This window comes from Saccostrea cucullata, unplaced genomic scaffold (assembly GCF_032062105.1).
Source record: "Saccostrea cucullata isolate Sc308-1 unplaced genomic scaffold, CSIRO_AGI_Scuc_v1 ctg2539, whole genome shotgun sequence".
Lineage (NCBI taxonomy): Eukaryota > Metazoa > Mollusca > Bivalvia > Ostreida > Ostreidae > Saccostrea > Saccostrea cuccullata.
The window spans coordinates 1-66,481 of record NW_026935690.1 but is presented as its reverse complement, the minus strand read 5'-3'; the positions used below and the strand labels follow the sequence as shown (position 1 = coordinate 66,481).

General features: G+C 33.4%; 4 protein-coding genes, 1 long non-coding RNA gene and 1 other non-coding gene across 12 annotated transcripts; 4 read left to right on the top strand and 2 right to left on the bottom strand.

The window, feature by feature from the left end:
- Nucleotides 1-1,909: 1,909 nt before the first annotated feature.
- On the top strand, nucleotides 1,910-15,498 carry LOC134243580 (four and a half LIM domains protein 2-like). 4 transcript variants are annotated; one of them, XM_062725834.1, is made up of 6 exons: nucleotides 1,910-2,066; nucleotides 3,987-4,187; nucleotides 8,424-8,598; nucleotides 11,392-11,561; nucleotides 11,799-11,985; nucleotides 13,482-15,498. In XM_062725834.1, exons 2-6 carry the CDS (start codon nucleotides 4,017-4,019, stop codon nucleotides 13,628-13,630), a joined length of 852 nt encoding a protein of 283 aa, XP_062581818.1. In that variant the 5' UTR covers nucleotides 1,910-2,066; nucleotides 3,987-4,016; the 3' UTR covers nucleotides 13,631-15,498. The 4 variants fall into 4 exon arrangements, with proteins under 4 accessions (XP_062581818.1, XP_062581819.1, XP_062581821.1 ...); XM_062725835.1 differs by having other exon boundaries at nucleotides 1,932-2,062; XM_062725837.1 differs by lacking the exon at nucleotides 1,910-2,066 and adding an exon at nucleotides 2,634-2,757.
- A 3,129-nt stretch (nucleotides 15,499-18,627) lies between these two features.
- LOC134243576 (uncharacterized) lies at nucleotides 18,628-20,936 on the top strand. The gene is made up of 3 exons (XR_009987067.1): nucleotides 18,628-18,765; nucleotides 19,972-20,156; nucleotides 20,344-20,936. It is a non-coding gene; the product is annotated as an uncharacterized LOC134243576 (long non-coding RNA).
- Nucleotides 20,937-35,891: 14,955 nt separating this feature from the next.
- Trnag-gcc (transfer RNA glycine (anticodon GCC)) lies at nucleotides 35,892-35,962 on the bottom strand. The gene has a single exon. It is a non-coding gene; the product is annotated as a tRNA-Gly (tRNA).
- A 1,228-nt stretch (nucleotides 35,963-37,190) lies between these two features.
- LOC134243579 (uncharacterized) lies at nucleotides 37,191-42,422 on the top strand. Of its 4 annotated transcripts, none has more exons than XM_062725831.1 (6): nucleotides 37,191-37,486; nucleotides 39,058-39,077; nucleotides 39,999-40,178; nucleotides 40,574-40,725; nucleotides 40,993-41,216; nucleotides 41,851-42,422. In XM_062725831.1, exons 1-6 carry the CDS (start codon nucleotides 37,211-37,213, stop codon nucleotides 42,241-42,243), a joined length of 1,245 nt encoding a protein of 414 aa, XP_062581815.1. In that variant the 5' UTR covers nucleotides 37,191-37,210; the 3' UTR covers nucleotides 42,244-42,422. The 4 variants fall into 4 exon arrangements, with proteins under 4 accessions (XP_062581815.1, XP_062581817.1, XP_062581814.1 ...); XM_062725833.1 differs by lacking the exon at nucleotides 39,058-39,077 and adding an exon at nucleotides 39,024-39,043; XM_062725830.1 differs by lacking the exon at nucleotides 39,058-39,077 and adding an exon at nucleotides 38,088-38,107.
- Nucleotides 42,423-55,086: 12,664 nt separating this feature from the next.
- On the top strand, nucleotides 55,087-56,624 carry LOC134243578 (uncharacterized). Its single transcript, XM_062725828.1, has 3 exons — nucleotides 55,087-55,102; nucleotides 55,449-55,697; nucleotides 56,548-56,624. The coding sequence occupies exons 1-3, from the start codon at nucleotides 55,087-55,089 to the stop codon at nucleotides 56,622-56,624; spliced, it is 342 nt and encodes a 113-aa protein (XP_062581812.1).
- An 8,669-nt stretch (nucleotides 56,625-65,293) lies between these two features.
- On the bottom strand, nucleotides 65,294-66,294 carry LOC134243575 (uncharacterized). Its single transcript, XM_062725827.1, has 2 exons — nucleotides 66,214-66,294; nucleotides 65,294-66,116 (listed from the first exon to the last, which is right to left on the bottom strand). Exon 2 carries the CDS (start codon nucleotides 65,978-65,980, stop codon nucleotides 65,444-65,446), a length of 537 nt encoding a protein of 178 aa, XP_062581811.1. The 5' UTR covers nucleotides 65,981-66,116; nucleotides 66,214-66,294; the 3' UTR covers nucleotides 65,294-65,443.
- Nucleotides 66,295-66,481: the final 187 nt, after the last annotated feature.

Below are 66,481 nucleotides of genomic sequence, written 5' to 3'. Positions count from 1 at the left end.
TATTTATCTTAATTCTTTTTAAATACCAACTGTTCTTAGATTAAAGTGAACATGAATTTTTAACAGAGTAATCAAATCAGTATGATATAAATATTTTGGTATCTGTCTTGGTATATTTATTTGAAAAAAAATCTTAGGTGCCTGCATTCATATATCACACAGATGATGCAGGCATAATTTTTACACAACACTCCACAGTGTGTGAAAGATGATGATTCATCTACTTAACAAGTGGGAATTTTTCAAAGCTATTAATGACATTTCACATGAATTATTACTAGAGATTTTTTTTTCAATGTTCACAATTTGGAAAACACAAAATAAACTCTGATACTTTTTTTTCTTAATAATTATAAGCAAGAGTATCGGTAGCGTGTCTGTATGAAATACCTGTAAATAATAAAGTGAAATAAGTGTACACTGATCAATTGATAATCAATAAAATTAATCATATTAGTGGTAGTACATGATTATTTTTAATGTTCACATTTACATATCAACAGAAATATATTAATAACCTGCTTAATCTGTGAAAAAAATGAAATCAATAAAAAATCAATAAAATCAATCAATTTCTGAAAAAGAAATTATTTTTGAGTGAGGCCAAAATTGAGGCCAAAAATTTTTACAGAGGCCAAATTTGAGGCCAGGCCAACTTTGGAGGCCAGGCCAAAATTTGATTTGAAGCCAAATTAGAGGCCAAAATAGAGGCCAGGCCAACTTAGAGGCCAGGCCAGGCCAAAGGGGCCAGGCCAGGTTTTAGAGTATGCCCTTTTCTCATGTCCTAATAGGTGTCATACCAAAACTCTTGAAAATTATTCTCTGCTTCAAATGACTTCAAAGAGCGTAATTTTAACAAACAAAAATGTTTGAATTTACAAGCATTTTACTTTTTTATGTCCCCTAACGAAGTTTCAGGGGTACATACCCGGTAGTTTTTGCTGTCAGATGTCTGTCTAGCTCTGTCTATCCATGTGCTTTAACCTAGCTTGCCCAAAACTTTTTAGTGGGTGGGGCCCTGGCTTTCATATTTCACAGGTGTATTTCTTGTGACAAGACCTTTCTTTGAGTACCACCTAATTTGACCTTTTGACCTTGGGAGTTTGACATACTTTTACAAAAAAAAAACCCACACTAACCTTGGCCATAATTTTTGAACAGTTGGAGCTAGGGCTTTCATACTTCACATATTAAGTATTCATTTTGATAAGAACTATATATAATTTGGACCATTTGACCTTGACCTTAGAGTTATTACCCACTTTTTAAAAATTTTAACCTTGGCCATAATTTTTGAACAGTTAGAACTAAGGCTTTCATATTTCACAGATGTATTCCTTGTAACAAGGCCTTCCTTTGAGTACAAACATTTTGACCTTGTCCTTTGGAGTTTGATGTGCATATGAGAAAATTCAACCTTTGCCAGAGCTCATGCAGAAGCTGCCATACGGGGGCATCAGTATGAAATTCACAAACACATCTTGCTAATACATATATATATAATTATTTAGAAGGTGAAACAGTGTAAACTTATAAATACATATGGTAAAAATGTAATTGTTACAAGGTATTCCTGAATGTTTGCTTTTATTAGAACTAATTCGTGATTGCTAACGTCAATGCAGTCTGCAGAATTAATTGTATTGGATTAATGGCAAGCAACAGCAATATGGAAACTGACATGTTGCATTGAACACAGACAAAATGTAAATACTCAAAGCAGTTATCAATTATCTTGTAATGTAACCGTTACTACTCTGCTATCTAAATATTGATAAACACAGATTAATAAATCTGTAGAACCTACGCAAGTAGCCATCTCATAGTAAGATGCTTCTGTGAAAAATCATAGAGCTTGCAGGAATTCTTCCTAATACTTTGCACTCCTGCATTTTGCACACGGCACTATTTGAAGTGCTCACTTTTCCCGGACTAATTTAGAAGTAAAACCCCTCAGTCTGTCTAAGCTTTGATTAAGAGATTCTAGTCTCCTCAGTGTTTTCACTTTTCACTTTCGTTTCACTGAGGTCTGATTGCTAATTAAAAAGCAAAAGATTTTCCTGTAGGTAAGGAACATTTACAAATTTTATTTAACTTATTTGATGTTCTTAGATTCTGTGGAATCTTTACTCAATTTTGATTTTTTTTTTCATAAAATTTAATTTTGAGAAATTCATTTTATGATTATTTTAAAAATATTTTTTCTTAAATTAATTGTTTTTAACATGTGAATGAAAAATTCATTCATTTCTGTATGGGGACATATTTTAAATTCATTTGACTATCTTTTAAGGAATGAAAACTGATTAACAGAATTAGAAGCTTGTAGAAAATTAAAACCCATTAATTCATTTGTTAACATTAACAGTTCTTCCTCTGATCTTGTGAAGAGAATTTATTTTAAAAAGTTGACAGCGAAGCATGCATGTACCTTTGTAAGACACGTCCTACAGGGGGACACAAAAGTCAGGCACTGAAAAGATCTAATGTGCCATTACTCTACCCTTACTGTTCTTAGTTATAATTAGGCAATCAGAATCTTAAAACAGATGGGGTTTTGTGGTGAAGGTGCTCTATGAGAGAGGGGGAATTCTTACTACGTAAGACTCAGCGGGGAGTCGTCTTCACATGGAGGGACCTTAAATGACTTGACTTTGTGGGCAGTCAGGGGCAATATCTGATTGCTCAAGCTTGTCTCAGACTCAGGTCATTACTTAGTGCTTAAAAGGTTGTAATTTAGAAGGATCTGCTGAATATGTAAGTTGTTTAACATTTCTTAGCTGGAACAGAGGGAGTTGATTAAATGATACATTAAATGAATGGAATGTACATTTCATTGTTAATATTTTATCATCAATTAAAATACCTAAGATGGATGTTTGAAACTCATAACCAGAAAAAATGGACATTAAAATAGCAAGTTAGTTTCCTTTTCTTTAAAAATTATTTACCAAAATCTTAGGAAATATAAACATCCTTTGGAATTCCCTTTAGATGTAAGAAAGCTATTTTGGTTGTGCAAGAGTATGGACAGCCTTTTATCAATAAATGGCCTTTGTATATAAATCATCATTTTAGGTTCCATGGTTACGTAAGCTTGCAGTAACTGTCTGCAATGTGCAGCAAAATAGTTGATGCAGGTTTATAGAGCAGTTCTGACTGACAAATGATAGGCTGTTTATATCCAGAAGCTATTTTAACAAGATCAACTTATAAAGTTTAGGAGAGCTATAGTGCAAAGAAAAAATCTCATTAATAACGAAATCACAATACATCAGCCTCGGCAAAGGTAGGATTGGGCCAAATTAACGGATTTTCTGTGGCAGCCACAGCAAAAAAAAAAAAAACTTCATGATTTACATGTCTCATCACACAAATCGCTTGAGATGGACAATATTTTTTAAGGGAAAGGCTTATGTCTTTATGGCACATAGCACGTTTTTTGTTGATTTTAGGAGGAAGTTGTTTCACGGATATTGTGACTTTTTGTTTCATTTGCTATCAGCTATAAAAGGAAAAAATCGGAACAGGCAGTGAATTTTTAGTATTTGTTTGTGATTTTATGTTTGTGATTTTGTGTTTTTTATTGTACATGTAATTCTGTGTTAGATCAATATTTAAGTTAGTCCATGTAGTACTTCATTGGTTTTCTATTCATTGACCAAAAACAATGTTGAATACATATACATCGGAGACCATTGGATAAGGATATTGGATGTATAATATGTGTTATTTGTTCAGAAATCAGTATATGTACCCAGTAAGTACTATATATACATAAACCACTAGAATGACTTAAGGAAATCTTTTGTGGAACTTGTACACATGAGCTATATGTGAGCTCTCACTGATCCAACTACGTACATATTTCACATCTCGTTTTTAATTCTTCTTGGAGAACATTGATTTGGAAACACACTCCGATTTTGCACATCACTGCAAGTTATTGCACAAATCTCATTATAAAAATTCTACTTATTTTGCAGTTAATATTTTCTGGAGAGTACACTAAAGCTATGGATGAGAACTACCACAAGGATCACTTAGCCTGCCACAACTGTGACAAGAAACTGGTGGCCTGTCGCTACATCGTCAAGGACGAGAACCCCCACTGTATCCCCTGCTACCAGGAACTGTACGCCCACAACTGTGAGGAGTGTAAAAAACCAATAGGACCCGACTACAAGGTCTGTACCCAATGATTACTGCGAGGTAAATCTGCTGGAATGTCTGAATTCTTTTTTCTTGTTCATTGTTTGCAGCAAATATGCAATTAGCAAGAGATTGAAAATAGACTGTACTTAACATTTTTTCTCACAAAATTTGAAGCATAAGCAGTTTATGAACATTACTGGAACTGACAGAAGCTTGGAGAATATTATGTAAAATACTGAAATTTTAATTGTCTGGAAGACATAGGAAATTAATTGCTCATGCATTTGGTGTAAAGATAGACATATTCAATACTATGGCAGATATGTTCTACATTTTCTTGGAAGCTTATAGACCATTTATCTTATTGTATGCAAGAGATTTTGTTAATCTCATGCTCATATTGAAATGAGAAAGAAAAAATTCTAAAGACATTTTTGAGTTAGAAGCAAGTTTTAGACAAAGTGCAGATGTAATGTTTTCTGTGTTTTGTTCTGTTAGATGCTGGAACAGACTCCTGTGGGTTCAATGCCTGTGTTTTGTAGGAAAAGGAACTGCCAGTAATAATAAAATAAAACAGAGAAATTCTTATAATGAATTGAATGGTTAGCTGTTAAACAATGTCAGAAGAAACAGCTAGCTGGCAAATTATTCCAAGTTGTGGGTTGGCCTACAACTTCTTTTCTGTCTGTAAAAATTATAAGCTTGGTGATAATCTTCTTATTTATATATTGTGATACATCAGATTCCATAATTAGTGGAAGATTATAAGGGGGAGCCAAATTGTACCCAGCCAATACTCTCTGTATACCTATGAATAAGCAGTATATGAAGAACCTCTATTGCAACCCCCACCCCACCCCAATTCCAAGGGAATGAACTTTGAGTTGTGTTGTGTCCTTGGGTTATTTTTGTGACATTTTTTTCTAACTCCGTAGATCACCCACTCAGACACTATATGAGAAAATGAGATTCTTTATTAATTAAATAGGAACGTTGTTCTATTTTCCTTCTGTAACATGAATCTACATGACATCAGTAACCCAAATCTCATAGTGCCAACATATATATCTGAGTTTTTTTGAGTGATTCCTGTTTGTTAGGGAGCTTAAAAAAGTTGATGGAAGTGTGTCTAATGATAAGGTAACAATTGTCTACAACCATATTGTTCAAAACAGTGTGAAGTCTTAGACTAGTAGATATTACGTCTGGTATTGATTTTGAGCATTGCATCATGAAATAATGGAATTCCTAGGGGAGGTATATTAGGAAATGAATTTCATGGTGCAGCCCAGTGTTCATATGTTATAGTTAACTATTACAACAAAGTTACTGTATTTACTGTCATAAGCATTAACATTTTACAAGGAAGAGAAAAGAAATAATTATGGCCACTGATATTCATTCTTATGATAGAATTTCCTTCTTTTCTGTTTATGTTAAAGGATCTGGGCTGTGATTCAGTAAGATTTGCTGGCATAATATCTAATGTGCACAAATTTGTGTTATTTGAAATATGAAATGTAAAAACACAAATACTCACACACCCTTACTCAGACAATGTGATTTTTGAAAGTTTTTGTTTTCTGTACACTGTAATATTTAATTTTTAACAGCTGACATTTTTATCAAATTTCATCTTTTATTGATTTTAGTCACTTCACAACAGCTACAAAAAAAAGGTTTCCCCTCGTGTCAGAATCACTTGTTTTTGTTACAGACTCAGTATAAAAGCCATGGAATTAAACACTCTCAAGATATAAAGATTGCTATAGACACAGTTTAATTGGCTACATAATTTCTGTTAGCACAGCAACTCCCAACACAAAGTGTCTGCATTCTACATAAACATTTTGTCAAACTTTATCATTTGATGAGCTGTGCTGAGGCATTATCTACGGGAGATCTGTAGGAGAGCTGAGGTTTACCGCTGTACAGCTCTGTATTATACAACCACCTGCTGAAGGTGGCGCTCATAGTGTTCCCTGAAGATGGCACCATGGGGGTGTTCAGGCCATTCTGTTTCATACAATGCATGCTGGGACAAGGGTGTTTGAGTGGAATTCTTGATCAGTGTAGATATGTATCTCTTCTTGTCATTACTTCAAAAGTTATAAGAGGTTATCTGTTGGTTTTTCTTCTCTCTGATTTGTTTGGCTCCTTACTTTGATTGTTTATACATTCTTTGTTTCAGCAATTTCTTGATAAGAGAAAAAAAGTCAGTTCATTATTTGCTATGAAATGGATCATGCCATTATCCTGCACTAAGATTGAACTGGGTAAAATGAGTGCTTGATTTTTGCTGGTGGGAATCTGACAATCAAAAATCTTTTTATTTGCTCAAGAAATGAATACCTCATAAAGTTATTGACACAAGTCTGGTTTATGATGAGAGTTTGACTCTGGAGTTCATCATTTTTCTCTTTTATCTGTGGTTTAGGATTAAATCTGGGAAAGGTTGATTTTTTCCTGTGGTTCACCATAGTTTTACAGGGAAATACTATGGGGAAATATTTTGCATCACCAGGACATGACCTCATAAATTTTACTACCACCCAGCATGTACTTTAAAAGATAGGGATGGAAAACCGAATAATGAGAAACATCAGTAATGAACACTGAACAAAAAGATCAGTATGAAATTCTTATTACCATTTTTTTCTGCTGTGCCCAAAGAAAAATATGTGTGACTTATTAATGGCCCACCTACACATGATTTTGCATCATTAACATTGCATCTTTAGAAGACAGATCGATTGTTTACATTAAGTGCCTCAAAATTTTCAATGCACGCTAAATACTATGAATATTAATGTCATTGTTTTTACTAAAATGTCATGTAGAAGACTGAAGATTCTTACAAACCTTTTGCTGTGCAGTTTTGTATGTTAGGTTTTGGTAATGTTTTCTTTTAATTAAGACTGTCACATGAATATTGAATGCAGAGCTTAGCTTTATTCTTATACTAAGTATTAAGTCTGCAGATTTCAATTATTATGATAAATTCTGCTGCACATTAGCTGCATATAGGCAAAAACATAGAAAAAGCACACCATTCATTCTATCGACACTACCAAATTAGCCAGTATTAATAAACCAAACAGTGCGTGCAGGGAGTCATCAGCAGTCTTTTAACACAGCTTGAGAGCGATTTGTGTGGAATGTACGCAAGCTTCTGTTTGTAACCTCCATATGTTTTACGTACAATATATCACACACTGCACTTAGACTTGATCTTCATTCTGTTAAATTGCCATAAATGTACTGCAAGCATTGTGTGAATTTTCACCCTCATAATTTTCGCAAAAATTCTATGATACGGGGGGGTAAAGATGGCTCTGGTTCAGAAAATGGTATTAGAAAAGACAGTGTACATTGATGCATTAAAAATCTTATTAACTGGATATCCGAAAATGAGCGCACATGTCAGGGAGATTAAAGAAGAGTTAATGAACCTACATAATTTTGTTGATTATACATTCCGTGAATTTCATGTTTTGCCAAAGCTGAGTCAAGTCTTCACACAATGAGTAAGAAGTCTGGAATGTGGAGGGGAGGTGAGGTTATACCAGCTAACAGTTGTAATCTGTTTGTGTTAGGTCCCTATACTCTGTGGTCAGTGAGCTGTTATCAACAGACTTTTATGACCTCTGTGCACTGTGTGTATAATGACCACATAGTGCACCTGCACTTCCAATGAGTATACACAATTATCCTGGCTGAGTCTGTAAATTTTTCGTCAAGTCTGAGTGAGTCACCTTGCAGAGAATTTTTACAAAGCCATAAAATTTCACTCCATTTATTAAAATTTTTATCAGCTAAAAAAAAAAGTAAAGCTGCATTGTGAATTTAAGCTGCACATTGTGAAATTGAGCAAACACGCAATTTTGTAATTGATAAGGTCGATTATACAGAGTGGGCAGATTATCAATAATTAATGACTGTCTGGCCCAGAAAGAAAACTTGGAAGCCGGAAATAGATTGGTGTATTGTAATGGAACATAATGTATAGATAGGTTCGATAGCATCTTCTTCAAGTGTTTATCGAGTAAAAATGCTGTTATCAGTTTTGGTTGCATATATTTTATTATTAAACCAAAGCAGTTTGATGCACAGTAAAAGCTGAAAACAGACACTTATCTCTTTGTACTATTTTCGACACTATAGTTAATAAATATTCTCCGGCAGTTGTTTAATTCCTTGCCAGAAAGCGGAAGATTTGATTAAAATTATCTGGTTTCAAACGATTATTTTGGCTTTTGTGTTTTCAGGATCTCTCATATAAGGACCGCCACTGGCATGAATTCTGCTTTAAGTGCTGTGAGTGCCAGAAGTCACTGGTGGATCAGCCATTTGCTCCCAAAAATGACAACATTTACTGCTCCGACTGTCACGACAAGAACTTCGCCGCTCGCTGCGATGGCTGCGGAGAACCTTTTAAAGGAGGTATAAGCACTTTCTTACCATGAATTAAAATCATGATGAAACTACTTTAAACAAGCAGACCCTTCAATTTTGAAAATGAAGAATTATTTTCTGTAATTGCCATAAGAGCAGATTCCGTTAAAATGATTCAAAAGTCTTGTTTATATACACAGTACACTAAAATAAGTTTTGAATTATTATTTCATTAGTGACAGGTTTGGAAGAGGAAAGTGCTTCCTTATAATGCTGATAGTTATGTGTTATGAAGAACTGTTTGGTTCTAATATTACTTCTAGGCTTTGTCTCGGGACAATCCGGTACGATAAACAGAAAAGCATGATTGTTTTGTTGAAGGTCAAAGGGAGATAACTTCATGTTGTTAGCTTGGCAGGTTGATTTAATTTGATTATTTTCTTTCAGTTGATGATTGGTGCCGTTTTTTCTTATGTTGCTGTTATTTTTTTAATGATCAGATTACGTACATTTTATATAATGATCCAATAAAACTATAAACTGCTGATGTTGCATGCATGTTAACTTGCCAAAGACTTTACCCTAAGGCAAAGGGCTAATATCCAATGTGGTGTTAAAGATGATAAAAAGTACATGCAATATTTAGCAGTCTTCTTCTGCAATTTGTTAAACTTTCTGTTTCCGTGGCTTCAGGAGATGAAGAGAGAGGCATAGAAGGTATATAGAGATCTGGCTTGTGTATATAATCTTGGCATGCTAGGCGCACTCTCTAACGCTAGCTCTCAGGCTGGATCATCAGGCTGGTTCTTAATTGTACTCACTCAGAAAACGAGCCACACTCAGACTAGGAGATACTTACATCTGAAGGGAGGGGGAGGGGTATCTCTGTTTCAGAGTAGTGGGAAATAATTATTTTTAAATGCGAAAAGTAGCACACCATACATGTATTTAATACCTAATGGATATACTTTGACAAAATGATAGTTATCAAGATTTAACTGGGATAATTTAAAAATTTTACTATATAGTTTTATAATAAATTTAAATTTTCCAAGTTTAAAAACTGTCTTGTGCACTTACATGTATACTTCAACCTTAAAAAAAAATAATGTATCCAATCTCTCTTTTTCTTCAATCACTCAGTTATCCATCACATTTTCTTTGCAATTTTAATGTAAAAGTCTTTTTAGCTGCTAGGACATTTATTGTATTTCTCTGAAAACTAATTATAGATTTTTAATGATTCATGTACTTAATCTTGGGTTAGTATATGCTCTTGTCTTCTAAATGTACCTATACCCCCTGGTATATAGAACCATTTTAGTTGCTAGAATTACTTGACAATGTAATACATATTGTAACATAATAATATTATAGAATTATATAATAACTATGTTGTCTTTACTTCTGTAGGTTTTTATCAGAGATTTTGCTCATTCTACACATTTATTTAGTTTTTTTTTCTTATGGCAGCAGTTGCTTCCCTTTGGTTGCAGTAGAAACACAGGCATGTGTTGATTATAAAATCTAACAATTACACAAGGATTTTTTAAGAAGTAGTAGCAGAATTGTTACTCATGATAAGATTTACTGTGTGCATACATGTACTAGGTATTTGATAAACATAGTATAGAGATAGGAAACATACGAAGAAAAAATATTTTTCAGTGTGGCATCCCTTTAACAAACATGTTTATAAAATCCCCATATTAATTGCTAATGATTTCCCTTTTTTTCTAGAGCTGCATTCTGAGTGTAACCCCTCAGACCCCTGGTATATGCTTTTACAACTCGCCTCCGTAGGTGAGATATATTGGATATGGCCGCCATTCAGTGTTGAGTTGTCTCCCTTCATGTAATAGCCATGTGACTATCATGTGATTGGCTCCTTTCATGTCAGCCATGTGACTCTCATGTGATTGGCTCTTTGAACATTGCCTTTTACATGTTTTATTGCATTCAGTGATTTATCGCATCACTGGTAACCTAAACTTCATGTTTTATTCTCTAATTTCTTAATGATGTTGAAATCTGTCTGTTAGAACAAAACAATACAGGATGAAGACATATAAATTACCTCTCTCCCCTTCCTCAATAACGTAACTGAATGTCAATGTATACTCAGATTATCAATTTACTGTTTGATTGATTGATTACTATTGTTTAATATAGAGTCAGCAATATTTCAGTCATATTTCTGCGAAATTTTCTGTGTGACTAAACTTCACTAAATGTATGAAATTCAATGTGTATTAATGGTAATATATGAATTTTGAAATTAAAATTGGGAAGGAAATTCTGAAAGGTAATGTCTCCACATCTATATAGTTCTTGTTCTTTTCAGTGTGTGTTAATTCTGTCTGCTGGTATTTATTTTTAATTGCTCTTGGCAGAATGGTAGTGATTTTGTTTTCTAATAATATTTAACCAAAGATAAGTTATATATAATTTCTTTCTATTTGATGTCTATTTTTAAAAGATCATTGCTTTAGTACATAAAAAGACAGAACATTCAGACTTTTATGTATCATAAAAAAATTATGATTCTGAAAACTAAAACTATTTTTTTAATTTAAATTTATTGATATTCATGCAGGTAGATAAAGCAATGATCTTGCAGGGGAAGTTCCCTCTCCTATTTTACTTTCTTTTTGTTTTGCTATAGAATACATTCCCCTTCTCTCTTCGTTAATTTTAAGTTTTAAACAATGTAAATATGTTGTCCATTTGCCCTTATATTGCTTTTATTTTGCTTTGAATCCTCCAATTGTGTTTAAAAAAGGGAGATAACTGCTCTAGCTACATCAGTAGTCTAACTATATATATTTGCTATTTTGACAGGGATGAAGAAATTCGAATACAAGGGAAAGCAATGGCATGAGGAATGCTTTGTGTGTATGGTCTGTAAACAACCTATCAGGAACATGAGCTTCATCCCGCGGGACAATGAGGCCGTCTGTGTACCCTGCTACGAGGAACAGTTTGCTCAGAAGTGCTCTAAATGTAATGGGGTAAGTTTTCCAGTTTTAGGATACGATGAAACTTAATTTAATTGTAGAAGTTATTTTAGGGTAGTAAAGTATTATAGTAACTGAGATTTGTCAATTATTTGATGAATTACTTGTCCAATGGTTTTCCAAAATAAGGAAGTCCTTGGAAGCTAGTTCTTGATTTAAAAGTTTTATAGATTCATAATTTAAGGGTGTATATATCTGTCTTTCTTTAATGTAGAAATTTAATTTTGACAGGTGATTAACAAGGGAGGCGTGTCTTACAAGAACTCTCCCTGGCACCGGGAATGTTTCACCTGTACCCAGTGTAACAAGGAACTGGCCAAAGAGAAGTTCACATCCAAGGACGACAAGCCGTACTGTGCTGATTGTTATGGAGAGCTGTTCGCCAAGAAATGCTGCCGTTGTTCCAAGGCTATTACTGGTAATTTGTAAAAATTGAAAATATGGCATTTAAAATATCAGCATAACTTTTTTCACAGAAATTGCATGGTTTTAAAATTTTGGTACTGGTTCTCAATTTGGTTGGAAGAGCCACATCTTTTATAATATTCGCTGGAATGTATATTGGCCCAGAATTGGATCTTTATAAAGCTGCGGATTGAAAAAGTTGAAGTTTTAACTTCAGCAGTGAAGTGTATTTTGGTAGAAATTTGTTTGTTATAAAAACTACATGTGTATATGTTTTTATTTTTAGATTTTGACGGTAAGCTTTTAATTTCAGACATTAATTACAATGGACCATATCTCTCAAACAGCTGATCTTAAAAATATATCTGTATCAAACCTTCTCATTTCTACTCTGTGCACAAAATAAAATGGAATGCATTTTGCCAAAAAAATCTTATAAAGACCACATATGCCAATATGCCATATTAATTGTGGCTCGGTGCAAGGACCTTATATCTTCAGTATTTATCCTGTTAATTTTATTTCACTGGATTCTAATCTTATCAATTATGCATTTTCGCATGATTGCCTTGATTTGCCAACTAAAGAATGAGAAAAATATCAATGTCATGACCAGAAATGCACATGATCTATATATTTGTATCTAATTGATTGAATATAAATGATCCATTTGAACCTACCCTTATAATATGTACAGGATTACTTACTAATGCCCTGTTCACACGGAGAGTTTAATTCGAATTAAACGTAAAGTTACTGCGAATTAGCTTCGCTTAGCGTTCACACGGAGAATTTAATGCGAATTAGTTTAATTCGAATTAATTTACTGCGCATTAAATTACTTCGCATTAGCTCCGTGTGAACGCTAAGCGAAGCTAATTCGAATTAAATTTTGACGCATGCGTAAGGCCAGAATTAAGTCACAGGACACGTGTTGGTGGTTATATATAGGTATTTGTGCTATATTTGGTTCAAAAATTGAGGGAAAGTATGTTAATCACTAAAATCAATGAATATCTGTAGCCACTACATGATGTATCAAAGGATGGCTCTGCATACATGACGTGATTTACAAATGACGTCATAATAGACTTACTGACGCCTGACTGTAGAAGAAAAAATTTAATTCGCATTAGTTTACTTCGCATTAGCTGTCGTGTGAACGCAATTTAATTCGCATTAATTTGATTCGCATTAGTTTACTTCGCATTAATTTACTGCGAATTAAACTCGTCGTGTGAACAGGGCATAAGACTGACTTTACAAGTGTATGTGCTATGAATTAATTTAAAAATGTATACCCAGCTATATATATTGTAGAGTGGAATAAAATTCAAAAATACCCATTTGAAAGAAAACTCGGTCAATTTTTGAAGAATTGTTTTTCCTTAAAAAATCAAGCTGGTAATTCTTGCAACATTTCAGAAACAATTTTAGCTAGTGATCAGTATTAGAGTACTTATTAAATTCAAGTGGAATGAAATTAATCTTCTTTTTTAAACATTCCAGGTTTTGGAGGAACCAAGTTCATCTCATTTGAAGACAGACACTGGCACAGCGACTGTTTTGTGTGTTACAAATGTGACACGTCCATGGTCGGGAAAGGTTTCCTTATGAATGAAGGAGACATCTTGTGTCCCGAATGTGGCCGCAATTAGAAAGAATAGACACTATCAATAATTAAATTTTAATTGCTTTAATGGCAGATACTTTATTTTAGATCTTTCACTCTTTTATTTATATGTAGTTATTTTTCAAAGGTTGAATGTTAAATATTTCAGATGCTTTATTTTTGTTTTATTGGAATTTTTAAGAAAGTATATATATATTTATATTTGTGTCTTTGTTTTAATTTATACTTCGGGATTTTTCATGAAGATCTCCACTGGAGATAAAGAAAGATTGTGATCGTGAAAAGCATGCAAAGATAGATAACTCTTGCCAAACAAGTTTGTGCTGTTGACGTTTGCAGTTCCCTCCCCCTGCCATATAAAGTTGTCAAACACATTTCACTGTCACTAGAATTTTTTTCTTACATTTAAATACAATGCAAGGCATTTGAAAACAATGTATTGTTTTACTAAAATTCAACTGACTGCCATTTTTGTTGATATTGCTTTTGTTTGCAATGTTATTACTTTTATGAAAAGTAAAAAAAAAAGTCATAAATGCAATTTTATTTTGATATCAATAAGTAATTGATATACATGTAAGCAAAGTGTATTTTATATACAATGTATTGCTTTATTGTTAGTTCACGTTGAAAAAGAGAAAAATGTTTACCAATTGCTTAAGCTTTGTTTTATATACCGGTACATACATGTAAGTGACTTCAAAATGAAAACCTTTGTTTATGATTATTTGCATTTATTTTCTCCACAAAATATGTTTTTATTCCAGTTTTAATTTGTGATATTTTGTCCCTTATAATGATCATATTTTAATTTTAAAAAAGTTACTGTTCCTGCAATTTTTATAACTGCAATGGAATCACAATTATGATTAATGCTTATTTGAAAATAGAGTCATGAATAGTCACATTATTACCGGTAATATTTTCCCTGCATATTAAGCTAATGCTTCAATATTGAATTTGATGTTTGAAATTTTCAAAAGTGTTATGATGTATTTCAGTATTAATTGTTATTGTTAAATGAGTGGTTTGGTTATATAGGTTCACTATTATACAGGCTCAACTTCGTTATCTCGAACCTGATGGGACTGAGAAAAAACTTCCGAGATATCCGAGGATTCGAGATATCAAAGGTTAAATACTTAAAGAATATGTGGTGGGGACTTCCAAATCACTTCGACATATCCATGGTATTCGAAATTTCAGTGTTCAAGATACCGAAGTTCAACTGTATTTCAACTGTTCAGAAAATGGATTGTTTCTATATTTTGGTTTTCTTGTAGTACTTTCATGTTTCGAAACCATTGATTACAACATTTACTGCATTTGCCATTGTAATTTTAAAAGCTACTTTGACTGTTAAAGTTAAATCAAAGATTTTCTGTAGGCAATGTTTTGAGATATGATTTGTAATGTATGGTTGCAAAATGAACAAACATGTACTTGTTAAGAGAATAGGTGTGTTGTTGTACTGTATATACCACCATTAGTGGGAATGAAGATGTTTTTTTTTTTTTTTTATTAGAAGCATCACTGATCCTGCAACGTTTCACTTCTTGAGCTGCTTCTGAAAAGAGATGTTGAAATAATGTTGAAACTGTGTAAAATATCTGTCCCTTTTTCACACTGTTTAGTTCATTTCCTGTCATTTGTCCCAAACATACTGCTATAAGCCTGTCTTTTCCACACAAGGCTCGCATTTATCATTGATTTGTGTGCTTCCAATGTTCCGTTGCCATGGAATATTCGCTATTTATGAACGTTAAATACATTGTTTTGAAGAATATTCATGTAAGTTTCAGAATAAAGTCAGACATTTTCTGATCAAATTTTATGTATTTCATCATGTAAGGTGGATGTCTTAAGTATAATAAAGCTTGATGAAAACAATAATATATTTTTATTTCATTTTAAATAAATCTTTTTGCGTCAAATTGCCAAAAAAGAAAAGAGTATAAAAAGAGGGTGAAGAGTGTAAAAGCTTCTAGAGGAATAACTCTAAAATGAAATATTAACCTTTAAGATTTTGTTATACATTGGATTATTTCTCTTAATCCTTACAAACAAGGATACATTGCGGGTTCCAGTAAATGTTCAACCAAGCCTCTTTGATTACTTCTCACTAAGATATTGACAGTAGTGAAGGAAAAACTTCAAGAGTACTGTGCAACAATATATGCAAGAAGTGATGTGAATCAGATTTGGATACTCAAAAATTCCAAAGAACTTTTCAGACAATTTGAAATCACAAGATTTTACCAAAATCAAAAGCTTAAAAACGTACGACTTTTCAACTTGATACACAACCATTCCCCACGATAAATTAAAGTCCAGGCCTTTTGATATCATTGAGTGATTGACAACTGCTTTTTCAATAAAAAATGGAACTCGTAAATTTACTTACCTGGTCATTGGTCAATTCTAAAATTATTTTGTTAAAACACATTCTGATTGCACACACAAGTACTCTGAAGTTGACATCAAAGAGATGCTTGAATTTCTGATTGACAATATCTATGTGGTTTTTGGAGACCAGATATTCCAACAATCTATTGGAATTCCTATGAGTACAAATTGCGCTCCGTTATTAGCAGACCTATTTTTATATTCATATGAAGCAGAATTTGTGAAAAATCTTAAGCGTGAAAAGAAGAAAACACTTGCTGTGGCCTTCAACTCGACATTTAGATATATCGACGACGTATTGTCAATTAACAATAGTAATTTCCATTCCTACGTCGACACGATATATCCTGGTGAGCTTGAGATAAAAGATACCACAGAGTCTGACACATCTGTTTCATACAAGGTCTTTTTCAAGTAAAATATCCAAGTTTGGATATTTTACTTGAAAAAGACCTTAATGGTAATCTAACAACCAAGTGATGATTTTTACTTTTCTATCGTCAACTTTCCTTACTTATGCAGCAATATACCTTCATTACCTGCATACGGAGGTTATATATCTCAGTTGATTCGTTACGCAAGAGCATGCTCTACGTATGAACAATTTCTAAAACGAGGTAAAATATTGACAAGCAAGTTGATGAAACAAGAATATCAGCAGTCTCGTTTAAAGTCATCATTTCGTAAGTTCTATGGTCGATACAATGACCTTGTAAGCAAATACAATTTATCATTGAGTCAAATGCTGACTGAAGTTTTTCATACCAATTGTTAGTCCATTATTTATACACTGAATTGACGACGGATTTTTTCCGTTATTTCCTGATCATGACAAGGAGCACACGGCGGGTGTGTACCGGTCGGCAGGGGATGCTCACTCCTCCATGGCACCTTATCCCACCTCTGATGTTTCGGAGGTCCGTGTTTGCTCTGCCCCATGCTCCTATTTTGTATTGTTTTATGGACTTTAAGGCTGAATATTGTTCTTTATCTCCACATCCTTCTACCTCTTCAGAAAAACAGGGCATCGTACTTTACTTATTTTTCTTTTTGAACAAAAAAAAAAAATTAAAAGGATTACCCTACCTAAGAATACATGTATTATTATAACCAGGTGGGCATCATTTCTTTATTGAAAGAAAAACAAGTAACGTCGGGTGCCTGTGTTCGATGCCGATATAAAAAATAAATGTACTTATCTATCAATTAATCCAATTTATAAAAAAGAGAATTACTGAAAATTTCAACAAAGAATGTATTCAAAGTTTTTTTTAAAATTATTATTAGTGTTATTATTTCGCTACTTTTTAAAAAAGATTTTAAGAGCAAAATCAGATGTGTTCAGGTTATTACTAGGGAAAAAAATGATTTTTTTTATCGCTCCCGTACTACCAGGGACCTATATACCCTGGTACTACATTGCTGCATTTAGCGAGATAAATTTTAATATAATAACACTCATTACTGTATGGATGTAAAGTTAACAGTTTTCACGACAGGGGGTCAACTTATCGCGTTTATTACCTGTTTTGAGAAGGTTGAATTACGGTACTTTAATCAGTTAATCAGATTTATATTTTATTCTAACTTATACTGTATAGCACTCAGCTGGAGCTAAATAATGACCAAAAAATCTTGTTACAAATTTGTCTTTTATTCTTTTCAGACATTACATCAAAACGATTACTTCAGTCTTGGTTTGAAAGCTATTCCTGGCGGTAAGTTCACCTTATTGGTGTCAAATGTGAATGAACAGCTTGAAGAGCCTTGAAATGACAACAAGTACTTCCAAAATGTTTATCTGCACGTAAGCTTATCGCAAAGTTCAGGGAACATTTTGCGTTGAAAGTAAATACTATGCAAATTAGAAACAATTTATATTTTAAAATACTGTCTACCTTTTTTTTTACGCACAACGGAAAATTTTTAACAATGAAAATTTACAAAGTAATTACAGGATGATAACAAAGAATATTAATTATAATAAAATACAAATTTATTTAATCAAAGTTAAAAAAAAAAAAAGGGAAAAGTTTCGTGCACGTACATTTTGCGTCGTTCTTGGGGGGGGATGCAGAAAAAAAAATACAATTGACAACTGCAAAGTCTTTGTTATGTAGCAAAAATTAATTTTTTTTAGAAAATCTTATTTTATTAAAAAAAACAAACAATTTCAACAATTCAACAAACAATTTGATACATAACAAATTATTAAGTTTGGAACCCCCCCCCCCCCTCCTGAGTTTTAATATTTCGAGCAATGAAAAAAAAGGGTGATTAAACTCTCTTTTCGAATTTAATTAATAGAAAACAAAGAGGAACTAATAAAGTATTTGAAATAATAAGATTAGAAACTATTTGTGAGTTCTTTATGAGTATTTTCCTTTTCATCATGCCGTCCGTCTGATGCAAGCCTTCTACTAAATTTCATCATACTGACCCCTTCCGCGGGCTTTTTGTCTATTATCTGTTACGTAACATAGTAAACAACTGTAGGTAATGGACAGAAATGACTCGTTCTGATTGGTCCCGACCATAGCGGAGTCCAAAGTTCAACATGTCCACGGCGTGATCAGCGAGGTTTTTACGCTAAAATGCGCACGTGTTGTGAACCGAATCGAGGTTCAAGGAATTTTGAACAAAACATGAAGGATAGCTTGCAGAAAGTGCACTTCTTCGTGTGTGCTGGAAGTTTATACATGTGTTCTCTAGATGTGCCGGTGATTATTTTTTCATTCCAAGTTGTACTTGTTTGTAAGTATTTTATCATTTAGCAGTTTATATTATTTTAAAGGGACATTATTTATACCAACAACTAAAACACTGTAAAACGTGTTGGTTTACTTCTGAAAATATATGACTTTTCAAAAGTCTTTTAACTTCTCTCCAGAAGCAGTATTCAGTTTTTCTTAATTAATTACAATGAATTACATTGGGGCTTTAGCATTGTTTAATGCATATCTATATTTAATGCATATTTTTATTTTAACCCAGTTTTTATATTCAACTGCAAGTAACCATTAATTAAATATTAAAATTTGAAATTTTTATGTTAACATGTATACATTATTTAGGGGAAAAAACTGATATATATTGCTCTGTATTTTTACCAGGCATGTGAGAAGTTTATCTATACTGTAGTAAATAAATATAATAAAATGTGAATTCATGACTGAACAGTTCTCAAATGATGATGCTAAAACACAATATATTACGTATCATATTAGGCAAAAGGAAATAATTAAGGCACTTAGGCAGTATATATATATTATTAATTGATTAATCGATTCAATAGCCGTCAGTGCATGCACATGCTTATGGGCCATGCTTTCCAGGTATAAATAAAGTAGAGGTCAAACATATGAATATGCAAATGATGTAGGGGAATTTTACCTACCTTTGTTACAAGTATATATATAGAGTCTGTTGCATACGTGATAGAAACCTTGATCAGCTGTTTATCACTGAAAATACAGGTTTCATTTTAACTGATGTTCTTACGCGTTTAATCCTTGTACATTGTGTAAATGTTATCTCAATTATGTAATCTATTATATGAACTTAATTTAAGAGAAACATAGATTTTGTTTAACGATCTTCAATGGCTTTATCAAAGAGCTAAAAATAAAAAGCATACACTTGAAGATAAATTCTCTAATAGACTTATCATTTGCAAAACCTGGTTAAAGATCTTAAATAAATTTAGTTTGGACATAAAATTAATTAATATTTAAAGATATTGGTAAAATATTGTCATGATTATGTTAAAATAAAAATATTTTTGGAGTTAAAACTAACCTGAAACGTGTTTGACCCCGTACATGCCGTTACCACGCGTGTGGAATTTGGCCGTGCATGCATATTATCACCAGGTACATATATACTAAGCTAAGTCAGCATGTTCGCCCTATTTAATAAAGGGTCATATTAAATCGATAATATTTTATCCCTGTTTTATAGGAGCTTAGCAAAGACCTATCTGAGAAGGATGCAGACTGCCAGTAAACGTTACGATGTCCCCCGGGAGGAGACGGGCGGGGAAATGAAGGGAATGGTGCTTGTCCTGATCTGCTATTTCTATGGAATATTACTTTTCTTCCTGTTTGGAGCTGTAACGAAAATTGGACAGTTCCTCTTCAGAAAAGGTACGTCTGATCTTATAAACAGGTTTTCAGTTTCTGTCATAAAAAAGGTTTTTCTCAAGAAGTGTAAGAAGTGTATTCAAAACATCCCCATTTACAGAGTTGTTTTTTTTATTTAAGGTAACACCCACCCACATTGCAGTATTCATATATACAAGAAATTAAAAATATTTCTTTTTTCTCATTCCAGTTACAAAACAAGCAAAAGGAGTACAAATTTGGAAAACGGAGGAAAAATCTGATAAATATGACATAAATCATAACGTCCGGCACGCAGATAAACATGTGTGGGTCGGGCAGCGATGACCAGTGACGTCATCATCTGGACATTCCATGTGCCAAAGTATGCTGAAATAGGGCTTCATCTTACAAAAAAAAATGTGGCTTAGTGCAATATAGTTCACACTCCATTCCCTAACTGTGAGGATGATTTATGAAATGAAGAAACGGGAATCTTAATTTTGGAAGAGTTGAATCTCAAAGTTTCACTTAACGGTAAATCCGAAAAAGAACCATCCTAGACAGGTTCTGTGATGTCTAGTCCATCAAGCTCTTCCCTTTGGTCAAACCAATAGATCGAGAAATACTTGAATGTGACTTTCAGAAAACACTAGTGCCGGAGTACTTCACTGCAGTGATGTGACAGATCGACATCGTGCTCACATTCCATTATGTACATGTATTTGTGATAAAATCACTCGTGTCAACTGACAAAAACACAATTTATACCTTTATATATATATTTGTTTTTACTTCGTTATTAAATTGTTTTTTCTAACTCGATGCAGAATTATTTTTTCTGTTGAAACCGTTATACCTAGGTTTGGGAACATGGCTCAAAACAATGAAGTTGAATGAACTGGGAAAAGTTTGATTTTGAAATCCTGGTTGTGCATTTACTTATATATTTTTCTCACAAGAAATGGATTAGTGAAGCATGAAACCCTTTGTACCAAACTTGCATAAGATAAAGGCAAGATTAACATGAAAAAATGTATTTCAAACTCAAAGATTAAGGGTATGGAAAAAATGTTGGTATCTAAAGAAAGACTTAGTAACAAAGAATACACTTCTAACAAAGGACCAAAAGTTATGTCTAAGTTTAAAGATTTTCAGAAGTAGGTAAAAATTCAAGGTCCAAATACCAATGGCAATGGTACCAACAGAAACGTCTGAGCATAAACTATGGGTGCGTGAAAAATGAAAGTCCTAGCACCACTTGTTCAAACGTAAATATGAACAAGGTCCAAGTTTGATAAAATTTTGCAAAAGTATGTCGAATATGTTGGTACCGAAAGAAAGGCCTAGTTTGTGCAGGGAATGCACGTGAATATGAAATCAATAGCACTAATAGTTAAAAAATTATTTGCAACGTAAAAAATTCAGCGGATTAACAGATTCATATCCCCGAATCTTCCCGACAGATACTAGTACTTGTGGACAGGAACTACACCCCTGGACCTCATATACACAGGGATAATTCGAGATTCCTCGGACTATAAACTCCTCTTTTATATTGCTACATCTTCTTACACAAAAAGAAGCAGAATTTTAGAGTCAGAGAAATCCTTTATAAATCCAAGGACTGTTACAATTGACACAGATTTTCTTTCTACATGTACGTGTATATATTAAAGCAAGATGTGTTAGTGGTGTCCCCTTATGAAAGCTTATGGCGAAAGTTAAGGTTTCTCGAATACTGCAAGTCAACCTCCAAGGTCAAGGGATGACAAATGTAATAAACCAAAGAAAGGAATTACTAGTATTTCAATTTACATGATAAACCCGTGGAATATCTAACACCAAGCACCAACCTTTTTAAAGTTATCTCCAAAATTATTTTTTTTAAGGGTAGGTCAAACTGCAAGGTCAAACTTCAAGGTCAATTTGAATTAATGCTACTCAGGGGAAGGTCTTATTACAAAATACATACACTTGTGAAATATAAAAGCACCAGCGCCAACTGTTCAAAATTTATAGCCAATGTCATTGTTTTACTAAAGCAGACCAATTCCCAAAAGGTCTTCAGACCAAAGTTAAAGTAGAGTGTTTTTAAAGGGGTCAACTTCGAAGTCAAGGTCCATAGCTTATGTTAAAACCGAAAAATGAATCTTCGCTAGCCAAGGGTTTTCGATCCGCACCGCTCGAGATTCCCACAAACGTTTAGGGGAAGCGGTGCGGACCGAAAGCCCTTGGCTGGCGAACATGCGAAAAATGTCATTGTCACAAAAATATATCGACATATCAAATATGAAAACCACGATTCCAACCAATCAAAAGTTATGGGCAATTTTAAAGTTTTTGCAGACAAACTGACATACAGTGTACTAGCATTTGTGAGCATTTTCCATTACATGTATATACTTATGTCCCGATTTTCAGAACTAAGAGATCGACTATATTGTACACAAGTAATACCGGTATTGTACTGGTCACTTGCATACTAGTATACATGTACTTTTATGGAAATATAAAATTTTAATTAAACTTTAATGAGCTGCAAAAAATTTAACGGCCGGGACATCCCTTTCCCCAGTACATTATTGATTAGCTGCAATAATGTAGCCCTCTCCTTTTTTAGGGGGGGGGGAGAAAACATCAGATAAAAAAAAAATCGGACAGGGCTACATTATTGCAGCTAATTACTGATCTATATAGGAAATAACAACCCCGGGTTCCCCACCCCCTAAAACCCTAAGTAGATGTTTTAAACTAAATGACATATAAAAATGTTGAAAAATTTATAAACTAAGAGCATCTCAACATGTTTTCTGCAAGCTAAATTCAGTGAAAAAAACTGTCCATTTCTCAAGTACTGTAGAATTAGCTTTTTCCCCTATGAATATATTTCAAGGTAATATTGTTTTTTTATTTAGCCACAGACGAAATATTAAACTGACAGCTGAATGCTCAAGGCCATGAAGGCAACCAAACCGTGTGAAGGTTATACTAATAGTGCTTATAAACAGAAAAAGCGGTCAAAACCAAAAGTAGTTTGATATTACGCAGTCCATCGTAAAACGAAGTTTAAGGCCACGTTGAAATCATTTATTTTTGATAAGACTTGAGCTCTATAGTATATTCGGACTTATATTCTTTGTAAATGTAAAAAAAAAGTTTGGGTTTTTTTAAAAGAGGAGAAAGAAATTTAAAGGAAAAAATAAACTCATTGTTCAATATTATTATTAACAATATTTACAGAAATCAGAAATAATCTTTCTTGGTATTAAGTATATAACAATGTGTTTTATTGAAGTATACTTGAACAATAATTAAGCTCATAGCATTTATCAACAGAATAAATTAAAATTATTCATCTTGATGTAGAGAATATACCCATTACTGTGTGCTTTTATACTGGAATAGAACTGAAGAAACGTTTACCGGACAAAGAGTCGGACGACGAACACTTTATCATTGTCAGCTTCGTTATCCTTACATTAACATTTTATGGAAACTTACATCTGTACCAGATCTGGACAAATCGGTTGTGACATATTGTGAGAGTTATTCTTTTTTTAATTTTGCAGTGCTTGTATGTCACGAAAATGATTGCGTATATTGTTAATAAGCTGATGAGACAGGTAAAAAATCTTGTGTTTGTACATAAAAAATAAAATCCATCATAATTTTGTAGCATCTATTTCTCTTCAAAGGTTCAACATTCTATTCGGAACAGGTGCAGATCCCCTCAACTTAACATGTCGATATTATAATTAATGCAGAAGATAAACATTGATCATTTATTAATAGATTCTGCACTATGTACACGTATATTAATGATCTGGCCTTATCTGCAGACGGCTGGTTGTCAGACGAGTGGGACCATGTTTGGAGGTAAAAGTCCAGGTATCAACTTCCTGTCATCACAGCAAGGACTTAGGGAGATATAGGGACAACGTCCACAGCTGATTAAAGTTTATACAAATATTAAAATACCTGTTATTGAACTTTTTCAAAAGAAATGTTTTTAAATATTTTCTGATTTGATACATAAGCTGGAACATCCTAAAATTTTTGTTGCATGTATTGTAAATTAATACATGTATTTGCAATTATACTAGAACAATGTAGAATTCAAGAAGATAAAATTACGACAACCCTAAAATTAAAAATTGGTTATGCAAAGCTATTTTTTATGCTTAAAAAGCGCATGGATGAGTCTACGAATTATATAGCTTACACCCCCCACCCCCACAAAAAAAGAGAAGAAAATGCTCATTCCGCAAATTATCAATTATGACTAATTGAAATGAAACAATACATCAACTATCTGTTCATTCATTCATATAGCGGGTAAATCAAAACCTCTTCACAAAAGCACCTACACTGTATATATTTTATGCATCCAAGAGCAGCTTTATTTTAGTAAACATGAACTACGGGAAAGAAAATTAATTTAGCTGAATATCCGTATACAGAGAAATTTGTGCCGTGAACTATACTATATAAGTAACTTGTGGAACAATAAAGATAACTTCATGACAAGTAAAGCTAAATGAAGAAATATTTCATTCATGACATTCAATGAAAATAATGCCATGTAGAATTCAGTCAGTGGATATAGCAGTGTGATTGTCCACGTAAATAATCAATTCAAAAGTTGTTAAAATAGAACTTTGGACTTCTTAAGGTTAAGCTGTCTGTGTCATCCTAAGACAAATAAACAAATCTTACAAACTTAATTCATAAACACGCTTTGTTTTTTTTAACCTTGGCATTGTAATCGTAAAAAGAACTTTAATCCTGCGTTATATAGATTTGATTTTAAAATTACGTTTGATGTAACATAGATAACCTCTTGTTTTTACGTGAACAAATGATATATATTTAGAGATATAACGTGAAGTGATCCGAATAAACACAAAACCTGAGTATTTAATACCTATTTAAGAGAGACATCGATGTATTTATATTCTTACAATATTCAACAAAATCAACAGTGAGAATGCCCTTAATTTAAATTATAGTCGTGGATGTTTTAAGATCATTTTGTAATTGCAGTCAGAAGTCATCACTAACTGGCGGTACTATAACTACATGTATCACAAGCATATTGGTAATCATCTAATTCACACAAAATGTTTTGTTTGAAAACTTAATCAACATACCTAACAGTTTTTATTATGAATGCCTACTGTATGGGTAACGAATTAAACTTTATTATGACGTCATAAAGATCGCACTGATTATGACATCACCAAATATTCGACGTCATAGAGAGCACACTTGTTTATAACAATGCTATGACGTCATAATAAACTTAACATTTCATTCTAGGTAAGGTTAACCAGCAAATATCTTACGTTTTCCTGGCTTTTTAACAATTTTGATATTTTATGAGTCAGGAAAAAGTTTTCCTGGGACGTAAAATATCAAAATCGTTAAAAATCCAGGAAAACGTCAGATATTTTAGACTAGCAAATTTCTAATTACAGGCCACAGGCACCTGTTTCTGTAATAAATTTTTGACCCATAGTATAATTATTATACTATGGGTTAAAATTTATTCCCGAAACAAGTGCCTGTGTTACAGGCACATGGCTTGTTTGCCAACGTTCGAAAAGAGATTTTGCAATTAATACTTAAGGAATGAATTTAATAGCTACCCATTTTCTAGAAGATAATTGTCCTTAAAATTTGACTTCAATTTGTACAAAATTTGAATGCAACGTCAGGCGGATTGATACGTTTTTGACGCAAGTCATTGTGACGTAGGCAATAAAGTATATTTATTGCATAAAGTAAATTTTTATCCAATCAAATATTGCGTTACAACCAGAATTAAATTATATGTATATAAAAATAAGAAAAATTATCCATTTGATTAAAAAAGGGGGGAAATCGTTTTCATATTGTTTTGTCAAGAACTGACTGCACAAGAGGACCCTCGAACCTTACATTCTAAGCACTCGGTTTAGTCATGACTGTTCAAAGTGCATCTTCGCTAGCCAAGGGTTTCTGATACGCTTCTCTCCTCATGCTAGCAGCGAATCAGAAACCCTTGGCTACTAGCGAATATGTTCAAAGTGTAGGACTGAGACTTGTAATTATACAGTCCCTGTTACATACCGTGTCCTCTTTACACAGTGACCTGGTCAGTCTACATGAACAGTCCGGGTTACACAATTTTTATACAGGTGATCACGAACATCTATGTTAGATGAACTCGTACCCCCTATTTGAGATTATAATGATAAGAAAAGAATTTTAAAAAGTACTTATACAAATTGAAATATAGGCCCAAAACCTATTTAAAGGACTCTGATCCTCAGCCAGGAGGACAAGACTTTAATTTATGATTTAATTCAAAAAGTCTGCAACAATTTTCCTTATATACCTCTCAATGTGCTCCAAGGTTCTTTGAAGTTCTCAGAAAGGTCTAATAAAACGTCGAAATTTTTACCATGTATTAGCATTTTAAAATTACATATATCAGGAAATTGATGTTTATTTTAATCTAACCATAGATGCCAATGTTTATTAAAATGACATCATATTTCTCTATATATAATATGATTAACTTGAAATATGAAGTTTGAAGCATTATTGTGGGTTAAAACGTGTTACTTTGAAAATTCAGAGACATTTTTGTGAGCATTTTCAATTAGTCAATGCTTGATTTTCAGAACCTGAGGATCGGAGTACCTTAACATTTTTGGTCGATGCAGATAAAATTTCCTCCTCTAACAAAATGCTTTTTTGTTAATTATGACATACGCAACTGTATACATGTACACGGTTGTAAATTCATATGTCCTCATTTATAGCTAATTTCTTATTAATGAAAAATTATGTAAAATATCGTAAATTGTATGTTGGCAATTAAGGGAACTGACTTTGGATTTATCATGTATAGACTACAGTTGAACTTTTCTCTATAATAGAAAAAATCTATTAACTTGTATACCCTTAGTCCGAAATATCTTACGTTTTCCGGGCTTTTTTTTTTTTACGATTTTGATATTTTACTTGCCAGTATTCCTGGCAAGCGTACGTTATATATCAAAATCGTGAAATAGCCTGGAAAACTTCAGATATTTCGGACTAGTATACCATATCTACTATAGTATATTACAATGAATTCAGTGTTACAAATAAAAAGTTTCAAGAAACTATTTTATACAATATACAATATATGTAAGAAACAGAATTATACAGGCTGGTTTCCAAAAGGGGTATCTAGAAACGTATTTTAAAAATATTAAAAATTACTGATTTTTTTCTGCTTTATTGATTACTAAAAACTAATGAATAACAAAATATAATTGCGAGATTTCCAAACTTAATTTAATTTACACATTATATCAATACAGAATCTCTCAATGTCTACCATCTAAGACGGTCTGTAAGGTATTTGTACTCAGTCTTTCTTTTCAAAAAAATAAACATATTCATGTACTTGGTTCGAGTTTTCGAGTCCAGTTGACGGGTACATATGGAAATGGGATGTCCTGTATTACAAAAATCACCCCATACGGGGAACGCTCATGTAATACAAGTGCATGGTAAGTGCGTGCATTATGACTACAGGTAACATGTTGAGAGAGATTTTACTAGAAGGTACGTGCTTGACTACTTTGGTCCTCACACCTGTACAAAGTTTAAATAAACTTTAAGCCTTCATCCTACGAACTTTGTTGAAATCATAATGATATAATTTTCGTCAATTTTTACATTTTCTTCTGTAAAAAAAAATAATAACATACACCCTTGATGACACCCCCCCCCCACTTAAAAAAAGAGATTATGATCATAGTGATCCCTGGAACTGTTAAAAGTAAAATTCCATTAAAGATTTATTTTTTCCATTTTGAGTGCTCTCTCGTTTACAATAAAAACCTATTATAATGCAAAGTGTTAGCACTTAAATTCTACTGTGCTTGTGTAATTTGATACTTCTTTTGAAAACATGTCTATTTCAAATCACTCTCTCTCTCTCTCTCTCTCTCTCTCTCTCTCTCTCTCTCTCTCTCTCTCTCTCGTTAAAAGAAGCAGCTGGGGATAAATATGACGGGAGATCAATGTTTCAGTCTTATTAAGATTACATATGCATAAATTTGCGAAATAGATAAACTTTCATGGTAACTTAAAAATAACATCAATTTAAAATTTCATTTTTTCTACTTTAGCGGCAGTGTGATATAGAACTAGGTACATGTAAATGGTGGCCTTGATCTTGATCAATATTAGATCAGATCTGAACAGACGACAGTTCAACGTGGGGACAAGGCCCCTAAATGGCACACATGCCTCAGGTTATCTGGGGACACGCCATTAATCAACCCCCCAAATCTGCAATGTCTGCAAAGTTGATGCATAGTATGAATTACATTTGAAAAAAAAAATTATTTTTATAAAAATTTAAAATTTCCAATTTTCTAATAATTAAGCTTCATTGTGAAAAAAAAAATGCAAACGACAACTTAAAAAAAAAAGATTTTTCTTTCTTTCTTAACCAAATGAATTATATGCATTTAATGCATTGGTTGACAACCTGACATCACACCTTCCCACTCATATTTTGTATTATTTATCAGAAAAACATGGTTATAGATAATATACTTTTCATTATTTGAAATTAAAAGAGAATACATTATAGTGCCTTTAGTAAATAACTTATAAAAAGTGTACGCTTTCAACAAATTAACTTTGTAATCAGGCATGTCGTGTCTTTAGCTATAGTAAATTTTTATTAAATAACGCTAGTTGGTACTCCAAGTTTCGTTGCTGTAAGGTCTATCACTGGCCCGACGAAATAAGAATTTAGGGTTAGGACAGTTGGACTGATATAGAACATATCTCTGTACAATATGGATATCTAAAACATAGCTCCGAATGGATATCAATAAAAGCTATATGTAAAATATGAATGTGAAAAATATATCTGTACAATATGGAATATAAAAACAGCTCTGTACTTTATAGATATAAAAAAATATTTCGGTACAATATGGATATATATTAAATCAAACAGTTTTATAGATATCAAAAATATCTCGATACAATATGGATATAAAAACAGCTCTGTACTTTATAGATATCAGAAACATTTCGGTACAATATGGATATAAAAACCAGGTCTGTACTTTATGGATATCAAAAATATCTCGGTACAATATGGATATAAAAAAACAGCTCTGTATTTTATGGATATCAAAAATATGTCGGTACAATACGGATATAAAAAAAAACAGCTCTGAACTTGGCACAGATCAGATGTGGAGTGCTTCCCTTACGCATTGAAACCGGTCGATATAAAAATGAACCCCTAAGTGAAAGAACGTGTGTTTTCTGTTCTAGTTCCGTTGTTGAAGACGAAAAACATTTCTTATTAGACTGTCAATTGTATAATAATGCTAGGAAAAAATATTTTGACAGTGTGTACAAGGAGCACCCAAAAAGTAATGATAATGATTATTTGTTCAAAGTTCTAAATCAAAATTACCAAATAAAGTTAGCCAAAGGATCACTTCATTATAAATAGGGATCTGACCTATAGGACCGGGCTTGGTTTTATTCTCTACAAAAAGCTTGCCGATTTCCGTTCTGATTAATGACATTAGGCTGAATACATATAACAATTTGTTTTTCCTAAATCTTTATTTCAGTGAGTAGAGATAGAAGCTGAACCCTTTCATAGATTTCAGAGTTTGTTATTTCCAAACATAATAATTGATATTTGTCTTTACTTCTCATTGTGCTTAATGGTAATGTCTACTGTCTCTGAAATTCTATTCTTTATGTTCAGGCTATTTATCCGTAGATATAATAAAACATGCCATTAATGTGTGCAAATTATATAGGCCTAAATGAAATCCAAGGAAAACAGGTACTGATATATGTAGACAAAGTCAATGTGATTTAATTCTAAGGAATATATACAAATGTAATTCATCGCAGCTCAATGCTGCCAAGAATACCTGTATTGAGTAACACAAAGTGAGCTTTTCTTGTCCTCGGAGAAAGTGTGCTTATATTGTTCCGCCTGACTGACAACTGTACATTGGATTGTTACGATCTGATCTCTCTTTAGTATTCCTTATAGCAAGAATGGGCATGCATATAGGATAGATAATTGAAAGTAAATGCGCAGGTCTATGACCGCGTAGTTTGGGTCTAAAAGATGTGTCTTTGATCGGGCAAGAGGGAATGTTGGCAGGGAAGTGAGTGGCGTCGTTGGCCGGAAGTAGAAGAGCCGTATTCCAAGGACTCTTCCCGTTGACACATATAAAAGTCCAAATGACGAGGAATAAGTATAGTTTCCGAATTTATTAACAATAAGTCCCAACGATGGAAATGGCTACATGATACAACAATAAACAGTAACCAGTTGGATATGGCCGTAGCCTCCAAACTGTTAAATGTTAAAATAGTTAAAACATGATGGTAGGGGAACGAGTCGGACGTGTGGCCGTTAGTACACCTGGCCTCCGAACTGATAAGTAAAATTTGACAATGGTATTTATGGGAAAATGAACAATGAGTTAAAAATGACAGGTGTTGACAATGAGTTAAAGTGACACGATGATCAAATAATTAAATGCTTTGATGACATGGACAAAAAGAAGGCCGATAATTAAATAATTGCATAATGTTTGTTTAAGTGATTAAAAGGTCCTTGGGCATAAACACTCTGTCCCTTTGGTGTCCGACAAGTGTCACTTAGTAATTAAGTAAAGAATAAGAAATTGCACATGAGAAATATTTGTCAAAATACAAACTTTAAGATAAAATAATTTTAGAATATAAAAAATAAAAATGAAATATAACATTTAGAGTCCAAAATGAATTATATGTAAAACAGTCATTTTCACACGGTGATAATTTCCCACCGCTCCGGGAAAAACACGTCCTCGTGTTTGGAATGGAAATAAAAATCACTTCACATATGAACACACGGCAGTGGAATATTTTCGAAACAAGTTCTTAATAACCGTAGAAAAAAAATGATGTTAAGAATTGAAAAAAAAAAAGTCTTGGAATCTTGGTCTGGAAAAGTCATTGGGTTTGGCATCAGGTATATAAGATACGATAAATTTAGTCTTGTTGTCCATGGCTGTTGCAGCAAAGTTGTTTTCCATCGTTGAACATGTTGGGTTGATTGGTCGAACATATCACTGGGGAACTCGCTAGCTGGAGAGGTCTGGGATCTGACCACTGCAAAATATATGCAATGGCCCCGGGCGTTGTAATACCCTTAGGATTCATCCACCATTTATGACCGCGTAGTTTGGGTCTAAAAGATGTGTCTTTGATCGGGCAAGAGGGAATGTTGGCAGGGAAGTGAGTGGCGTCGTTGGCCGGAAGTAGAAGAGCCGTATTCCAAGGACTCTTCCCGATAACACATATAAAAGTCCAAAGTAACGAGGAATATGGTTTCCGAATTTATTAAAGGTTTGAACGATGGACAACAATTTTTACAATAAAGATAAAATGCGGGTACTCAGACGGAAGTGGCCGGTAATGCGTCTGGCCTCCGAACTGACACGTACAATTCAGACACTGGTATATATAATAGTTCTTTAACAAATGATTAGTTAATTGAGTAAATAATATTAATGACAGGTGTTGAGCAAATTACAGTGCGTGAAAAGCTTTGATAAGATGGACATAAAAGAAGAATTAATTGAATAATTACATGAATGTTTTTATAACTAAAGGTATTAGAAAGTCTTGAGGGTATTTGGCACTCTGTCCATTTGTAGTTCGAGATAATTGCCTTGTAGGTGTCACTATGCAATTAAAAGTAAATAATTAAGTAATCCGTAGTCTAAGAATAAAGATTTGAAATTAATATCTAGAAAAATAAATGATAAAATATGATATTAAATTGAAAACAGAAGTTTAAAAAAAGTTTGCTTTAAAAAGGAGTCAAATTTGCACGGTGATAGGTCTATAAAAAAATATAATAGTCTTTGAAAAGGCGGAAAATTAAAACTTTAAAAGTGTGGTACCAGGGGGATTCGAACCCTCGACTTTAAAAAAAAAAGTATCGCCAATGTAATAGTCATGCACATATATGAACTGAGCTAGTCTGACTATACATTTGATTGTCATAAATTTTAAGCGGATTATCAAAATCAGGTTTCCTTATTTTTGTAGGTTTTTTGTGAATTTCGACCCCTAGGGCAGGGGTGCCCCTAAAAAAATTCTATCTTAAATTATTCTTTACATCCCAACCTATCAAAATATCACAGTTTTATTTAGGGGCAGGCCTGCCCTGAAGGACTTCTAGGTCAAAATACATGCAAAAACTAACGATTTAATGGACAAAATGGTGTTTTGGCCAACTTTGGAGGTTTATTGTACAGTTTTAAAAAATAAATATTAAGTATAAAATACAAATTTGAAAAATTTAGACATATATACGACAGAAAATAACAAATAAAGATTAATTTTTGAATGTCACTTTTTCCGGGAAATTGTTCTCTCCTATAGGTCAATTCTTTTGTTAAAGCGAATACATCCTTTGTACATACAGCATTTAACCTTAGAAAGAATCTTCTGCATGTGTAAATTTATATAAATGCTATTAATGGAAAAAGTGACTTATAGGTCCAATGGGCCGGGTGCAGATTCATTTTGAAGTATTTTGTTTACAATGTATATTGAAATGTTTATAATGCACAATGTCACTATAATAAATGATTACTTACTTACTTACTTACTTTATAGATATAAAAAATATCTCGGTACATTATATTTATACGTCCTTCACAGGTCACCAGGCGTTAATATTTTATTGTGATTATAACTTTATCATTGGAAATAGCAATGATTGAATGTTACGGTATATTGTATATTTAAACTGTCAAATTGGAAAAAAATATTTGCTAAGTTCTACTTCCAACATTTACTGATTTGCGGGTAATTAAAGAATAACTGTCGTAAAGAATGAAATAATCGATTTAGAAATCCAGCTCTAGGTGTTATATTTAGGAGATAAAATCCAAAAGTGTTTATTTACTTTTTAAATTAAGACATTTTTCATATTTTAATTTTTTGCTGACCCAGCACACGAACAGTCAACTTATAAGAGTAAAGCACCGTTCAGGGTCATGTTTTTTTTTTTTTTTTTTTTTTTTGGTTGGTTGGTTGCTTCTTATGTTTAATTAAAGATCCAGAAGAGTGATACATGTATAAGAAACTTAAAGAAACACAAGCACTGCATTTTTCTCTGTCAGTTTTTAAAATTCTAATTTCATTAATTTTCAATGCATCGGAAGCGAAAGGTGCATATTATATAAGATTTTATAATTGGCCTTGCTCTTGTTCCGGCGGACGACAGTTCATGGATCGGCCAAGGTTCTGCTGAACGATCGAGAGGTTATCTCAGGACAAGGGGAATTCCCCTGCCATAATGTTTCCAAATTTAGAAAGAAAAATATTGAAAAAATAGATCACCAAGCAAATATATACAAATCTTACACAGGCTTAAAAGCAAACGTATAAAAAGTATATACAGTTTATAGAGCATTGGCATTAAAAAAGAGTAATCTGTTCAAAATGCATAATCTCTGCTGTGATGGTTATGATCGTGTCAGAAGAACTAAGCACTGAAAGTGGGACTTTCTTCCTTAAGCTTTAAGCATAAACAAAATTATTAAATTCTTGAAAGAATGCCAAATTAAAATATGCTAATAATGATCAATTAAATATTTACCACATGTATAAAATAGTACTAATTGGTTAGTAACTAAATTCAAACAATTCAACGTTGAAAATACATGTATATAAGAAAGCAGAACAGAAAATACTCGGAATTTATGTATTTTAAATATAAACCGTACTTCTTTTGGAAGCACTTTGAAATGGAATCGTCCATAATGTTTTCATGATTGTTTTTTTTCAACACGCAAGTAAAAACAACACTGTTTTTCATAAACAAGTTTTATTTTTCTGTTTTTCACGATTGAGTTCATTAGAGGGCAGGCTATTTTGTCACCCTTAAGACGTTTTTTTTTTCGTGTTAGATCAATCGATTTTCTATGTTGCCTTTCACTTTGGAAATCTCCCCTTTACTCTATCGCTATGTCAGAAGGCTTTGTTCGGGAGGCTGTTCATCTTTTATATCTTCAGAACTAGGCGAACTTAATACATATAGCTATTCCTGGCTCATGATCAGGTTTGATGGATCGGGGGATAAATTCTTAAACAAAAAATATTATTTTATTCAATGGTGTTTTACGTTATAATTTTTATTTTGAGCTAGTACATGTACATGTATATGGGTATGCCCGGTAGTTAAGCGTTCAAATACAACATATTACGATCTTGAAACTGGACTTCATTAATTAAAGTAGACAAAAAAAAAGATATACAGTGAACTATAGAAAACTTAATAACTGTACTCTGTGATTCTCAATGTTTATCCCCCCCCCCCCCCCAAATTTTGGCCTAGGCTTGTAAAGGATATTTGCTTGGCTTTGCGGCTGCCTGTTCAAACTGAACTTGTTTAGTTGTGTCCTCCTTTCTCTGAATCTGCCTACTACTATGGATCTGATAAGAATGATATCTCTATAAATCGGATAACCAATCCTTAAGTTCTATCTTTACTAAGAAAAAAAATAAATAACTAGTAAAAGTCATGCACTAAGAGGCTTAAGACTTGTAAATTTACTGCCCATACAATCACTACCTTAAAAGTAGCTTGTACAAGGTATTGGGTATATTTACAAGTATCTAGAATTAATAAGTAACTTTCACTAGGTATCTCGACCCGTGCTCCACTTCTCATTATGTATCTTAGATGCAGAAATGTAGCTCTCCGGAAATAACATTTTGACAGACCGGAGTGTCTGTCTATCCGGTCTGTCAATATATTTTTTTCGGAGAGCTACAGTTCTGCAGCTATAAATATCTTAACCACTAATTAAACAGAGAGAGAGAGAGAGAGAGAGAGAGAGAGAGAGAGAGAGAGAGAGAGAGAGAGAGAGAGAGAGAGAGAGAGAGAGAGAGAGAGAGAGAGAGAGAGAGAGAGAGAGAGAGAGAGAGAGAGAGAGAGAGAGAGAGAGAGAGAGAGAGAGAGAGAGAGAGAGAGAGAGAGAGAGAGAGAGAGAGAGAGAGAGAGAGAGAGAGAGAGAGAGAGAGAGAGAGAGAGAGAGAGAGAGAGAGAGAGAGAGAGAGAGAGAGAGAGAGAGAGAGAGAGAGAGAGAGAGAGAGAGAGAGAGAGAGAGAGAGAGAGAGAGAGAGAGAGAGAGAGAGAGAGAGAGAGAGAGAGAGAGAGAGAGAGAGAGAGAGATTATTGTACATGTACACTTACAAGGATTTTTTCCTTGGTAGACAGAGCATAACATTTTAAAAATGCTAGTATAAAATAAAAATAGCTGATCACTCTTACTAACATCTAATTAATAAAAACTATATGTGCATCCATATAATAAACAAGAGTGAATCTTCCATTGTTGTATTCGCAAGGGTGCTTCTTCCAAAATTTAGCTGCAGAACTGTAGCTCTCCGAGAAAAATGTATTGTCAGACTGGAGAGCTACATAGCTGGAGAACTGTATAGGTCTCCGATTAAAATATAGTGGAACTAAACCTTAGGCCTCTGAGCAACCATAATGTAGCCTATATCATATGAAGAAAACAAGGGCACTGCAAAGTGACGCATCCCCTTGCAAAAGCATATGTGTGTCTATTATAGCTTCCGCACTCTCAAATACACACTTGACAGTACGAAATTTCATTTCATTGATTATTAGTAAAAAAAAAATAAATAAAAAAAAACAAAATATGCATCGGCCGGGAATCGAACCCGGGCCGCCCGCGTGGCAGGCGAGCATTCTACCACTGAACCACCGATGCGTTGTTTGCAAGTGAGTTAACATTTGTAGTGTTTTGTGGTCCTCTGAAACGCATTAACATTTACATGTATCAAATATTTCATTTGGTAGACAAATATACTCTTTAACTTAAAATATTCCCTCACTTAGTCTGTATTTTATTATTATTATCAATTTATGATGGACATGAGAAGGTTTTCTGTCTCTGCTCAAGGAGAATAACTCTTACTTGTTAAGTCCAACGACAAAGAAAACAGCTGTCAAACGGTTGTAACATCACTGATAAAACCCAAGCATTGAGATCAGAAAGAACTTTGGTGCGTATATTATCAAGTTCGTTTGTAGGAATAATCTAAAAACTAAATAACAAACCAATCTGCATTAATCAACAAGAATGTCACAACAGACAACTTTGTTATTAGAGTGAACATAAGTTTTCAACAACGTTTTTAAATAGGCTAAGCAGAAAAGAAAACGAAAGAGAAAGTAGATTGAACATGTCAGAGTTAGCAATGAAAATCACTCGATTGACCAAGTCATGAGCGAATGCATAATTTTGATTACACCCTGACAAGAGAGGTGCTTTTTTCAGGATTGTGTATTCCGTGTTTTTTTTCCAAGTATGACTGAGCATTAAAAAAAACTAGAAACCCAAACACACCATTTTGATTCCTCTGTATCTGTATGTGTACGTTGTAGTATCCTATATAACATATTAAAGTTGTAGATCAAAGAGAGGTCTCTTAATTGTCATGGCAGGTGTGGCATGATAAAGATCCCTTATTGCTCAGTTGCCATTTAAGAGTGCTGAGTAATTAAAGTCTAAATTTGAAGAAAGGTCTAAATTAAAAACCTTTCACCAAAATAAAGTATGTGATGTTTCTTTATGAGTGAAAAATTCTTGAATGGGATTATAAACAACATATAATCAATCTTCAACAGCATATATTTTTCCCAGTATATTCCAATGTAAACTTTGATTTCCAATTGTAGACCTTACAAATACACAGGGGCCATGGTTTAAACAAAATTGAATATGCACTGCTAGATGATGCTTCCATATTATTATGACTATAAATCTTACATGTACATATAAAGCTTTGCTGGTCTTCCAAAGAAGACTTCAGTAAGATATTGTGGCTTAAGTGTCTGCTAAAAATGGTCAATTTCCTACAAAATTTGTTGATTTCTTAAACTTTTTTCGGATAAGTGATTGCTACTACTCACATGTCAAGTGTATCCTATTTATACAGAAGAGAATAATTTCGACATGCCACCAGGGGGAGCAGATGATGTAAATCTATTAGACATGCCGCGCCAAAACAGAAAAATGGATGGGGAAAGTGAAGATGAAAAAGAGAGACAAAGTCAAGTGAGGGCATTTCAGGAGAGGGTTGGCAGAAGGGGTAAGGCCCTAAATATCGCCTTCATTGGACCAGCAGGCAGCGGAAAATCATCGCTGTGTAACTCAATCATGGCGGCTTTTTCTGTGGGTGGATGGAGAGAACGGGCTGCTGTTGGACATTTTGGTGGTCACGCCGAACAGGTCACGCATCATTTACTGAGGTAAGGGGGAACAGGTCATGCATCATTTACTGAGGTAAGGGGAACAGGTCGTGCATCATTTACTGAGGTAATGGGAAACAGGTCATGCATCATTTACTGAGGTAAGGGGAACAGGTCACACATCATTTACTGAGGTAATGGGAAACAGGTCATGCATCATTTACTGAGGTAAGGGGAACAGGTCGTGCATCATTTACTGAGGTAATGGGAAACAGGTCATGCATCATTTACTGAGGTAAGGGGAACAGGTCGTGCATCATTTACTGAGGTAATGGGAAACAGGTCATGCATCATTTACTGAGGTAAGGGGAACAGGTCACTCATCATTTACTGAGGTAAGGGGAACAGGTCATGCATCATTTACTGAGGTAAGGGGAACAGGTCGTGCATCATTTACTGAGGTAATGGGAAACAGGTCGTGCATCATTTACTGAGGTAAGGGGAACAGGTCACGCATCATTTAGTGAGGTAAGGGGAACAGGTCACGCATCATTTACTGAGGTAAGGGGAAACAGGTCATGCATCATTTACTGAGGTAAGGGGAACAGGTCATGCATCATTTACTGAGGTAAGGGGAACAGGTCACACATCATTTACTGAGGTAAGGGGGAACAGGTCACTCATCATTTACTGATGTAAGGGGGAACAGGTCGTGCATCATTTACTGATGTAATGGGAAACAGGTCATGCATCATTTACTGAGGTAAGGGGGGCAGGTCACTCATCATTTACTGAGGTAAGGAGGGCAGGTCACTCATCATTTACTGAGGTAAGGGGGAACAGGTCACTCATCATTTACTGAGGTAAGGGGGAACAGGTCACTCATCATTTACTGAGGTAAGGGGGACAGGTCACTCATCATTTACTGAGGTAAGGGGGGCAGGTCACTCATCATTTACTGAGGTAAGGGGGACAGGTCACTCATCATTTACTGAGGTAAGGGGGACAGGTCACTCATCATTTACTGAGGTAAGGGGGACAGGTCACTCATCATTTACTGAGGTAAGGGGGACAGGTCACTCATCATTTACTGAGGTAAGGAGGGCAGGTCACTCATCATTTACTGAGGTAAGGGGGAACAGGTCACTCATCATTTACTGAGGTAAGGAGGGCAGGTCACTCATCATTTACTGAGGTAAGGAGGGCAGGTCACTCATCATTTACTGAGGTAAGGGGAACAGGTCATGCATCATTTACTGAGGTAAGGGGGAACAGGTCACTCATCATTTACTGAGGTAAGGGGGAACAGGTCACTCATCATTTACTGAGGTAAGGAGGGCAGGTCACTCATCATTTACTGAGGTAAGGGGGAACAGGTCACTCATCATTTACTGAGGTAAGGGGGAACAGGTCACTAATCATTTACTGAGGTAAGGGGGAACAGGTCGTGCATCATTTACTGAGGTAAGGGGGAACAGGTCACGCATCATTTACTGAGGTAAGGGGGACAGGTCACTCATCATTTACTGAGGTAAGGGGGACAGGTCACTCATCATTTACTGAGGTAAGGGGGACAGGTCACTCATCACTTACTGAGGTAAGGGGGAACAGGTCACTCATCATTTACTGAGGTAAGAGGGACAGGTCACTCATCATTTACTGAGGTAAGGGGGACAGGTCACTAATCATTTACTGAGGTAAGGGGGACAGGTCACTCATCATTTACTGAGGTAAGGGGGACAGGTCACTCATCATTTACTGAGGTAAGGGGGGCAGGTCACTCATCATTTACTGAGGTAAGGGGAACAGGTCACTCATCATTTACTGAGGTAAGGGGAACAGGTCACTCATCATTTACTGAGGTAAGGGGGGCAGGTCACTCATCATTTACTGAGGTAAGGGGAAAGGTCACGCATCATTTACTGAGGTAAGGGGGGCAGGTCACTCATCATTTACTGAGGTAAGGGGGAACAGGTCACTCATCATTTACTGAGGTAAGGGGGGCAGGTCACTCATCATTTACTGAGGTAAGGGGAACAGGTCACTCATCATTTACTGAGGTAAGGGGGAACAGGTCACTCATCATTTACTTAGGTAAGGAGGGCAGGTCACTCATCATTTACTGAGGTAAGGGGAACTTTGGTGTTCATGGTGAACAGCTAGGTCACTCATCATTAACTGAGGCAAGGAACTGTGGTGGTCATGGTGAACAGGACATGCATTATTACTGAGGTGAGGGGAACCTTGGTGGTCACCGTGACCAGGTCAAGCATCATTTACTGAGGTGGGGGGAAAGAATGTGAGACAAGTCTTAGATCATTTTAGCTTTTAATAGAGAGAAACCAAAACTCTTCATTTGATGTAAATTTATGAGAACTGTTATTTTTAAGTTAATAAGAAAAACTTTGTTTCATTTTCAATTCATATGAGATATTTTATTTTCTTATATACCCTTGTGTGTTCTTTTTTTTTTTTTTAATTTTGAATGGGATATTGTTACATTATTGCCATTATATTATCAGAATATTGATACTTAAGATTACCTTTAACAGCTTCCCCAAAGTGGAGTACCTGGACTTTGATGCCCTATATGACTACAATTATCCTACACTGGTGGACATGAACGGTTTCGAGAACAACTGTGATGATCTGATAGAGGAACTCCTGCGGATTGTGTTCTATGGAAGGCTGCCCAACGAAGAAAAACTCATGGATGCCGTCACAATTTCAAGGTACAGTATTTAAAAGCTCTCTATACACTAGAGGAAAAGATTTTTTGGACATTGAAAAAATGGACATTCAAAAAATTATAGAATGAAAAGGCATAAATATTGAGCTTATCTATCACATTTTCAACACAGGATACCTTGCATTTACCCCCAAGAAAAAATACCTGCAAATGACATTTTCAATCTATTCATCTTGACCTTTAAAATAATATGATTGCCTGGTTTGAAATTGATTAAAATTTATGTAATAAACTGTACATCTCAATTTTATTTTATTCTTAATAAAAGGGCAGATTACTCTATTTGCATAAAAATACCACAAAATCATAACTCTTTAGTGTGCAGTATATAGATTGCTTTCATTTTTTTGTTCGATATGCTTTTTCCATCTTTTACAGGCAGAGGGGAATTGAGGGATTGAGAGATCATTACTCCCAAAATAATGAGGATATAAAAATAGACAGAATAATATTTGTGGCATCCGCAACAAATGAACTCCCTACACAGCTAATGGAGGCTGTTAGACGAACAGCCCGTAAGGAGGGAAGAGGTACATGTATAGTGATACAAGATACTAAGAAACAAGGCAACTTAAAAAGAACTCTGTTACATTGTACCTTCAACAATCTTTTGAATATTGTTTAGTATTCTTTTCAACTTCAGCATTTAATTTTAAATTAGCATATTTAAAAAGTCAAATCAACTTAGCTTATCTTATCAATACTAGTATGTTTCTATCAATATCATATCAATATATCTTAATTTCCATAGACAACAGTGAAGATTTGACATAATGAAAGCCTTGTATTAATTTCAGTAATTCCAATCTTTGGGGTTCTGACACATCGAGATGAGATAGACAGGGGGGACGCCGACTATATAAAACAAGAGAAGGAATTCAGAGAAGGCCTAGGACTGCCAGAGAACCGCTTCCTTCTTTGTACAACCTACTGTGATACTTACGATAAATATGTCGGGAAAAGCCGTCTGGATCATCGCCATCCAGAGCTGGACATACCCATCCTCAAGTTCATGAGACAGGTTAGTATGTACTGTAAACCAACTATTATTCGTGTCATCTTTTATTCTCGATTCGTCGGTTTGTAATCAATCCGTAACAATTAATTTTCACAAAAAAGGAAACATTTTCTACAAAAACAAAGCAAAATGAATGGTTCACAGCGATTAATATTTGCAACTTAAAGTAGGTTGCAAAACTTGCGAATATTTCTCACACACGAATAAAAACTGGTTTACAGTAATTCAGTGTATACAGCCAGATCCATTTCATACCCATCCTAAAGGTCACAAGACAAAACTGCAGAAAACTGTGCACCTGAAATGAGTTTTACATTTCTGAAGATGGGCATCCTTAATAAAGTATGGGGAAATATTCATACAGACATATTGAATGACTGGATTGCTTAGCCAAATTAGAATATAAATATCTCAACAATTTTATTTATGGTACAAAATTTAGCTCTCTTATTGTTAGTATTTTCATTACTAATATATATTACATGGGAAGCTTTTAAACGCAGGCACCCAGTTAATTTGGTGCAAATCCTTGACCTTGACTTTCCTCATGATGCTCAGTAACATGGGTACATGTGAAAATTAATAAAGAAAACTACTTTGAAATGCATATGTAACATTGAATTGAATTAAATTGTAGGTCTGTGATTCAGCTTCTAAAGTAATCAAAGATAAAACCAGCTACAACCAGAAGGAACCACAGGGCTCTCCAACACCCAGAACTGAGAGACAGCCATCATTGGTCCAGGCCAGGCAGAGGGAAGACCAGAAACTGATGAAGATGGCCATTAAAGGAGCAGCCATAGCAGTTTTTGTCTGGATTCTACTGCCCTTTATAAACAGCAGTAGAGATATTGCTAACATATGTGCCCAACAGAAATATGGCCACTGTAATATTCGAGACTTGACAACTTTCTGTGATGAAAGATCCTCCATGCAAATATGGAGAATTATATTTTCCCTTCTGTTTGCTGCATTCACCATGTTTCTGGATTTTCTTTGTGAGAAATTTGATTTGCCTTTACAAATATAAACTATCAATAATCATTGACTTGTATAAAAATCAGGGGAAAGGTTTAAAAAAGGAATTTAGGTAATGGTAAAAAATTAAGATTACAATATGTGGCACTTAATAATCTATCTGCAGTAAACAGTATTTGTTTGTGCATGGGAACTATAGTCATTAGCTTTACATGTAATTGAAAACTGTATTATACAAAATTGTTTAAATCGAATGCTTTGAGCAAAAGTTGGTCAAAGAATTAAGACATTTCTCTATTGAACATGTGATTGGTTGTGAGCTTCACATGTAATTGAAAACTGTATTATACAAAATTGTTTAAATTGAATGCTTTGAGCAAAAGATGGTCAAAGAATTAAGACATTTCTCTATCGAACATGTGATTGGTTGTGAGCTTCACATGTAATTGAAAACTGTATTATACAAAATTGTTTAAATCGAATGCTTTGAGCAAAAGATGGTCAAAGAATTAAGATATTCCTCTATCGAACACTTGATTGGTTGTGTATATAATTATTTGCTTTATCTCGATCCTTTGAAACCTTTTCATTTATACTGGTACAAAGGTACAAACTGTCAATGCAAGACTGCAAATTAAGACCTGTGCTCTGCACTAAAAAGTATTCATTGAGGGATCTTTTTCATGATAGTACCTGTTGCAACATTGAAATCTGCATGATTGAAATTGGACTTAAGTGATACACCTGCAGGCATGTAGGAAGCATTTTCAGATGGGCGAGTCACAACCTAAGAATTTCAATATGGAGCGGGGGCACTAGTACCAAGCTATACTTCTTGACTAAAGAAAAGAAAAAGGTCATTAGGTGTAATTACTGTAGGCCTAGTGTACTTCATGTTTACAAAACCAGTGGCTCCAAGGTTCCAATAAGTGATATATATTTGTATGTAGCATATTCTACTTTTTTCTTTTGATGTATTTATCAAATTTAAATATTTTAAAAATTGCTCTGGATCACAGGTTTAAAGAAAAAAAAAATTCTTTAGAAAATTCTTTTAATTTTTACAATATTAACATGTCAAAAGGGGAATAATTCAATTTTTGCTTTTGTAATTATTTTAGAAGAAAGTTGAGTTATTCCCCATTACATTGCTAGCAGTGTTACCCTCTATGGTGGAATCTGAGAAACTGAAGAATATTATTTTTCGTTGTTTTGTGTGCATTACATACTTTCATGATATTGAGTTTTTGGATAGACTGCTTAAATATCTAATGAAAAAAGCACCTAAAACTTTAAGCATTGTGTTAGTTATATGTACATTTGTGTAAATTAGTTAAATGTACAGTGTATATTGGCCTCAAAGGTAAATAGTTTTAATTGTGCATGTTTTGTGACATGTAAATTTGAAATAAATGTTCATGTTTTTTGCATTATGTGTATTTATCATAATCTTAGACTAAAAAATACATTTTTTTTCATAATGATAAATTGTTCGTCCATTATTAATACACTGATTGAATTGATGACAGACAGATTTTTTCGTTATTTGTCGATCATTAGAAAGGGCACACAGCTGGAATGACCGGTCGGCAAGGGATGCTCACTCCTCCATAGTACCTGATCCCACCTCTGATGTTTCGGAGATCTGTGTTTGCTCTGCTCCTATTTCGTATTCTTTATTGGACTTTTGAGCTTGAAAACGGTTCGTTATCTCCATATATTTCATGTCTTTGACCACAAATTGCAAATTGTATATGTATAGTCTTTATCATGTTAATTTCTTTTTATTTCGAAAGTTTTAATTTAGAACCTATTCCAGCTATGATAAAAGTTGGTTTATAAGATTTATTTGAACTCATTAATTAAAAAATGTATTTAAAAAGGAAGTTCCTTTCATTTTTTTACTATTGTTCACCTTATGGAGTCATGCTATCATGATGAATCTACTATTGATTTCTCAGTTTAATTTTTTCCTTCACATGCTCAGAAAATAAAGCAGCTTGTCCAATTGCAAGTTATTGGAAAATGACGACGTATATTAAATATTATAAAACGTACTATATAAGAATATTAATTAATATAAAAATTAATTTCATGTCTGCAAGTTTCTTACATCTTAATACAAAAAAAAAATTATCATTAACTTTTACAGATATACAATAGGTATGATTTAAAGAATACACATGTATAATCCAGTATTTAAACATTAAAATCTAAACGTCTTCGAGGGATTTGGATCCAGTCTCTGGCACCTCAAATTTAAGTCCTACAATTTTTGTTTTGAATAAAATATTTCGGATTTCCAACGTTTCCACATGAGCATCACTGTAGAGACGTAATTTGTCGAAATGCACATTTGGTGCATCAACATTTGGTACCGTATGTGCTTTACATTCTATAAAAACTGTTCAATAACGAACGTATTGGGACCTATATTTATCCGATAATTATGAAACTTCTACGATAGTTCACAAGCATCTTATAGATGATTGAATATTAATCTATTTCATGAAAACTATTGCTATCAGATATATTGACGGAAAATCAATGCGTATACGTTACATTTATTTGCATCATTGTAATCAATAACTTCGAATGATGCGCCTTGAGAGTAAGATCGCCCATGTCTGAATTAGCTTATGACTATGTTGATACAAGGATGTTTCATCATCTGTGTTCTATGCTTCGGTAAGTTATTAAAGATAGATATCACAGACAAATTTTCATATCTCTCAGAAAAAAAAGCTTTAATTATTATTTTTTTTTCTTTAGTGGAAATCTCTGCTGTGTAAAAAAGTTCCAGAAACCATACTCCTTACAGTAATAAAAATCACATATCTCTTAAACTTTTCAAAAAATATTTCAAAAATAAATGCGATTTTTTTTTATCTTTTGATCAAATATGAAATATAAAAATATATCGCTTTATCACCAAGCACGGCACGTAGAAGGGGGGAGGGAGGTGTTCTATCTAGTAAACTATCTACTGTTACAGTAAAATCTCCAATTTTCACTTTTTTGCCTTGTCAGTTTTTTTAAGTAAACGTAAAAAAATCATAAGGAATACTAGCAAGGAAAGATCTAAACAGTATGCTTTACTTATATTTGAATTTTTGTGTTCGTTTAAATTTCACAGAAACTGGAGGGGGGGGGGGGGGGGGGGTCCAATAAAATCCGCTGCATTTTATTCCTGGCATTATGCGTTATATTTCAAATTTTTTAATTTTCTCATCGACATTTTTTTAAAAAACATTCTGTCTGAAATATAAATATTACAGTTTTAACGTCAAACTACATTTTCCGAATAAAAATATTACAATTTACTTATTACATCAAATATTTAACAATGTTCAAGGTATGTATTTTCAGAATGCATATATACATGTTGATATAGGTATTAGTCTTGTAATGAGAAGAAGGTTTCAATATTTTCACATATTTTTAAAAATAAACTTCAGTTTTCAAATCCGTGTCCAGAAATAGATATTTTGAGAAGAAAAAAAAAATAATCAGGATTGAAATACCATCTGCTTGGAACTTTAATGTACATGCTATTTAACACGTTGAACTTTTTATGCCCACGTAATCGCAGATTCGGGAGTGTACAGTTTTTGACCTGACCGTCCGTCTATCTATAACTCTTTGTCCGCAAAAACTTGAACCTTGCCCATAACTTTTGATAAGTAAAAGCTATATGGCGATAATATTTCACAGGTGCATTTCTTATTGTAGGAACTTTCTTTTGGCACCAACAAATTTGACCTTTACCCATTTTTGAAAAATAGGAAAAAAAAAAAACAGAGAGAAAAATAATGACAATCCCATATGGCAGCTTATAGCGAGGATTGAAGTTTCTCAAATGCACGTCCAACTCCAAGGTCAAGGTAAAAATTATTGGTATCCAAAAGAAGGACTGTCACAAGGAATATTCCTGCTACATGTACATGTGAAATATGAAAGCCTTAGTACTAACTGTTCAAAAGATATGGCCAAGGTTGTGTATTCATTGTGATAAGCCATTGAATGTATATTAATGTTTTTAACCCTTCAGCCTTGGGGTTTGACCTACTTTTGAAAAACTTTGTCCTTGGCCTTAACTTTTGTACAGTTGGTATTGGGGTTTTTATATTTCACACATGCAGCATGCAATATTTCTTGTTACAAGACTACACCTTGGTACCTTTATTTATAACACTTTGACATTGACCTTGGAGTTTGACCCACTTTAAAAACATAATCTTTGACAATAACTTTGCAAGGGCTTTTATATTTCACATGCGTATTTAGTACTTATTGAGACGAGTCCTTCTTTTTTGGTAACAACATTTTTTTTTTATTTTTTCAACTTGACCTTGGCTTGTAGTTTAACTTTTATTTGAGAAAGTTTAACCTTCGCCAAAAAATGTTATACAGGAGCATTGATCAGTGTTTCACATACACATCTTTGTTAATATGTAAATTGAAATACATTTACCAATAAAATAAATGATAATAATCAGTTAAAGTATATCATTGAGGGAGTTAACAATATTCCAGTTCCCCAATGTCAGGATTGTTTATTCCTGGCTGAGGGGAACTGGAATCTTGTAACTGTTTTAAACCAGGCTGCGCCTCGGGAAATAGTCCTGGCCTTGGGGAACTGGAATCTTGCTACATGTAACTCCCTCAATGATATAAGTTTATCTTTTAAAAAAAGATGGGTGAGCTAGCGCCGTAGCAATTTTCAATCATAGAAAGGAAGGTCCGGGATATTCACAGTTATTCCTTAAACCTAGCCTCTTTAATTTCTTTTTGTGTGCATTCAAAAACATAATGAAATTCATCACCAATCTTATGAAAATCACATAAAGTACAAATTCTTTGTTCTCTTAGAATACCATACCATCTCCCATTTTCAATAGGAGTTTAAAGTTGCTACATCTAAATTCACATAACAAAATTGAAAATTTTCTAGGTAGATTAACGAGATATCTTTCTGGTTCTAGTATTTCTTTATAAATACGATAATTTACACACTTTGATGATCAAAACATTACTTTGCCAGTTTTGGATATTTTGGTCAACAAGTATTCCGAATGTGAAGTAGCTTATAATTGGCCCTTTGAGTCATCTTTGTCAAGAACTGTTAGGCTAAAAGCCATACACATCAGAATTTTTTTTATATAAATAATGGATTTGTTCGTATTTTTCTGTATAAATCCTTGATTATAGAATTTTTTGCTTGCATGGCCTACGTTGCCACGATTGCGAGCATATAGAATATACTGTGATGAGGTCTTGGCAAGGACCAGCCAGGGAACCAGCATAGGCACTCCCCATCTTAATTGTTAAAAAAATAAATTATCTACTATACTAAATATGTTTAAAGTATAATAGATAATATATATTTTTTAATAATTAAGATAGGGAGTGCTTATGGGAACCAGGCTACCATTCTCAAGTGATGAGATGTACTCGGGCTTTTCCTCCCAGGAAAAAGGGAAAATTTGAAGTATTACAATTATGTAGTTACCTTTAAAGTGTAAGCTAAACAATAAATAAACAAAGTTATTTAATGATACAACGAAATTGTTATTGTACGGTCTATCTATAATGCACGACCGTGAAGCCGAGCATGCGTTGTGGCAACGCACTTTGAAAAAAATTTTCAAAGTGCGTTAAAATTGGGACAAAATCAACGCACTTTTGAAAAATTTTTCAAAGTGCGTTACATTTTGGACATACTCAACGCACTTTGAAAATTTTTTTCAAAGTGCGTTAAGGATGTACAACACACCTACCCCAAAAAATTCCTGTCGTTTAATTTTCGTTATTTTTGTATATTTAGTACATGACTATATCTACTGTATATATGCACATTTTGGACAAAATCGTTCGAGTGGTTTTTGGACAGGAACTTCCAAAAGTTACCCCCCTTTAGTTGTTTACGAGAAGAGAAAATTTTTAATCAATGAACTACTTAAACCTTGATTTTCAAAAAAGCCAGGTTAGATATCAATGTCAAATTTCATTGGCTTATTCCTTTAACCATTTAACACAAAAACATAGTCATCTTTTTGATATACATATCATCAAAATAATTTTTAAAGACCTTAAACTGAAAAACTCTGAATTATCTAAGCCTTGAAAATTGCGTATTTTTCAAATTCAAAATTTTTTTGTGAAAAAACCTGTCGTTTAAATTTGGTAAAAAACTTTCTTTAGGTAGATGGTAGTAAAAATAATCTTCACAATTTTTTGTATAATTTTTGTACGACCAGTTTTGATTTAATAGCGGAAAATTACCCCCTCCCCCTTTTCAATTAATCACGTTCCCGCGCGTCTTTCAACGTTGCGATCACTTTGTTATATGAATCTACAAATACACATTAAAAAAAATAAATTGGAATATTGCTTTTGCTTCAAAAATATATTAACTTACAAATTTAAAAGTTCTCATATGTAAAGTGTATTTAAATGTAGATTGTTAGGCGATTTTTGAATACCCCTATCACCCCCACCCCTTCCTTTTTTGCGTCGCAGACCATTAGCGTTTGACGAAACGTCGTTTACAGTGCAAATATACTGGTATTTCGTCATTCGAATCCCGGAGGTATTGCATTAGTTCTTAAATTCATGAATGCAGAATAAATATTGACTACTCTTTTTATATGTATCAGAAAAAAAAATACTGAAGGATTTTAGTGTTTAGTCCATATATGTATGCGTTATGCATTCCATATCACATGAAACCTGGATACGAATTTAAGTTTTGTTGAACTTCAATATGTCGATTTTTAATTTTATATCTTTAATTTTATTCATTAAAAAAAAATGGTGTATGTTCAAATCTCCTGTGATATAAATGGAATAATTGTAGTTTCTTTCATGTCATTATTTCAAACGAGACAGTATGTGGCCGTGGGGATACATCGACTTTTGCATAGATGTACACCCGTCACGATATTGTACGCATTTCTTTCAATGTCGTCGCTTCTAAAGTTAGTATGAAAATTCCGTATTCGTCCACATTAACTTCAAAATATCAAACATTAAACTCTTCATCTATTTCAATTTATATCAAATCGCACTCTGATATTTTTTTTAAAATCTTATAGGCTACGTTTTGTTTTGATTCGAGGAAATGCGAACCGACATTGTTGACAAAAAGTCAAACGATTTGCTGCAATACTTATAGGATATTCATCAATGCAGATAATTTCAGTACAAGTGAACAATTCTTTTCAATTCTATACTTACATTGTGTATATGAGGTCTATAGTATTCAATTCTCGGATTTATCAGGTCTTGCTGTAAATGTATCTGATTCTGTGGAAAACCGTGAATAAAGGGAGGAAAATAAACATCTCCTACATTTTCAGAGTTGTTCCTCTTTGATCAGTAAGGGTCTACTTCCATTTTACATTGTAAAAAGTTTTTTGTTTATTTATTGTTGTTTTATTTAATTAAAGAAGAAAAACAATATTTATATCGTAAATGCACAAATTGTAATGAAGATCATTAATCGGAATGTTATATAGCCAATTGTACATAATGAGAATTTCGGCAATATAAAATAAAATTTTCAGAATAAAAAAAAATGCTGCGCTTTGATCAAAAATACAATTTATTGCATATGAAATGAAATGAAATAAACATTAAGGGATGGTATTTTATGTCTTAATGCTTTTTACGGAGTTTAATCGGGTTAATTAAAAAATACTTATTGATTGAGTATGGTACGCGCAATCAAAGCCAAGCCCCATATCCCAATTTTCTTTCATGATTGATATACATCGGTATTGTTTTACTCGTCGTTTTGACGCTTTATTTTTGACGTTAAATTTGACGTCACGTCAAACGTTCAATTGAAATCGCAAGAGTTATCTCCCCCAGTGTGTTGTACGTCTTTAAGACTTGACATCTTCCAGTTTGGATATTGTATAGATCTATTATGGTTTGTCCTCGCGAAAAAAAGCCCCCGATTAAATCTGCGCAAATCAAATCAATTTCAATCGCATGAGAAACAAACACATTTCCGCTTCGTTACGAGGCTAAAGAATAAGGATATCGATTCCTATAAACTCTTGTAATAGTGGAATCAATCAATGTTCGAAAAACTAATCTTCATTAAATTCAGAGATAATAGATTTTTTTTTGATCAGAAAAATCAATATAAATTTGTTTAAAATGTAGCTTTATACATTTATTGCAGATGTTTAATCACAGACACCCCCAATAAAAGACATCACCAAGGAGCAGATGTAGGAATTTTTCAGGGGCGGGAAGGGGTTCTACAAAGACTGTGTATGCCAAACTAAGAAATCTTTTCATGCTGTATGCAAAATGAAAAAAAGAAGAAAGAGTTAAATACCTTGCCAAATTCTAAAAACGATATTGTGTTGGATGGTTAGGTGAAATTGAAAAGGGGGCTGGGCGACACTTTTTAAACTTAATTTTCGTCTGACAGTGACTTCCCTTGCCGTCTTTAAGAGGTTCATGTTTGCTTGGATATATAGGTTCAATGTTATTTTATTCGTTTCTTTTACATATGAATTTGACAACTCTGAAAACTCCAAGGAAAGGGCTGACTCTCTCTAAATCCGCTTATGATTACTGGTATATATTTGGATCGATGAATGTTTAGTAAATTCAGAATTTTTATAATATTGTACACTGTATATACTTTGTACTGATAATTAAATGTAGTAAAAAAAACTTTAATTGTTATACCTTTAAAAATTTGTTCCTATATAAATCTATACGAAAAAAAGTCTAACTTTTTTAATGTTTTACTGAGCGGGCATAAAAGAAATCGATGTTGGACCGCTCGGAGAGATGTTGGACCGCTTACGTCACAGAATGGGCGGAGCTTAATGTCATTTTCATTCGTTGGTGTTAAACAGTGATAGACCTGATTTCCCATCACGGAATACAGTACAAAATACATGAATCTCAATAAAATAAAATAAAATGAAAGGTATAACAATACATTTACTAGTATTGACAGAGTTCTGGGACAAAATGCGTTTTAAAACACATGTTGCCCTCGAATTCAGTCAATAAATGTATAATACTATATATATTATATTTAGAAGATTATCAAGTTCATTTTCATGACATGAGGTTTTCTTTTTACAGTTGGAATCATAATCTAATTCACTGTACATACATATACATGTACATCTACACACATGTACATGCTTTATTGCACGTGTGTAGCATATATCGAGGTGGGGTAGTGGGGGGATGTGTATCCATTTTATAGGTCTGATATGAATTTGCACAAACCAAATCTGACGAAGAGTCGGTCGTTAGTAAAAGTATGTCAGCGACCATATATTGTAACTCTAAACTGTTGAAAGATAATGATAATTTCCATTCCTACGTCGACACGATTTATCCTGGTGAGCTTGAGATAAAAGATACCACAGAGTCCGACACTTCTGCTTCATACTTGGATATTTAACTTGAAAAAGACACTAATGGTAATCTAACAACCAAGCTATATGATAAACGTGATGACTTTAACTTTTCTATCGTCAACTTCCCTTACTTATGCAGCAATATACCTTCATCACCTGCATACGGAGTATTTATATCTCAGTTGATTCGATACGCAAGAGCATGCTCTACGTATGAACAATTTCTTAAACGAGGTAAATTATTGACAAGCAAGTTGATGAAACAAGAATATCAACAGTCTCGTTTAAAGTCATCATTTCGTAAATTCTATGGTCGATACAATGACCTTGTCAGCAAATACAATTTATCATTGAATGTAATGCTGACTGACGTTTTTCATACCAATTGTTAGTCCATTATTTCCTGATTATGACAACGAGCACACGGCGGGTGTGACCGGTCGGCAGGGGATGCTCACTCCTCCATGGCACCTGATCCCACCTCTGATGTTTCGGAGGTCCGTGTTTGCTCTGCTCTTATTTTGTATATTTGTTTAATGGACGTTGAGATTGAATACTGTTCGTTATTTCCATATCCTTCTTAGATAGAAATTGCGTAGTTCATTAAATTGTATGATGATCAAAAGGAAATTTAAATCGAACTTTACATTAAGTCATTCACATAAAATTAACAATCTCACAGATATATAAATAAGTTTGTACATTAATGTGAAAGTTTCCTCTTCATTAAAGATAAAAATCTAACATTTATCCAACGTTCAAAGGGAATAACATATTAGATTGTATCCCTTAATTGGCAAGTTAGATAGATTGCGTAGATCTATAACGGCAAGTTGTAATTTCACTTTAGAAGTTTAATTAAGGCAGCCGCGGATCCAGAAATTTTTTCCAGGGGGGGGTCCACCTCAGTCAAAAAAAAAATCCAATCCCAGAAATTTCTTGACAAAAAAAAAAAAAAAAAAAAAAAAAAAAAAAGGGGGCGGGGGGGGGGCGATAGGGGTGACTTCTGTTGCCTCAAATCTTTCTCTTATCACACTTATCATACCCATTTCACAACATATTCGCGTTTACCAGGGGGGTCTGCGTTTTCCAAGGGGGTCCATGGTTACTATTTTCTTGTTTTAGTATATACATTTTTTTACTGGTAAATTCCAGGGGGGGTGTCCTGACTCCCCCGACCCCCCCTCTAGATCCGCGCATGAATTAAGGACAGACGAGATGTTCCTTAATAATAGATAAATTTTCCTAAGAGTTTGTCATTGAAGTATTGCTACTTAAACATGTTTACTCACAAAATATTGAGGTAACTTACCAGGCATTTCTGAAAGATACCAGGGGTAGTTTTTCTTATAATCCTTTGGGGAAGAAAAATAATTTTCCAATTTCAAATGTTTAAGTGTTTGGAATTTTAAAAAACGTTTACAAACTGGTTTAGAAATCAGAATGTTATTAAGATTTTGAATATTTTTCATACATTACGAAGATATATAAAACAGATTTTGAGGAACGTCTCGACTGACCTTAAATACTAAGTGTAGTGCTCCAGCACACTCTCGTCTTCTATACAGTATATGGTACAGAATGTATACATGAAACTACCAAAGGAGATCAATTGGCAGAAAGGGCCCATAGATTGCCTGAAGGTTCAGATGCATACAAATCGTACATAAAAATCGTACACTGTATTCAATTAAGTATATAGAGAATTATATCGAGATGTTTTACATTGTATATTTTTTTTTTATCAATTTATGCCCCTAATTCCCAAAAATATATGCAGGATATTTTCTAGGCAATTATTTTTTTCAATAATAAAAAAGGAAATGAAGACCCACTCATGTAGAAAATGTGTTAAATTATGAACAAGAGACCCATGGACCAAAGCACTCACCCGAACAACAACCTAAAAGGGGGATGGGTTATACCATATAAAGATGCTTGCATAACCCTGGGGTCATGATATGAACAAATCTGTATCTTCACTATGTATACTGAAAGGAAAAAGAAACGCATAATAGCATAATAGCCAAAAATATTTAACTATGTGGCCGAAAATTATGAAAATTGGTCAGATGTGTATTTTGGTTACAGTGCACTAAAATCGCTGGTCAAAATTACTGAACCATGAAATGTATGGTGTCATGTAGGGGAAGTGATAAAATGCCAAATACACGTGCATGTTGATGATGACAATTTTGTGATCACATTTTGTAGTGCCAAGAGATGCATTAGAGTTATAGACATCGTTTTCCGATATTTGCAGTCAGTATAAATTTCTTGCAATCATGGTATGGCTGACGGAAGTTACATTGGGTCTAGTAATTGAGTTGCATAAGTGAATAAAAAGGCAACGACATGTTGCTGTGCAGTTTGTTTTTAACTTTTCAACCAAAAAAGTTTTTTCGGTTGTCAGAGAGTAACTTAAAAGGTTTCAAACCTACCATGAGGGTGACGTTGGCGCGTAACAACGTCACATCAAGATAGGGCTTTTCATCATGCTATATACCTCGGTTATTGTCAAGTCATTATCACTGAAACCGATATTTTTACAGCAGGCAATCCTACTCATATTTTTACCCTAATTCTGACAGAAACTCTCTGCTCTAATTTGGTACACAAGCTTGGCAACTTTACGTCGATTTTACTCTCACACGCGCACGTACGTGCCGTATGCGTAATGCTTTTAGCATGTCCACATTGGGAAAATGTAGCTAGTGTTTGTCGATTCTTCCTTACAAACATTTGTGTACCAAATCAGCTAGATTCTGTAAATTCAATCCTAAATCGAAAATTCGTGAGATTCATTGGGCGGGGGGATTTGTTGGCTTTGGAATATTACAGCTAATCTCAATCATTAAGACTACAGCCGGAAGGCTTGAATGATAATCCTATGAGAAAGATAAATGCTCTGGTGAACTCAGTGCACAAGAAAATCAAGGCTTTTACTGATGCGCAAGGGAGATGATGAGAATTTTTATTTTAATTTTGGAGGGTATCGACATATCAATTTCAATAACTCAGGAATTATCAGTCAAAGTCACACAAGATTTCGGTTACTTGTTGTTTAAAGTTGAATTAAAATGTTTGATAACAATACTGGAAAACATATTGGAAATAAAAGTTTTAATTTTATTCAAAAGTTTATTATGCGTTTCTTTTTCCTTTCAGTATATACCTAAGGATGCTTCCATTTAAATGAATACTTTTATGACCAATCATGGTTTTGTCGTTCTAAAGAAGACTTTAAAAAAAATCTGTTGTGATGCTATCTTCTCTAAAAGAAAAAGTTACCTATATACTCCCACGTGAAACCTTGACCGTCCATTGTAACCAATTGTGTCCAACTACGAATTGGTCTGGTTACCTACATTCAAAACTGTTCCTTAGCAATAGTGCTTTAAAAGAAGGGGGCAACCTTTCAAAAAATGAGCCTGCATGGCAAAAAAAGGGAGGAGAACCTTCCTCTTTTGATATTTTTTGAAAATAGAAATATGATAGACTTTGCCAGTATTTGACTGAACAGAAACAAGAATAGGTGAAGCTAGGCGACCAGCAGGCAGTCGAAAATTTACAAATTTATACTTCAGCAAAACACTACACTAAGAAATGATAGGAAGCCCCCATCCCAGAAAAAAAAGAGTGGGTCATTAATTTTCATAAAAACCGCTTTTATTCACATTATTTGTCACCTTAATTTTCTTCATGATGGCATTCCTTAATTCGTAAGAAAAATTGAATGTCCTCTACATAAAAGCTGATTTACCTTTTTTTGGTTTTGGAAAGGAAATGAAAATGGGAATGAAAAAAATAAAAATTCCATAAAACAATAACTTATGGACTTCTTTTACTACAGATTACATTAAGTGTATGACTGAGGTGCACAATTTTCAACAGTTCCCAGAGAAACAAAACAACCTACTGGTCAGCGGCGAACTCAGTGCTCCAAAGGATGTGGGAAGTCTCCTGGACTGTTTGTCCCAGTGTTCCAGTGTAGACTGCAAGGTTATCTTTTACAATGGCAGGTCTCGTGAGTGTTTCCAGTTAAACCGACACATTACAAATCTGGACACCTTCACAGCCAGCAGCGACATAACAGTGTACGGTAAGTTTGAGAACAATATACCGTAAAACTCGGTTATGACGAAGTCACCTATGAAATGACTTCGTTGTATCCGCAGTTCGTTATATCCATATAAGGAATTGTTAAATTAAAATAGCTGGTGATCCTAGATAACATCGTTATATCAGTGAATTTGCAATATTCGATTTCATACTAGATGAGTTTAACTGTAGATGCTTCTTAATAGTATATAAATGGTCAAAATAGCATCCTGACAAAGCACCTTCTGAACATTTAATAGGCTTCTCCTACTTCTCAGAATTTCAAAATAACTATTATTCCTTAGATACATAATTATGTATAGAGGGAATAAATTTATATTGGGTGCATGAAAACAAGGACATGATTGAAGGCTTCACATGGCCTTATGTAAAAGTTTGATAGAAGTCAAGTGTAGATAGTGTATAGTTGACAGCTTAAGATGCCATATCCAAAAATTTAAGTTATATCTGGTGGATAATAAAAAATAATTTGTTGACCCCCTAGCCTCCTTTATATGTAAAATTTGAACCACATGTAAATCTAGCCAAGACATTTTGCCATAGGTATCTGTTTTTCTTGAGTTAGAAACGAGAGTCAATGTACAACTAAATGGGCTTTAAAATACATGTACAGGGTTTTACCTTAAATATTCAGGATTGGTACTTCTGAAAATTTATGAACATTAATAGAATTTATAGATTTTAAACAGACAGACAGACTTGAAAAATAAAACTATGTTACATACAACTTTTTCTTGTACAAGTTCTATATTTAAACTTTTGAATAATATTACCTATGTGCTGTTTGTTTTGTTGTCTCGAAATTGACTTTTTCTGTACATTTTTCTCAGTTGATCCTACAGTTCCAACCACTACTACTACTACTACTACTACTACTACTACTACACCATCACCAGGGGATGACTGAAAACAACTAAGAAATATCAGTTGTAGACGATGGAATCTGAATACAACATGGATGCTCCAGACTTCATCTTGCTTGCATGAACAGTACCAGCAAGCCAACTGTAAATGTATTATATTTAGAGTGTACGATATTTCGCAGAAATTGAGTTTTGAACAAGTTAGCGTAGATTTTATTTAGCACATTTATTATCGTTCTTATTTATGTGTAAAAGTACAAACATTTAGGAAAAAAAGATGCATGTAAAAAGTATTCTTTTAAGTTTAAATTTATTAAATTTTATATAAAATTCCATAGAAAATAGATTTAAGATTGTTACAATTCATGCCCTTGACTGGAATATTCTGGACATAATTCAAATATGGTGTCGGGAGGGGGGGAAGAAGGGGGGTGGAAATTAGTAATTTTCAGTATTTCTCTTCTGCAAACTCAATGCCCAGACCCTGCAAGTGTTCCTTGCTATTTGAAAATAAACAAGTGACTCTATGGTCAGAACGATCCTCAGTTGGCACAGACACAAGGAATTTGGAAACGCTGCAGTTATGACAGATTCGCAGTCCATTTCTGTTACCTCCTGGGATTTTACAGTTCAGTTTATCAATAAAAAACTTGACCAGTTCTTTGATAAGGCCACCATGGCTGATTATGAGAACATCTGCAGCAGTAGGCCGCCAGTCCCCCAGACTTTCAGAATCAATAAGAAAATCTTTTAAAGGCCTCCCATTCTGAGGTAACATTGCAGAATAACCATTATGTTTCTTGTCCGACAGAGATTTTGTTGAAAGTTGATCTTTCGATTTATCACACTTATTCAGTTTTACAGAACTTGCAGAATCAGTAGGATCATCTTGAAAAACAATAAATTCTTCATCATTTTCTTCTAATGTCCTAGAGTTATCTGCCCTTGTCACTATATTTATACTGTCTACCGTAACTGTACTTGGCATTATAATTTCTCCAATCTCCGTCGTTCTCCTGTGAAATTTAATGGGGGAGACAGTTTTTATAGACTTGACTGGTTTATCATTCCCTGCTCTTTGACTAGAAGATACTGATGATTCACTCTCAGAGTGGCTTCGTTTCCTGAAACAAAACATAATCATTTTTATTAATTACATTAACTCTGTATCATTGTAGCTACTTAGAATTTTGTAGATAATTCTATTGTTAACTTACTCATTTTTTGTAATCGATTTTTCATTGACCAATTCTTTGCAAAGATCATAGAAAAATGAAATGGCTCTGTCATGCACCTGAAAAATAAATGTGTACCAGTTCCGAAATAAAAAAAAATCATTGAGTTTTTTTTAATATAATGCTGCAACAAAAAATAAGATGTTATTACTGGAAATGAAGGATAGAGAATAATGTTGAAGGACATCAACTCTGTCTTCAATGCATAGTAAAACTTCGGTTCTCAAATACCAATATCTCAAATTACTGTAAACCAACTTTTATTTGTGATGACTTTATTTCGAGATTTACCGAGCAAAAAACTAGTTTCCAATGATTAATTCTAGCAATAAAGCCTTTTTTGATCTGTTGTTGAGAGATGCATATGTTGAGTCAAGTTTTGTCCGCCATCACGTTATGTCCGCCGTCACGAAATGTCCGCCACTTTTTCGGAAAAATCGTCACGTTATGTCCGCCGTCACGAAATGTCCGCCTCTTTTTCGGAAAAATCGTCACACTATGTCCGCCGTCACGAAATGTCCGCCTCATTTTCAGAAAAATCGTCACACTATGTCCGCTTCTTCCCGACAAATCGTAATATTATGTCCCCCGCCACAAAATACCCACATACCTTCTAAAACAAATCGTAATATTGTCCGTCGCCAGGAAAAGTCCGCCTTTCTTTCGAAAAAAAAAAATCGTCAGATTATGTCCGCCGCCAAGAAATGTCCGTCTTTTCTCGGTAAACTCGTCACTGATCACATTGTGTCCGCCGTTAAAACAATATTCCGGATTGTAAATATCGTCTCGTAATGTCCGCCTTCATAAAAGTACGCCCTTTCTTTTAGAAAATTGACACTTTTTAACTGTATATATATATATATATATATATATATATATATATATATATATATATATATATATATATATATATATATATATATATATATATATATACATGTATATATATATATATATATATATATAAAACTCTCTAATAAAATAATTTTGAAGAGAATTCTTAATTTTGCAAAATTTAGAAGAAAAAAAAATGGTCTTAGTCGTAAGTTCATTTGTAAAACGTGCCCCATGCCTTTACCGACTAGAACAAACTACTTTCTAAATTTTCAAATGATCACGTATTTACTTCATCTAATGGGGAACGCGTTGTGGTCGCACCTGGCCGCAGGTAGGTATCTTTATTTATACCCCTGTTGCGCCACGTGACAGGTTGAAAAGAAAAATGAAGACTATCGGGTAAGTATTAAACAAACAATACCAGCATGTATGTTGTAAAATAATTAAAACAGATTGATGATGAATTTATGTTGTTTTTCTATTACCATCCTCTAATTGTTTAATAAATAAAGTCGTTCCAGACAGGGATGGGGTGTTACTTTCAATAGTAATCGATTAAATTACAATTACTTTGGATTTTAAAAGTAATCGATTACAAGCCGATTACAGACATTTTTTAGAGTAATCAATTACATCTGATTACTTTTCATTCATGTAATCATGATTACTTATGATTACTTTAGATTACATTAAGTTTTTTTTTGTTTAATGTTCAAGAACAACAGAATGTTTTTAATTCAGTATATATATATATATATATATATATATATATATATATATATATATATATATATATATATATATATATATATATATATATAGTATATAAAGGGGTATACTGCCAATTACTAGATGTTTTTACAAGAATTAACACTTTGACTGGGCAAGCATTGATAGTTCTATAATTGTTATAACCCAAGCTGACCCGACTTTAGTAAAATTACTAATTGAACAAAAACACAGAAAATCAAAGTGATTTTTAGAATACAATAAAGGAATATTTGATATTAAAAAAAACATGTTTATTAAAAAATATTTTTATAGGGAAAACAAAATGTTGCATTTCACACAATTGTTAATTGATTGAAACCAAAAAAACAAAATAAAGAATACTGATTATAAGCATTTCTGGAAGCATTAGAACAAGACACCTAACTAAAATAGCTTATAATTTTATCTAAAAATCACTATATTTAGCTATATATATCTACCTATATAGCTTTATTAACCTATAAAATATAGCTATATTTAGCTATTTTGGAACAAGTTTCAGTTTTATGAAAAGCAGACAAAAAGTCGCATAATGAGTCAGTATTAGTTTTCAACTTTGAAATGGACTGAAAACAATTCACCAAAAACCCACTTATAAAAATGTTTCTCCTTTTGTGCAATTACAATCAAAGATCCAAAAGTTTTGGGGCTATGTGTAACAGTTAATCTGTGAGTAAGCAGCTACTTTAACAAAGAAAAGCAGTTTTGGTCAACAAGATAATTGATTGGTAATAATTGAGCACAATGCAAGGCAATCACACTTAGTCATGCGTCACCGCACTTCCAGCTATCCAAACAATAGAGATGCATTTTTTGGTTAAAAAGTGTTTATAAGAGGCAATGTTTTTACTATCTATGCCCTAGGTTGTTTTTATCAATCCTTTTAAAAAATATATCAGACATAATTTACATGCGACTTTTTTGGCTGCTTTTCATAAAACAGAAATGTATTCCAAAATAGCTAAATATAGCTATATTTTATAGGTTAATAAAGCTATATAGGTAGATATACCTATATAACTAAATATAGTGATTTTCCTGGACCTGTTTATAATAACTTTTGCTCACTGAGTATCATCAGAAATCATTATTTAATGAACTTTGTTTTAATAATTGTAATCATAAAGTAATCAAAAAGTAATCATGATTACAGGACTTTTTTCAGAGTAATCGATTAAATTACGATTACTTGTAATCAGAAAAATGGGTGATTACTGATTACTCACGATTACTTGGCAAATTGTAATCGATTACAGCTATTACGATTACTGATTACGATTACCCCATCCCTGGTTCCAGATTTATTTTCAAGCAGAATGTTTTCAAAGCCGGCAATGCTATCTATTTATCATGTCTTCATGTTTATTTTAACTAAATATCATTTCTTGAATTAAAAAATAATTTTTCAATTTTAACCAATGTGTATTGATGTGTTAGGGATAATGTACATATACTGCATAATGTTATCATTTAAATGTAAAAATAAAATACAATTTGGTTAAATTCGAAAATTTATATTTCTAAGCGAAATAGTTCAGTCTTTAATTTTATAAATACCTGAGTTAAGTTACTTTTTCTTATAAACTTTGTTTTGATGCATCTGTCGGATTATTCAATGCATGCAATTTCTTGTTTTTTAGCAGCTTTAGTTAGGGGGGTGTTTTTTCTAATATTTTCTTCATGATGGTTAAAATTTGTAACTTTTTGCTCCAAGAATGAAATAAGAAGCAGTTTTGACGTGTTTAATTGTTTATGGATTGAATCAGTTATATATTTAAAAAAATACATGAAAAGAGAACGTTGAACGCATTTCAGAATTCCTGAAACTCAGGAATTGAATGCAATTTCATTGTATTTGAATTGTAGTTAAAATGTTTCCCATGCTATAAAACAAAAGGTGTGAATCTCAGGTGTCTTTTGAAAAGGGCTTCATTGTTTTAGAATCACAGGTGTCATTAAATGTATTGTACACATCCTGTCTCTACCTGAAAGGGGGTACACTATCTCGGTTGCGTTTGATGTAATTTTGACATGCCCCTCAATCAGTGCGACGTCTTCCACCGGTGTCTTCTACCTTTTCCCACTTTTTAAAAATCTCAATTCCACCTATTCCCTCTTGCAAATAACAATAAATGTTTATATAATAATTTTACTACAGTAATTACATCCCATCTTGGATTTACCTGTATTTTGTACATTTGAAGACAGAAAATAAATAGTTTTATTAGACAAAATGATTTATTTTAATCATATGCATTACATATATAAGAAATGCATAATGTATTTAATAATTTGAAAATAAAGGGTTACAAACCCGTAATAAATCTTGCAAGTTTATGTAATTTTTAATCAGTTATTTTTTTTTATGACAGACATTCTTAAAGTTTGAACATCAGCAGTAGTTTTCAACATAACGTAATTTTTATGTGTTCTGAGAGTCACGTACACAATATTTCCAGTCAGCATCCTCATTTTGTCTCTGTAGTCCTTTTTTGACATATATTTGGACATTTTTAATTAAAAAAATAGTCTGTTTCCGGGGAGATCGGTTTTCATATGAGTACTTTTTTTCCAAAATCTTAGGCACTAATATTCATGACTTTGGAGATTTTCTGTTTGTTTTGTTTGATTTATAAAATTCCATAGATTCATTTCTAAAGACAAAAACCTCACAAACTAATTATTGAAAATGTAATCAAAACATCAGTCATTTATGGAAAAAAATATAATGACTTTGTTTAATATTGCTTATATCACAATGATATTGCAAGAAAATGGGCTTTAGAATAAATTTATAAATATTTTATTATTGTGCAAAAATATAAACATCAAAAGTCGGGACATTTTGTTAAAAAAAGCGTTGCTTTGCACAATACTTCGTTGGAAAGCCTAATGGGTGAGGCAACAGACAATACCAAAATACCCTTTTATGCCGTTGAAAGTCAGTAATGTTTAAAAAGATAATTTATTGTTACAGTTATATAATTAGATCGCTAAAAATCATGTATTCTTTTTAATGTCCTACTTTAGCACAAGTCATGATTATCTTTATATAGTGTTAATGAAAATAAAATAACCATTTAAGTTATTTCCACCCTCGCAATTCTAATGGTTCAAAGTACAAAAACTGCATTTATTTTTATTTAATAAATTTTAAATTTTTCAATTATTGCAAAAAATGCATAGGTCGCCATATTATTTAAGGTGTGAGACAGAAATAGACAGAAGTATTTGTCAACAACAATATCGCACATTTTTTTGTAAACAGTATTATGAGAAATATGTAAAAACTGGTTAAAATGCATATTTCTGATGCTGTATGTTCCTAAATACTTTCTACTTATAAGATTATTTTGAATTGAGAATATCAGGGAAACTATGTTACATTAGAAGTATAATAAAGCAAATGCACGAATGAAGAGACCTGAGAAGGAGTTATTGCCCTTGTCAACATTTTTTAAAGATTGAATAATTGATTAAATAAAAAAAATGCTTATTTTAAATTCTTTTACTTTACAATATTTATCATTACACCTATTGAAAAGCATTCCTCCAAAAGATATTGTTCTATCAGGTATTAATTTAAACTAAAAACAGTTTTTGCAAAAACCTATGACATCATAGGAGGGTGGAATTACTATAAGAGAAGGTTCTCTTTTTTGCCGTCAATTTTTTCATGATTTTTAGAATAATTTATTTTGCAATATAAAATAGATACCACTAAATATGAAATATTCTAATGAGATATAATTAGTGTAACTCTTAACGACAAATATATACGGATTCAAAAAAAAAACTAGAACTGTCCAAACGGGACAAAATACCCCCGCTGGGTTTGTCAGAAGTAAGTTTTTCCATAAGAAAGATATGGACCGGACACGAATTATGAAATTTTTCTTCCAGTGACCTTGAACTTCCCCAAATGACCTTGGTTCAAGGTCATTACACACCCTTAGGTCATGGGCAATCTTTGTGTGGAGTAGTAGATTCTAATGTCCCTCTGTAAGAAAGATATGGACCGGACACGATTGCACAGACAGACGGACGGACGGACAAACGGGGGCAAACTTTCAAAAAATGAGCCTGCATGGCTAAAAAGGGAGGAGAACCTCCCTCTTTTGATATTTTTTGAAAATAGAAATATGATAGACTTTGCCAGTATTTGACTGAACAGAAACAAGAATAGGTGAATTAAGCTAGGCGACCAGCAGGCAGTCGAAAATTTACAAATTATACATCAGCAAAACACTACACTGAGAAAAGATAGGAAGCCTCCATCCCAGAAAAAAAGAGTGGATCATTTATTTTCATAAAAACCGCTTTTATTCACATTATTTGACACCTTAATTTTCTTCAAGATGGCATTCCTTAATTCGTAAGAAAAATTGAATGCCCCTTACATAAAAGCTGATTTACCTTTTTGGTTTTGGAAAGAAAATGAAAATGGGAATGAAAAATAATAAAAATTCCATAAAAACAATATATAACTTATGAACTTCTTTTACTACAGATTACATTAAGTGTGTGACAGAGGTGCACAATTTTCAACAGTTCCCAGAGAAACAAAACAGCCTACTGGTCAGCGGCGAACTCAGTGCTCCAAAGGATGTGGGAAGTCTCCTGGACTGTTTGTCCCAGTGTTCCAGTATAGACTGCAAGGTTATCTTTTACAATGGCAGGTCTCGTGAGACGTGAGTGTTTCCAGTTAAACCGACACATTACAAATCTGGACACCTTCACAGCCAGCAGCGACATAACAGTGTACGGTAAGTTTGCGACCAATATACGGTAACCGTAAAACTCGGTTATGACGAAGTCACCTATGAAATTATTTCGTTGTATCCGCAGTTTGTTATATCCATATAAGGAGTTTGTTAAATTAAAATAGCTCGGGATCCTAGATAACTTCGTTATATCAGTGAATTCGCAATATTCGATTTCATACCAAATGAGTTTTACTGTAGATGGTTCTTGTTTATAGTATAAATGGTCAAAATAGCATCCTGACAACGCAATACTCGATTTCATACTTAATGAGTTTTACTGTAGATTGTTCTTGTTTATAGTATAAATGGTCAAAATAGCATCCTGACAACGCAATACTCGATTTCATACTTAATGAGTTTTACTGTAGATGGTTCTTGTTTATAGTATAAATGGTCAAAATAGCATCCTGACAAAGCACCTTCTGAACATTGAATAGGCTTCTCCTACTTCTCAGAATTTCAAAATAACTCGATTTTCCTTGGATATACATGTTTAGGGGGAATAATTGTATATGGGGTGCATGAAAGCAAGGACATAATTGAAGGCTTTACGTGGCCTTATGTAAAAGTTTGATTGAAGTCAAGTGTAGAGAGTGCTCTTAATGTAAAACTTGAACCACATGTAAATCTAGCCAAGACATTTTGCCATAGGTATCTGTTTTTCTTAAGTTAGAAAATGAGAGTTAAAGTACAACTAAATAGTAAATAGGCTTTAAAATACAGGGCAATAGAATTTAAAGATTTTAAGCATACTTGAAAATAAAACTAATAGTATGTTAGGTGCAGTTTTTCTTGTACAATTTCTATAAAACATTAGGTTGATATGCATATATTACCTACTGTATGTACGTTTTGTTTTGCTGTTGACTTTCAATTGACTTTTTTCTGTACATTTTTCTCAGTTGATCCTACAATGCCAACTACAACCACCACCACAACAACAACTACTACTACTCCACCAGGAGATGACTGAAAACAACTAGGATAAATATCACATGTAGAGAATGGAATTTGAATACAACATGGCTGCTCCAGACTTTTTCTGGCTTGACTGAATAGTACCAGCAAGCATATCTCTTTTAAGATAATGGAAAAAAAGATGCATCAAGATTCTGTTTAAATTTATTAAAACTTATATAAAATTCCATAGAAAATAGATTTAAGATTGATACAATTCATGCCCTTGACTGGAATATTCTGGACAAAATTCAAATATGGTGTCGGGAAGGGTGGGTGGGTGGAAATAAGTAATTTTCAGTATTTCCCTTCTGCAAACTCAATGCCCAGACCCTGCAAGTGTTCCTTGCTATTTGAAAATAAACAAGTGACTCTATGGTCAGAACGATCCTCAGTCGGAACAGACACAAGGAATTTGGAAACGCTGCAGTTATGACAGATTCGCAGTCCATTTCTGTTACCTCCTGGAAGTTTACAGTTCAGTTTATCAATAAAAAACTTGACCAGTTCTTTGATAAGGCCGCCATGGCTGACTATGAGAACATCTGCAGCAGTAGGCCAGTCCTCCAGACTTTCAGAGTCACTAATTAAATCTTTTAAAGCCCTCCCATTCTGAGAAATTGTTGCATTAAAACCATTATGTTTCTTGTCCAACTGAGATTTTGTAGAGATATGATTTTTCGATGTATCACACTTATTCAATTTTTCAGAACTCTCAGAATTAGAAGGATCATCTTGAAAAACAATAAATTCTTCCTCATTTTCTTCTAGTGTCCTAGAGTTATCTGCCCTTGTCACTATATTTATACTGTCTACCGTAACTGTACTTGGCATAATAATTTCTCCAATCTCCGTCGTTCTCCTGTGAAATCTAAGTGGGGAGACAGTTTTTATAGACTTGACTGGTTTAACATTCCCTGCTCTTTGACTAGAAGATAATGATGATTCACTCTCAGAATGGCTTCGTTTTCTGAAACGTAATACAAAGAATCATTTTTATTAATTACATTAACTCTGTATAATTGTAGCTACTTAGAATTTTATAGATAATTCCATTGTTTACTTACTCATTTTTTGTAATCGATTTTTCATTGACCAATTCTTTGCAAAGATCATTGAAAAATGAAATGGCTCTGTCATGCACCTGAAAAATAAAATGTACCAGTTTTATAAAATAAAAATCATTGAGTTTTTATGATATTATGCTGCAGCAAAAATTAAGATTTTATTACTGGAAATGAAGGATAGAGAATAATGTTGAACGACATCAACTTTGTCTTCAATGCAGTAAAACTTCAGTATCTCAAAAACTGATATCTCAAATTACTGTAAACC

Bases quoted from the DNA above. Each gene is read 5' to 3' on its own strand.
- LOC134243580 (XM_062725834.1), top strand. From the start codon at position 4,017: ATGGATGAGAACTACCACAAGGATCACTTAGCCTGCCACAACTGTGAC. The intron at 8,599-11,391 runs GTATAAGCACTT...CTATTTTGACAG, and splicing joins CGGAGAACCTTTTAAAGGAG to GGATGAAGAAATTCGAATAC. The intron at 11,562-11,798 runs GTAAGTTTTCCA...TAATTTTGACAG, and splicing joins AGTGCTCTAAATGTAATGGG to GTGATTAACAAGGGAGGCGT.
- LOC134243579 (XM_062725831.1), top strand. From the start codon at position 37,211: ATGCCACCAGGGGGAGCAGATGATGTAAATCTATTAGACATGCCGCGC. The intron at 37,487-39,057 runs GTCACGCATCAT...AAGGGGGAACAG, and splicing joins TTGGTGGTCACGCCGAACAG to GTCACTCATCATTTACTGAG. The intron at 39,078-39,998 runs GTAAGAGGGACA...TACCTTTAACAG, and splicing joins GTCACTCATCATTTACTGAG to CTTCCCCAAAGTGGAGTACC.
- LOC134243578 (XM_062725828.1), top strand. The intron at 55,698-56,547 runs GTAAGTTTGAGA...CATTTTTCTCAG, and splicing joins CAGCGACATAACAGTGTACG to TTGATCCTACAGTTCCAACC.
- LOC134243575 (XM_062725827.1), bottom strand. From the start codon at position 65,980: ATGCCAAGTACAGTTACGGTAGACAGTATAAATATAGTGACAAGGGCA.